Source organism: Sorghum bicolor, chromosome 3, assembly GCF_000003195.3.
Source record: "Sorghum bicolor cultivar BTx623 chromosome 3, Sorghum_bicolor_NCBIv3, whole genome shotgun sequence".
In the NCBI taxonomy this organism is placed as follows: Eukaryota; Viridiplantae; Streptophyta; class Magnoliopsida; order Poales; family Poaceae; genus Sorghum; species Sorghum bicolor.
Window position 1 is genome coordinate 8430103 of NC_012872.2, and position 72089 is coordinate 8502191.

Genomic DNA, 72089 nt, shown 5'->3' on the forward strand with positions numbered 1-72089 from the left:
CATATACTAGGTCTTGTTTTGTTCACCTCGAAATCCAAAAAGTTTTCAAGATTCTCCGTCACATCGAATCTTGCGGCACATGCATAAAGCATTAAATATAAACAAAAACAAAAACAAAAACTAATTATACAGTTTGTTTGTAAATCGCGAGGCGAATTTTTTGATCCTAGTTAGTTCATGATTGAACAATATTTGTCAAATAAAAACGAAAGTGCTACAGTAGCGAAATCAAAAAAATTTCGAAACTAAACAAGCCTAGTCTGAAACGTACGTTAAAGGATTTCAGTGTCCTAACCCTTTTTCGCTATTGCTTCGTCAAAAAGGATTAAAGATTAGTCAAACAACGAAGGAAAATGCCGTACAGGGCGCAGGTGTCCGGCGGATGGGACTGATCACTTACAATTTTGTTTCAGGCTATCATGCGGAATACCTAAAAAGAATCTCAAAATAGGGTTAAAAATGCATTGAACTTGCACTGTGCTGTCGTCGGTACCCTTAATCAAGGTTTTTAAATTGTGGCTAATTAAGACATTTAGCGGTAGCCTCTTTATAAACTTATAAAAAAGATGTAGCAGTATTCAACGAAAGCTATTTCATGCATTTACGGTCTATTTGTTGTATGGAATTGTCTTATTTCAAAAATCAAGAATCACCGCTCTGTTTGCTTGACTGATAAACTATGATTGAAAATACTATTTACTGATTTGTTATAAAAAAATATTCTAAATAACTAACAAATTTAACACATAAACTCACGCCAACATTTATCATAATTGAACTACCGAGTGTTGCCGCTAGCGAAAGCTTGACGACAGCAATGATGGTCCCCTGCAAGGAGCTTTTTGTCGGACTTGTGAGAGACGAGTGAAGGAGCCAGGCGAGGGTAAGGGCGTGATGAATCTCAAATTTTTGTTCTTAAGGGTATTTAGTTTTTTTTTTTCCTAAAAAATTTTAGGTTTTGGTAATAGAACTAAACACCATATAAAACTTTTGGCAAAAAGGTGATTATTCTCTATTTTGGATTTTGCCCTCAAAAGAAAAAAAACCCCAAAAAGAGCCTCGAGAGGCTCTTATGAGAGTAATAAATTCTGTATTTTGGATGGAATTAAACATGACCTTGAAAATTTTAGCATTTTGCATTTTATAACTCTAAAGTAGTTGGTATTTTGCATTTTGGATTCTATGGAGAACTAAACACCCCCTTAATGTCTCTCTTTCCATGTAATTAAGATTTGGAAAGTGTTAGAATATCAAATTCTAAACCAAACAACATAGTTCATAAAGTAGATTTCAATTCAGCTGAAATGAAAGGATCTAATGTGATTTTTTTATATTAGTTATTTTTGTTTCGGAATGTTGATGACACCGTAGGAAAAGTCAAAGGATTTTTTTGACAAAAAAAGTCAAAGGATTGGCATTTTCACAACAAAATACTATATGTCCAGTGATCATGAGAATAATGTCTTGCAAAAAAATGTAATTTCATGGAGAAATAGAGCTAGAGTGTCCTTGGTCCAAAAAAAATGAACATACTCCCTCCATGCTTGTAGTTTAAGTCATTTTGAACAAGCCTTGTGTCAAACATTAAGAAATATAAATTATGAATAATTTTTTGAGTTGTTGATATTAGAAATGTGAAAACCATATGAATAGATTCATCTTGAAAAGTACTTTTATAAAAAAATAAACATACATTACTTTTCAATAAATATTTTTATAATATAAAATAAAAAGTCAAAGTTATGCCTTGAAAACCATGTCGCTATCTAAAATTTCTTGAATTAATAGTATGGAGGGAATATCACACTTCGAGGAACCACCAATCTTAATTTTGACTAATTATAAAAAAATATTAATGTTTAGGGGTACTAAATAGACATCATTGGGTTAATCATGTTATATATTTTCATATTTAACCTATTTAGAGATATAAATAAATGTTAATATTATTTTCTATAAATCTAGTTAAATTTGAGATTGATTGACTTCCTTGAATACACTTCCACTTTCAAACTTAAAAATCTAATCTAAACAACAGTGGGCAATGTGGTCATATAAATTGAGTTAAAACTTAAAAGTGGTGTTGAAGAATAACGGTCCCTTTTTCAAAAGTTTGAGCAGAAGCCGACAATGCTCAGTCAATCAGGTCCATCAATATGGTTGAGGACCCCAGGAACCGGACCCAAGCTCAGATGCCAGAAAAAAAACCGTCCAAAATAAACAGGAAAACATTAATATGTATTATACTTTTTATTTCTAGGAGAAAACATTGCTCTGACGGTAAATTGAGCCGGTCCACGAATTGAGCATTCAAGCAAAGAGACGACGAAGAAACTAAGGGTATTTCTATTTCTTTTTGAAGCTCCGAATATATTTTTACAGTAAAGACAAAAGCATTTCCTTATGCAGAACTTCTTTTCCTTCTGCTCTGGATCCAGCTGGACAAAATCACAACAGAGTGCTGCTAACATCCTGGAGCAGCATCGGATTATACGGGTAACTAACACCAAGTGAATACTCCTTTTGTTTCAAATAAAAACTGCCGGTGCTAGATGTTTATTTAGTGTCAAGAACTTAAATCTTTTTTTCCTTGACAAAACCTCTAAATTTTGACAAATATATGACCTTTGTTCTCAGCTTTCATGATACAAAAAAGATCCACGGCTTTTGTTATTACAAACTAGAGGTGCTACCAAAACTCCACGTTAATTTTCACGAGCGCTATATCTCACTCCTAAAAAGATGAAACAGGAGACGGCAACACCACTTCAACGTGCCTCCGAGCTTCCGCATCCCCCTCCTACTCCAGCGAGCTGCGCCGACAGGTGAGCCCCACGCGCTCACGGCTCACATCTCACACGCAACACTGAGCTCGGGCGGGAATTGCAACATGTACGTAAGTTTTCTTTTCTCTTTCTTTTTTTTCTTGTTTTCTTTTCTCTTTCTTTTTTCTTTTTTTCTTATTTAGCGATGTTACAACATCATTGACTGACAATAGGGAACTCGCAGTTTACAGATCTTTTCGACAGTGGAGATGGTAGCGTCTGCCTGTCGCAGCATGACGGTGAGCGAGCGGGTGCCCGGGCCAAACTCGAGCACGACGTCTCCCGCGCGGCGGGCGTTGGTGAGACGCAGTGAGTCCCCGGGGTGAGCCAGGGCAGGCGACGGCCAAGAAAAAATAATAAAAAAATACATATTGATAATACATATGGCGAATTGATGATTTTTTTAGAAATTATGCTTTTTTATTTACAAGTGGATCAAAATAGTATAGTATGTTAGTCTATATAGTTTGACTTGGCATAGTTTTTTATATTATTGTGCATTGAAATTTTACTCCCGTAGCAACGCACGGGCATATGCTAGTAGAAGAAAAAAGATAGGTTTAAAAAGTTCTGACAATAATCACAAACACCATATTTAATTTGGTAGATTCTAATCATCATCATCAATGATACCCATCAAAATCTAGAATGTTTCGTAAAAAAGAAGAAGTTATACTTTAAGTACAGTAACAAGGGTAGAAAGAAAAGTTGTGAACTTCAAGTTATGGAAGTTTATTGAAGAAATGAGGAAGTTCATTTATAATAATTTCCTAAAATGTCAGCCCTCTAAGAATGATTCGCTTCCTTTATTAGCCCTTCTCATTTTAGAAAAACTTGATGGTAATGTTTAAAACATCGAACACATATATCTATATACATCTAACAGTGCATGTACATGGGGCATATGCCCACGATTGCCCCTTAGACGAGAGGGCTTTGTGTGGGTGCATAGCTTGGCTGGCATATAAGTTATTACCCCTTGACTCAAAGGGCCATGTGGAGCTCGACTGGCGGGCATATAGCATGAGAGCACTAACGCGGTGACTGTTATGTTAGCGCTTGCTATATAGAGCCAACTCACGAGAGCTCTACCCTGACTGGCCGCCTATATCCCCATAACTCCCGAGGAGCAATCCGTCCCCCATAACTCCTTAGGAATGAGGTTCTTAGAAGTGACACGGCCCGCAACTCGCGAGGAGTGCACCTCTGTCCACACAACTCCCAAAGAGTGACGTTCACGGGAGCGATGTTCGTTGTTGTTGCCACCTACTTCTCGGGAGGGATCTATCTCCCATAAGAAGTTGCTTGTATCGAAATGCTTAGTTCCATTATGGGATAAGATTCAAACAACTAAGAATTGCTCTCATTTTGATCAAAATAGTAGCCCGTGAAAATCTACTTCCACACTAGGGCCTTGTTTAGATACACCCAAAAACCCAAAACTTTACAAGATTCCCCATCACATTGAATCTTACGGCACATGCATGAAACATTAAATATAGATAAAAAAGATAACTAATTGCACAGTTTACCTGTAAATCACGAGACGAATCTTTTAAGCCTAGTTGTTCCATAATTGGATAATATTTGTCAAATAAAAACGAAAGTGCTACAGTGTCAAAATTCAAAAAGTTTTTGGATCTAAACAAGGCCTAGGTAATTTGTCTTAAAGGTCCTTTGGCACGTAGCTCTAAATATAAAAATATAGAAGCATTGGAAGTTTATCAAAGAAATATGTAAGTTCATTTATAATAATTCCTATAATATTAGTACTCCAAGAATGATTCACTTCCTTTATTAGGTCTTCTCATTTTAGAAAAACTTCTTGGTGATATTCAAAACTGCCAACATGCATTTATTAGGCCTTCTCATTTCAGAGAAACTTACTGGTGATGTTCAAAAATATTACATGCATCCCCATGTGCATCTAATAGGGGGGCATATGCCCTCGAGGGCAAATTTTCCAAGTCCAGACACTTATTACTATACTTTTGCTAATGAGTGCTTAAAGTGAGACTCCATATCTCCCCATAAGAAGATTCAAACAAGCAAGAGCTGTTCTCGATAATAAATATCTCCAATTCATTGCATAAATCCACAACACATCCACATGAGGTTATTCGCCTCAAAGGTCCTTTAATTTGACAGTAGCTCTAAATATAAAATGTTACCCAACTTTGCTATGGTGTAAAATACATAAATTAGCGTCTAGAATTGTAATTAAAGTACTCATATTTGTTATTATGATAAATAATTTAAAATAATTCTCTAAATTTATATCTAAGTTATCCGTATTGTGAAAGATAATTTAAAAATAATCACTACGTTTGTATATAAATCACCTACCCTTGCTAACCCCCATTATTATGAAAGGTAATGCAAATTAACATATACATTTTCTTGTATGTCAATGGGAAAATATGCTGTTATTAGGGAAAATAAATCAACAACCATAAGCCACCGTTAAATAGTGTTATGTGCCACTACTATTATTATGATAAATATTTACTGCAATAGTTTATCAAGCATAAAAAATCGTATTCCCTCAGCAGTCCACGTATCTACTTAGAGTTCACTTTAAATTATATCGACGGTACTTATAATTCACTTTGAACTATATTAGTCTTCACGACAATATATTTTGTAAGTAATTTTGTATTAATCCAAAAAGATTTTCTTAACGAAGAAGTAAGCAATGATCATGCGATATGAATTGGACAGTGGTGGTTGTTTCATAAATAATATCCAGGGCAACAGTACATTTAACTCGCACTGCTACATATGTGAAGCTTCTGACCAAAGGCTTGCACGGCAACTCGAGTCCAAACGGCAAGGCAACAAAACCCATGTAATGCCGTTCAGAGCATCAGCTCCACCATCACTCCCTTGCCAGCTCAAGGACGGCACAAAGTAGGAGAGCTCCATGATGCTGGTGGAGCTGAAGCAGCGCAGCAGCAGCACAGAGCGTCACTCCCAGTCTCAGTTTACTCGTGCTGCAGTGGTACGATAAAGAATGTCCCAGTAAATGTCTCCAACAATCTGATCCCCACCTGACCCTCTGATGATGCATATGCAGTGTTTCCCTTCATTCTTGTGTACAACCTTCTCACGGCTTTCCGGGACATTATTCATGCGTTATTGTCTAAAAATTAATTTATCTCATGGCCGGGTGGCTGTATATTTTGTTTCTTTTGATTATTATTTGATTGAGTAAAAATTGATTATTTGTGATAATAATTGGAGTGACGGGAGAGATCTGGATTATTATGGCACCTCATCTCATCTCATGGAATTAAATATTACCCCTTGTTCTTGATTGGGCGAGATGAGATCTTGTGAAACAACCATGCATGGAACAGAGATCAGTTCCAGCTCAAAAACAAGGTCTTGTTCTAAAAGGAGATGATCACATCAATCAATCAATCAAATCCTCTTCTCTGTGCCACGCAACTTGCCATGCTTTGGTGTTCGAGTATGCATGAGCCCCCTTTGCTTTTCTCCAGGAGTCATCTCTATCTTGGATGGCTCATCGATCTACATATATAAATTAAACTAGTGCTGCATTAGATCAAGTGGCCATCTGCGCATGCTGCTGGCATTGGAAGAAGGGAAGTTTCTATGGAGGAGCAGAAGATGCCCTCGATGCAAGAAGATAGATACCGCAAAGTACATGCATCAACATAATGCCGTGCTTGTGCTATGTACGTTAACTGTTAACTCCATTTGATTCTGTCTCCTTCTACTTTAAGTAACACAAAAGTACATACCCGGCCGTCCGTCAGGAGACGCGTGCATCAGAAACTAATGGAATGTAAACAAAGTCCAGACGGCTTCCAATGCATTTTTAAACTTCAGCATTGTCTCTCGATCTCTTTCTCCCCTCAAAATCACAAAATTACTCGTTTTGAGGCTGCCGTAATTTGCGGTAATCATGATTGTGTCATGGCCTGCAGTTAAATGCAATAAGAACAACAAAAAGTGTACTGATACTAGTACCACAAAAGAAAGGAGAAATTGATTTCTTATCCTAGGAGGCTCTTAAAGATACTAGCTGTTATGTTTATCAATGGATGCAAGAACTAGTTAAAAAATAGGTAAAGATTTTTCACTTTCCTCTTCACTGTTGGTCCTATTGTTATCAGGGATGGGATCACCGACGTTGCCAACACCATTTCGCCTATTATCTCTAGCTAGTGTGCGGTCAACAGCACCCTAGTATCGTAGGACGGCAAAAATGTCTGGAAAGTGAATTACTCCGTAGAACACAAGGACAATTCCATGCTGTAACTTGAACTAGTAGCCTCTGTTCAGATGCATGAAAGGTTCACACAGGGAAAAAGGGAGGCTTGTGTGAAATGCAAAAAAATGCTACATTTGCCAGCCATATTCAGAATAACAATACAGAATGCAAGATGTCATGCTATCCTACACACGCATGCATATGTAGTGCCATTGTTGATCATCAGAGTTCTGTCATCTGTGCAGACATAGAGGCAGGTTGAGGTCACAGACGCAATCGGAATGCGTCTCTACGCCGAGTGCCATAGCCATAAGACTATAAGAGACTCTCTGAACACCTCAAAGATCATATTCATATGGATACTTCAGAGTAGCCAAAAGGCGTTTCCAAGCAATATAATGCAAAGACAGGTGCATCAATCTGTGTACATACATACCATTTCTACAATATACAACTGCAAACATATACTAGATGGTTAACTAATAAATCCGTACGTGCCGCTTTTGCAAATTCAGTCGATGAGCTGTTCTCTGAATCAGGCACTGTTGTACTACAGCTACAGCGTTGTATATGCGGCCGGCATATATAGGTGGTTTCCGGACTTTATTCCTGGTGATAACCAGTGGTCTAGGTTACTGTCAGGCAGGGGTACTGTTGTTCGTGTGATCCTATTGCCTGCAGGCAACTTGCAATAATGAGAACACATAGTACCTAGGCCAATGTTCATCAAGCTACCTTTCCAATAACCTGTATAATAAGGCATATGTACTGTAGAATTGGTTGCAAAAAAGAAAGAGGGGGGGGGGGGGGGGGGGGGACTTCTCACTGCTGGTAGAATTCAAACTGTCTGAACCTTTGTAGTAGTAAAACAGGAGCAGCAAGCAGCTATCTACTACTACTTCATTCTCTGCACAGGACAAGTGAAGGCATGTCCTATCCTAGACATTCCTGTTGGAAACAGTACAAGACGTTGTTTTGTTCTTCAAAGAAAAAACACACAGCGCAGAACATACAAATATATAGATTTAATAACAAAGAGAGAAAAGATTTAGCACCACAGACTCAGCTGATGATGCATACTATGCCTTTGTCCAAGGCAGCAGGCTTAATAGTTAATACATATATATATGGCTCTGATGAAAACCCTCTTATCTCCTACTGGTCAGTTCAGTCAGAGGTAGCATGCAAGTGGGATACAGCATATATACATGTGATGCAGAGATTGTTTGAATGGATCAACAGAGTAGAGAGCAGATCCAAGGTTGTCTAGCTATAATAGTTGAAACTAATCAGAAGAAGATGGGCTTAATTGGCCAGGACGCTGCAACCACCAGCAGGCAGGCTAGCTTGGAAGTCGCTGGCCGGCCAGGAAACATTATAGACCAGGATCGAATTAGAATCAGGGCACGGAGAGGCGTCACGGACCGATCCTACTATTGTATTATACAGTTCGTTGAGGACGGATGGATCACGGATGGATTGGATGAGCAGGTAGCTAGCTAGCTTGCTCGCAGCTGGAGCCCGAGCCTGCAGCCGATCGAAGCGGAATCGGCGGGCGGTCAGTGCAGCAGCTACAGGCAGCCACGGAGGAAGGAAGCGAAGCGCAGTGGTGTGGTGGTCGGTCGGTCGACAGGCACAGCCTGGACGGAGCAACACCTGCCGCTCCGCCGCGCTACACAACAACACATCCATTCAGGGCCAACTGCTGCTGGCTTTTCTTCTCTTCTGTGTATACAACAATTTCAGCATTTTTTGTTGTCGAGGCGGCACCTACAGTATATACGCAGTGGCAATATAATGGCTTGCTCTTGCTCAACTGCTATTCTTTTACCGCTCCTGTTGTCCTGCCAGTCATGCGTTCTGACTTCTGAACCTGTGATTGCAGCTTGCAAACTGACTTCAGTGCGTCATGCCAAGCTGCTGCTCTGGCAATTTTTCCTTATACTCACAGGCCAAAGAAAAGCCTTTCTAATGGCCGGCTTTACATACAAAGTAAGGATAATACCTCCAGTCAAATGTGCAGCGAGGACATTAGCTTGTTTAATTTTCTGCTGTCTGAAACTCTGAATGAGCAAACTCTGGAACGCCAACTTTGCTTAACAAGATGGAAGTTATCGACAGATAAGTTAAACTAGTATTTTACTTTTGGCGCGTATTGATGGGATGCATGAACAACGCCGGGCCGCGTGTGACGCGCACGCACGCATGTGATCCATGTGTGAAGATGCACGCAAAGTGCATACGTGTTTGACAACCAGCTCTCCGCGTGGATGCAGGGAGGCATACGTGCATCTTGCTAGTTTTACCTCCGCCCCACCATCAGCAGGTCAATACGTGTTTCCCCACATGGCAAACACATATAAGCCTATTATTCTTAGAATCCATACAAAAGAATTAACTAGCTTTATAAAAAAGAATAACAAAATCTATGATATAAAATAAGCAGGTTATAAAATTATATTCTATAATAAATCTAATAAATTAATCTGATATCATAAATCTTAAAGTTTTTTTCTAAAAATATAGTCAAGTTTGACTTTAAGAATCTATTTACTCAGAGATAAAGGGAATATTAAATAAGAGTTTTCAGATTGTCATGTTTTCATAACATACATATTTGATGTCATAGATATTATTCATACTTTTTTCACGACTTGATCAAACTTAGAATAATAAGCTGATGTTAGCTGCTGTTTTGATGGCAGTGGTATATAGGGGTTGGAAAATCAAAGCGATAGTTGAGAAGGAAATTTTTTTTCTGTGGCTATTATGAAAGTTGTATAAATGGTTCACAGGGAATTGTTTCATACTTATTCGGTACCATATAATTTTATAAACTTAAGTTTGACGAGGGAGTATATGTTTTTTCACACGATAGAGACACTAACGATTTACTTGCATAGTATAATTAGTACATTCACTGAAAAGTGTTCATGACATATAAGTGTATATAACTCTATTTGTTCCCCCTTTTTATTCATGATGAGTTTATGTGATGAATTCTACTGTAACTGTGAGATCGGAAACGAATTACGGCAAGACGATTGCCTTCTTCTTTTGACTCTCTCCTCTGCACCTGCTGCCACAAAAAACTTACTGTATATCATCCACTGGAACTCATGGGGTGGTGATGTCTACGACGACCACAACTAATCGTGCAGCTTAAATTAACTTTAGTAAAAGATTGTGATATCCTGGCATAGCCGGCTAGGGGGCCTGCCAGCTATAGCCCTGGGCGAACGTGCTGCTGGCCCGTGGTAATTAAGGTGCTTCACCGACCAGTGTACTTAATAATCTCATTATCCTGAGGATGATGAAGGATGAATACAGTACTTAACGTGACAAAACGAGCACGGATGGTCCTAACACGCACGTACGACCTCAGAAGTCGAGCTGTAGTATAATTAGGCATGCATGCATGAGTTGGGTCGGCAAATGAAAGCCTCATTTGCCAGCGCAACCAATATTGGTAGCCCGTGCAGGTGCAGTGCTGCTACTCCCTCCGTCCACGAAAGAGTCAATTTCTACTGTTGTTCTAAGTCAAACTTTTTAATCTTTAACTAAATTTCTAGAAAAAAATACTAAGATTTATAGTATCAAATTAATATTATTAGATCCATCATAGAATATATTTTTATATAATGTGCATTTTATATTATAGATGTTGTTACTCTTTTCTATAAAGTTAATCAAACTTTAAAAAATTTAACTGGCACGGATCCTAGGAATTGATTCTTTTGTGGACGGAGGGAGTATATTACACAGTACTATACTATTACTACGTACAGTACGTTAGAGGGGTAGTTAGTAGTAAGTACTCTCTCTGTGCTAAAAAGAGTGACTTTTATCGTCTTATTCAATTTTTTTATGTAAATTATAAAATAAATAAATAATTAGTAAAGTATCTTTAATGATAAAATAGATCTTAACAAAATATATCATATTTATATAAAAATTTTAAATAAAACAGATGATCAAATAAGATGTCTCAAATTCTAAAACGACACTCTAGTATGGAGAGAGTACGTAAGTGTCAGTCTGTCAGATGAGATGAGATGACCGGGCGGGCCGCTGGCCAAGGTGCCGGCCGGTCGCGCGGCAGCAGGATCGTCCAGATCCGAATCCGAGCAACACGCGCGTGCGTATATGTATATATACGTATATATGTAGAGTAGTTCGTTCCGTGTTCGTACGTGTACGGATGGAGCTGGCGGGCAGTGCCAGACAGACTGTCTCACAGTGCATCCGAGCTAGCCATCACACACGACACACCACGTGCGTAATACTCTGTACTGCAGTATACGTATACGTATACGTCTACTGTAGCATGTACTGTGTGGTAGTATACGAATACGACGACCAGGCTTGCCTGCCGCCCCTCCACCTGTTGGGGAATGGCCGCATCCTTCCCCCTGGTAGCGTCTGAGGATACCCTTTGCCCGAGCAACCTCCGACTTCCGAAGGGTCGGAGGATATCCTTCGCCAAGGAAACCTTCGTGGGAATGCGCGTGGAGGACCCTAGAAAGAGACTGGCGTTGATGACTCGACTTGTCTTGCTAAGTGTGTGCAGGGACTGACATCGTCGGAGGCCAACAAGCAGAGGAAGGAGGAACCTCCGACCCTCCCAAGTCTGAGGATGGCTAAGGACGCGCCGGAGGCAAAGAACCTCCGACGCGTCCGGGACAAGGGACCTCCGACGGAGAAGCGTCGAAGGATCGGCGACCAAGCGGCCCGGAGAACCTCCACGGCGTCTAAACCGAGGAACCTCCGACGCGCCCGAGCCGAAGAACCTCCGACGCATGAAGTGTCGAAGGATCCGCGATCAGGCGGAGGATCTGCGTCTCCGATCTGCTGAAGCCCTAGACAGGAGACACGCGTGGAGATCGTGAGGTGAAATTACACAAGTGGCTTAGAGTCAGTAGACCGCAATAGGAGAATATGCTGGGATATTCCCCCACCGTCACGGGGCATTTTTGTAAACGTCATTGGGTCGGTTTCTGAGCCCTATATAAAGGGCGCGATGCCGTCATTAATGGAGAGAGAGAGAACGCATTCACTGTATTCACCTACTGTTGAGTTCACTGTCTGTTAGCGCTCAAACCTCTCACGGCCCCGAGTGAGAAGGTTCTCGATCCACCGTATTGCTGGGAAGTGCGGAGAGCATTTTCCCAACATTGGCGCCCACCGTGGGGCGACGAAGGATCACCTACGATGGCTGGAAAGAGAACTAGCACCACAAGACCTCGGGCAGAGCCCCCCAGGAGGGGAAGGCCGAGAAGGGCCGTGCGGAGCACGTATGCGACCGTAGAGGGGGAAGGCTCTGAGGGCGAGCAGCCGGGAAACGAGCAGCCGGATCCCAGCCAGGAACCTTCTCCCGCCGCAGGCCCGGCGCAACCCACGGCCGCGCAAGAGCTCCAGACACTGCAGACGCAGCTGCAGAACCTTCAGCAGGAGCGAGACCGGATCGCTGCCGCCTACGCCGCCAGCCAAGAAGCAGCAGTAGCTGCAACGCAGGCAGCTGAGATCAGGCAGCAGCTTTCAATCTTGCAGGCGGAGATCCTTAGCATGCAACCTCCACAGCCAACGGTCCAACCCACTGTCCGACCCGGCGCCGGACCGTCAGTAAGTGCGCAGCTAACAAGTTACGGCGGCGCGCTGGGGAGCACATTGGACCTTCGTTCCCCCTTGTTCGAAGGATTGCAAACCTCACCTTGGCCGGCGACCTACAAACCAATCACGCTCCCCAAGTTCAACGGAAAAGCTGACCCCCGCCAATTCCTGATGAGTTTCGAGGCAGCTGTAGCCTCGGCTGGGGGGAACGACATTGTAATGGCGAAATCCTTCGTAATTGCGGCCGAAGGAGATGCCTTGGCGTGGTATTCGATGCTCAGGCCCGGGTCGATCTATTCATGGGAGAACCTTCGAGACAAGATTTTGGCAAATTTCCAGGGGTTCGCAGTTGAATCCCTAACCTCCACGGACCTGTTCCAGTGTCGCCAAAGTCAGGGAGAGGCACTGCGGGAATACTTCCAAAGATTCGTGCAGACCAAGGCCAGAGCACCAGGCGTGCCGGAAGAGGTTGCCATTGAGGCAGCTATCAAAGGTCTCCGCATAGGACCTTTCGCAGCTCACTTGGCCAGAGAAAAACCAACATCCATGCACGAACTGTATCATGAGTTCGAAAAATATTGCAGGTCAGACAACGACTACCGCAGGAGGTTGGAAGACCAAAACTCCCAGAAAAGGCAGGGCAATGACAGAAACTCGCAGAAGAAGGGCCTTAGCCAAGATGAATGCCGGCCACAGCGAGAGGCTAGTGGACAGATGATGAATATTGAGCAACCAAAGAATGACAGACCAGAACACAACCATCCACCGGCGGAGACGCGAAACCCAGAACGCAGACCCAATCAAGCCGGAAGAGGGGGTCGAAACGCAGGATGGCAGAAAAACCAAAGTCAGCGGCCGCGGAAGCAATATTGCTTCTTCCATGGAGAGGAGAAGGGTCACTCCACCAGAGATTGCCCGGATGCAAAGGAAACTCAAGAGAGGATTAAGAGCAGGTCAGCTCCACAAACACCGACACCAGTCGCTCAACCTCGGGAGGTGAATCACACATTCCCTCAAACCTTCTACCATTCATATGTCGGAGGATCAAGCCAGAGCCACTCAACTCCAATTCAGCCCAGCGCGCTAGCCTCCGCTTACTATCCCAGCTTCCTACCAGCTTGGCGCCCAGCCCAGCAACCCGCGGATCACAACCTTCCACCAAACTATGTTCCTCCGCGACCTCCACATATTACATACATCGAAACCCCGCAACTCCACCAGCAGCCACTGCCTCCTCCCCCAAACCAGCTACAGTTAGTCCAGGCTCCACCTCCACCGAAAATCGAACCCCACCCCGACAATCAGATCGGCCCTCATACACCCCTGCCCACGATTGGAATGATCTTACCAATAGCTGGGGGGTCCTCAATGGAGTTCCAGACAAAGAAGCAGAAGAAGGATCACCTCCGGCTCGTTAACAACGTTGCAGTTCAAGGGCCAGTAAGATGTACCGATTGGTCCAGAACCCCAATAACCTTCACCGAGGAAGATCTGAGGTTGGAAAGCTACCCTCACACAGATGCCTTGGTCATAACAACAAATGTTGCGGGTTGGGGAGTAAGCAGGATCTTAGTGGATTCAGAGAGTTCTGCGGACATAATATTTGCTGGAACCTTTGACCAAATGAAGCTCAGTAGAAGCCAACTCCAACCTTCGGAGTCACCTTTGATCGGGTTCGGAGGAAAGCAGATACATGCTCTGGGGAAGGTCGCCTTGCCCGTATCCTTCGGCACAACGGAGAACGCAAGAACAGAGTACGTCACCTTCGATGTGGTAGACCTGCACTACCCATACAATGCCATATTCGGGCGAGGATTCTTGAACAAGTTCAATGCGGCCGCTCATATGGGATACCTGTGCATGAAAATCCCGGCTCTGCACGGAGTGATAACGGTTCACGGAAGTCAAAAGGAAGCAAGGAACATAGAGAAAGCAATCTACAAGTCCTTCCGGAACATAAACTCCGTAGACTCTACGCAACATGAAGCTTCCCAGCCACCAGACATGCCAAGGGGGAAAACAGACCTGGCTGATCAGGAGGAAACGAAATGTGTCCCCCTGCAGGAGGCTGTTCCAGATAAGAAGGTCACCATTTCCGCCACCCTCAGTAGAGAGGAGGAACTCGAATTGTTGGACGTGTTGCAAAAGAACCAAGATATCTTCGCCTGGAGTGCCGCTGACCTACAAGGAGTCAGCAGAGACATCATAGAGCATTCGCTGGACATCGATCCGAGAATGAGGCCGAGGAAGCAGAGACAAAGGAAAATGTCTGAAGAAAGAACCTTAGCCGCGAAGGCAGAAGTACAAAGACTTCTGGACGCAAAGGTCATCAGAGAAGTCATGTACCCGGAATGGTTGGCGAATGTGGTCCTGGTCCCCAAGAAAAATGTGCATAGATTTTACGGACCTCAACAAGGCTTGTGTCAAAGACTCCTTCCCCTTGCCAAGGATAGATACCTCTGTGGACAAAGCAGCTGGTTGTCAGAGATTCTCACTACTGGACTGTTTCTCCGGATATCACCAAATTTGGCTCAAAAAAGAAGACGAAGGAAAGGCAAGCTTCACAACCCCATTCGGCACGTATTGCTACACCAGAATGCCAGAAGGTCTCAAAAACGCTGGAGCAACCTTCTCCAGAATGATGGGGAAGGTTTTAGGAAGTCAGCTACAGAGAAACATTATAGCCTACGTCGACGATGTCGTCGTCATGAGCAAGCACAAGGAGGACCATATCAAGGACCTGCAGGAAACCTTCGTCAACCTTAGATCTGCCGGGCTGAAACTTAACCCGGAGAAGTGTGTGTTCGAGGTCAGCAGGGGAAAAATGCTGGGATATATCATCAGCTCCGAAGGAATTAGAGCTAACCTAGACAAGACAAAAGCAATCATGTCAATGGCAGAACCTTCAAACAAGAAAGAAGTGCAAAGGCTGACTGGCCGAATAGCAGCCCTCAACAGATTCATTTCAAGATCGGCAGAACGAAGCCTTCCATTCTTCAAAGTGCTGAGAGGAGAAGGTAAAACAGAATGGGGTCCGGAGCAATCAGAGGCCTTCAGGCAGCTCAAGAATTACATTGCGACCAACCTGGTGGTAACAGTGCCCGAGCCAGACACTCCACTACTACTGTATGTGGCTGCCTCCGAGCACGCTGTCAGTGGTGTTCTGGTGCACGAGACAAGTGATAGTAAGGGAACGGTGCAAAGACCCGTTTACTACGTATCTGAAGCTCTGTCAGGAGCAAAGCTGAACTACACGGAGATAGAAAAAATCGCGTACGCGGTCCTGTGTGCATCGAGGAAGCTCAAGCATTACTTCCAAAGCCATGAGATTAAAGTACCCACTTCACAGCCATTGGGTGATATCCTTAGGAACAAAGAGGCTTCCGGACGTATAGGAAAATGGGCGGCCGAACTATCACAGTTTGATATCACCTATGTCCCAGAACCTCCATCAAATCTCAAGCCCTGGCTGACTTCATGGCAGATTGGACACCTTCGAACAAAAACGAGGAGAAGGTAGTCGACCAGCCGTGGACGTTGTATACAGATGGCGCCTGGGGTCAAGCAGGAGCAGGGGCAGCAGCAGTTCTAATCGCACCATCTGTACTCAAACTAAAGTTTGCTGTACGACTCGAATTCAAAGCAACAAACAACATAGCTGAGTATGAAGGGCTGATCCTCGGGCTGAACAAAGCTAAGGCTTCGGGAGCAAAAACCCTACTCATCAAAACAGACTCCCAGGTGGTGGCAGGGCAAGTGGAGAAGGAATACCTAGCACACAACCCGGAGCTAGCAAGATATCTGGCTGTCGTAAGGAGCCTGGAGAGAAGGTTCAAGGGATTCACTCTGCAGTACGTTCCGAGAGCCGAGAACTACGAGGCAGACGAGCTAGCAAAAGCGGCAGCCAACGGCACATCCTTGCCAGAAGGAACCTTCTATCAAATCGTCGCAGCACCCGCAACTGAATCATTGCCGAAAGCTTTCCGCTCAGTCCTGTTAGCAGAAGGCGAGGATTGGCGGCACGCAGTAGTTGATTCCCTCAAAGGCAAAACACCTGCAGATGACGAAGCATTAGCCAAGAGGATGGAGGCAAGAGCAAGGAATTACACCATCAGTGATGGAACCCTGTACAAGAAAGGTGTAGTCCAACCTTTGCTAAAATGCATATCGCAAACCGAGGGCAGAGAGCTCCTGCAAGAGATACACTCTGGGATGTGTGGATCTCACATTGGACCTCGCGCATTATCTGCTAAAGCATTAAGACAAGGCTTCTACTGGCCAACTCACATCAAAGATGCTGAAGAAATAGTGAAGACATGCAAAGCCTGCCAAACCTTCTCACCAATTCAGTCAGGACCTTCAGCACCAACTCAGCTTATACCAGCATCATGGCCGTTGCAGAGATGGGGAATGGACCTGGTAGGACCAATGCCAACTGCCCAGGGGGGAAACAAGTTCGCCGTCGTGGCCATCGAATACTTCACAAGATGGATCGAAGCTAAGCCACTGGCAACCATAACCACTGAAACAATCAGAAAATTTTTCTGGCAGAACATAGTCTGCAGATTCGGAGTTCCAAGCCTGCTCACAGTTGACAACGGAAAGCAGTTTGATTCAGATATTTCAAGGAATTCTGCCAACACATAGGAACCAAAATTGTCTTCGCATCCGTCTACCACCCAGAGTCAAACGGGGCAGTAGAGAGAGCAAACAGAATAATAGTCTCCGCAATCTCCAAAACTCTACTCAGCCTACGAAAGGGGAAATGGGTCGACGAGCTACCCAGAGTTGTGTGGTCTCACAACACCACAGTTTCAAGAACAACTGGGTTCACTCCATTCAAGCTCTTGTATGGGGAAGAGGCAATGTTGCCCGAAGAAATCAAACACCAAAGCCTGCGTTCCATGAAGCAGCAGTTGGCTGAAGATGAAGAGTACTGCAAGGAAACCTTAGAATCAATAAGACTTGAGGCAGTAGAGAACATTACCAGGTATCAACAAGAAACCAAGAAATGGAGAGACCGCAAGGTAGTACGAAAAGACATACAGAATGGGGACCTGGTACTCAGGAAAAAAGGAGATCACCCAAACGCCGGTAAATTGCAACCCAAGTGGGAAGGACCTTATACAGCAATACAAGCGGGAAGGTCGGGATCCTTCTACCTGAAAGACCTCGAAGGTAGAACCTCCACCCACACGTGGAACGTCGACAATCTACGAAGATTTTACATTTGAGTGTAAGGATGACCCCCCTAAAATAAGCGGCGGCATCCACGTCCCTAAATACGCTTGTTTTCTTTTTCTCTCTACTTTTTCGCACTCCAAGGTCTGCACTCTTTTCCTCACAGGGGTACTCCTACCAGGAGGTGAGGTTTTTAACGAGGCAGAACCTATGTAAAAACCTCTGAGATATAAAGAGGAATCCACCCCAGAACCAAAGCCCAAAAGTCGAAAAACAGCCAGCAACGAGGCTGTAGCATTCGAAAAAACATCACGTGATCACAAGGACCCTCCGCAGCTTTCATCCAAAAGTTAAGAAAGCTCGGAACGTCCTCAAAGGTGAAAAAACACCAAATCCTTAGCAAAAGACCTAGCCAAGAGCCGGGCAGCAAGGATAGCATGGCCAAAAAGTGAAAAAGTCCTGTCCTCCTCAGGCATCACAACATGGCCAGAAGGAACAAAACTTTCAAACCTGACAAAGACCTAAGGACAATCAGGCATCAGGAACTATATTATTTTTGCCAAAAGGCATCGGAGGTTTAACATTCACAAGACAGACCTCAACAAAATTCACATAACCTTCACCAAAATAAGGTCGAAGGTATCCTGCTACTCTAAGCAGACCCCCAACAAACAAAGTGTGAAAATAAAACAAAACTACAATAACCCTCAGTCAGGTACAGCAAAACCAACTACCACAACAACCATCAATAACTCGATAATAAATTTTAACCTAACAAAGCACATAAAATAAATGCATCAAAGCCTATAAAACCAGGCTCACCTTGCCCCCAACCTCAACCAGGATCAGTATACAAAGACCCAAACATCGAGTGCAAACCTAGCAGTCACAAAGGAAAAAACTTAGGCCACCATGGAAGCAGGAGTTAGCCTTACATCAACAACAAAAGTTTGTATTGCACGAAGCTTCGTAATGTTAGAACCACGGCGTTGTGATGAACATCGACCACAGAGTCGTGTACAACCACAACAAAAGATTTACAAGTGAGACTCAGAGGTCTCTGAAGGGTATCGCACGAAGTCTCGTAACATCCCTTCAGAACCTTCGACACACATACCCGAAGGTTCTCCTCGACAACACTCCACGGGAGTTGAGCAAAGTAAAAAAATAGCACAATTCAGCAGAGGATCCTCCGCACTAGAAAAGTCGAAGGTCCTAAGGCCAGGAAGCGGCGATCCTGCGCACAAGAAACAATCGCCAATACCTTCGCAATATCAAGCATCAAACACAAGCAGGCTACAGCAACACAAAGATCCTTAGGATCAACACCACCGTGACGTTGCAATGTATAAACACTGTAGCGCGAAGGTTGTAATAAAAATAAAGCCAAAAAGTGCGGAGGCCATGGCCAAATCAATGATAAAAATGTCTGATCTTTATTTACTATATACAACGTACAGAACAAAAGTTTACAACCAAAAACGAAAAACATCCTCCGACCGTCAAACGTCAAAGGTTCTAAGATTCTCGCACAATTCTTACATACAAATCTGGAAAAAGCCTAAGGTCATCGCAGTAATCACGAACAAGAAAATCAACTAAGTCATCAATACTACGCGTAGGATACTTATGACGCCACCAATCAATCAGATAACCCCTCGCGTACAGATCCCCACGCTTGAACGTCACCGGAGTAACGTAGCTTCCTTCAGCAAAGTTCGAAGGAAGAACCTCCTCAGGAGCAGATCTCACAACCTTCACAAAAGAACAATTTCAAAACCAACCAAAACGAAGGATAAAACCAAAACGTATAGCAAATCTCTCGAACCTTCGGATAACCATGAAGAAAAGGCTCGGCCAAATCCTCAGAAACCTCCGACACCCAGCGTACCCTATCCTTCTCACCGAAGATGCGAAGGATAGGATATGGCAGCTGCACAAACACAACAAACCATGTCAAAGAGATATACACATGACCTACGCCAAACGAAAAACAAAACAAAAACCACCACCTAAGCCGGAGGCCATGAACCTCGGCGCGCAAGCGACCGGACGAATTCAGATCGTTCGTCATCTAGGTCATATCCAACAAACTCAAACATATCCACCACTCTCATATTAGGGAAGGCAATCCGCCAGTACTCCCACAACTCGCCAGAAACATAAATTCCTCTATAGAAAATTGAAAGCGGAGTCACGCTAAGATCCTGCGCAGGTCCTCCGCCAGAGACCTGCGCAGGATCAGAGTGTAAAACAAAGGTTTACCCAAAAAAAGCAAACCAATATATTACATTTCCAACAGTCTTTACAAGTTAATCAAAACCTCTGACTTTTCTTACAAAAAAGCGTCGCATGTGCGGCAGACGCAAAAAACAAAAAAAGCCTACAAACTAAATAACCTCACACCTGAGGCGGAGGAGGAGCAGAAGTCTCAGCCTGCGATGAAGCTTTAGCGCCAGATTCCTCCGGAGCCTTAGCACCTGCATCACGAATCTCCGCCTCAGCCTGAGTCGAAGGACGCGCTTCGCTAGGGGGACGCGAAGGACCGGCCTTATCAACCTTAGCCTTCTTCTTCGCAATCTCCTACAAAACAGTTATCTTAAGTAACATTGAAAAGTAACAAAAACAATGCAAATGAATAACCAAACAACACAAACCTCAGCTCGACGATCCTCCGCCATTTTCTTCGCCTCAGCCCGCCCAAACCTAATCCAGAACGAACTGATAAAGTTCCGGATAGATTTGCGCAGACTGGAGGTGCCTTCGCCAACGTCCTCCGCCGCAGCAAATTCCTCCTTGGCAACTCCCTCTGCATGAGAGCAACCTTCGCGGCGCAAAAGCCTAGCGAAGGAGCTAACCGCGGCCAAAGCCCCAAAATCAACAGCACCCCCGACAAAGTCAGGGAGCATGCGGATATGAGACTTCAGCCATGCGAGGGCAGCCCCAACGTCGCCACCGGGCGGAGGAGCAGAGGTACTTCCCCCGAACTTCGCAAGCGAGTCAGCATAGAGCCCAACAATAGCTGCAGCCTCCGCTTCCGCCTTCTGCATGCGCGTCTGCAACTCAGCCGCAGACAACCGCTCAGCATCAAGCTCCTTGCGAAGGCGTTCAGCAATGTCCTCCGCCTTCTCGGCTCGCTGCATGGCCAAATCCCTAGCCGCCTCCGCCTCGGCGACACTCGTGCGAAGGACAGCCGCTGAAGCTTCAGCATCTTCTTTCTCCTTCTTTAGAACCTCCGACCCAGCCTTGTAATCATCCCTCTCCTTCTTCAGGGAATCAATCTCTCGCCGGACGGAGGAAAACCCCCTAACCTCCTCCGACAGGCGAGCCTTCTCAGCTTCCAAGGTCTCGTTCTCCTTCTTTAGAGCACCAATCGCCTCATCACGGCAGATAACCTCCCGGGAGCAACGCTCCTCCAAGGCGGCAGCCATGTGATGACCCTGCTCAAAAATAAAAAGTTACAACAAACCTCCGAGCGAAAAACTGCGAAGGAAGATATAACACATCGTAAACGTACAAGGCTATGGTGCTCAAATTGCACGTGGAGTAGCGTGTCAAAGTCCATGCTACGGAGCTTCTGACGGAAACGATCTGTAAAGCAGAAACAAGTAAGGAAAAAAAATCGTAAGGACCCAAAACCAGTTGGCGGAGGCCAAAAAAACGAACCTCCGACCAAGGAATGAACTTCGCGCAAGGCATCAGTCCAACCTGTGATCGAAGGATCAGAAGCACCTGCACAAAACCAAAACAAACCTTAGAATAAAAAACCAAAAAAACAAACCAATGTGTTGAACAAAAAAGAAGAAACTCACCGGGACCAAGAACATCAGCAGGCGAAGGCCTACTTGCTAACGCAGAAGTCGCAGGCTCACGCCGCGGAGGAACAGCAAGTCCTTCCCGCGCAACGCTGGCGCCTTTGGCCAATTCCTCCGCGGTAGCCAACCCAGCAAAAACATCCTCTGAAAGATATATAAATAACATGAGACCAAGTCAATAAAAAATTATATAAAGAAAAACAAGAATCAACAAAAATTTTACCCATGTACAACGAGTTTATACCATCTCCAGCTGGACGCAGGAGATCCTCCGCCCTCTTAATCCTCCGAACAGAGACGGACTTTGCATCGTCACTGGATTCATCCCGCACATCCTTTAGCGGAGACCCTCCGCCAACTGAAGCCCCACGCGCAGGACCCTCATCCACTGCAGGATTTGCCTCCCGCGCAGGACTCGCCTCAGGGGCCTCCGCGTCGGAAGACTCCTCCCCAAGAAGGGACGCGAAAGGCGCTCGCACAGAAGAGACCGCACGCGAGGCTTCAACCCCAGGAGCTCCACCAGCAGGAGCGGCCTCCGCAGGAGCAGAAGCCACCGAGTTTGACTCGGCAGCAGAAGAGCGGGCGGAGGAAGACTCCACAGGAGTCTCCAGCACAACCTCCGCCCTTCGCTTCTTCGCCAGCTGCTTGACAGCACCACCACCCTTCCTCTTCTTAGCCTCCACCGCAGCAACAGCCTTGGAGGAATCCTTCTTCTTCTCCAAACCAAGAAGAACCTCCGGAGGAACGACATAATCCTCATACTCGATCCCCAACTCTTCAAAAACGCGATTGAAACGCGGCATAGTCCCAAGTGCGGACTTCCGCTGGAGGTATTCCTTCTCTGAGATCTTTCCAACGATCCTTCGAGCAGAAACCTCCACGCGGTCAAGGAAAGATTCCTGCGTCTCTTCCTCAGGCAAACCCGCGCCAAATCGAGGAAACGGCAACCCCTCTGGAGGACCAAAGACTGGTACTTGCACCATTTCAATGGTGAACTCGTCAGTCCTACGGCCAAGGGGCCAGTAGTCGGCTGCAACCATCTCCTCAACCAGGTCCCGACCTCTGGAGTATCGGCAAGCCTGCGCAAAGGCCTTGTCGCAAGCCAATCGCGCCTCAAGCTGTTCCTCCGACACCGGCTTCGAAGGATCAACCTTCGAAATAGGCTTCAACTCCTTCATCAACGATGCGTAAGGGTGAACCTTATCAACGCTACCGTCATCCAAAGTCCTCGACGCAGCGGGGGTCTTCACGTAGAACCAGGCTCTCATCCAATCCTTCTCCCACTTGCCCTTTTGGCAGTAGGAGATCTCGCACCTTGGCCCAGGCATTGTGCGGCGCGGCATGAACGCGCAGCTTCCAAACTGCGCAATGCACTCAACACCTTCGGCATCCTTCACCTTCTTAGGCTGGCGCTGAAGTTCGAAATACGAGCAGAAAGTGTCAATGTGGGGCATGGCTCCGTAGGATTCACACGCCCAGGAAAATTTGCTAAGGGTCAGTATCCCATTGGGGCTGAAATGCTGCAGCTCAACGTTGAAACTCTCCATCACCTCGCGAAGAAAATGGTACGGAGGCATCCGAAGTCCGCAGGTAAAAAAGTCCCTGAATACAACCGCATATCCCTCCTCAGGCACAGGTACCGTCTGACCCACAGGAGGAGCCTTCGCACGACCCTCCTTGAAAAACCTAGCCAAAACCATATCAGCAATGTCCTCCATCCTTACAGTAGACTCACCAAACTCAAAAGTGATCGCAGCCATCTCCTCAAATTCCTTCGCACTGATCAGATCCCCAACTGAAGCTTCAACGTCAGACAACGTCTCCTCCAGATCTTGAGCTGCTGCCACCTCAATCATCCACTCCTCAAATCTCCGCAGCCAACCTCCGGACCTCACACTAAGTAAATTACGCAAAGGACCAGAAAAATCTGACCTCGAAGGACGCGGCGGAGGAAGATGAGCCACCTTAGATCCTCCGACCACACTTATGAACTAAAATCAGCAAAAGCGCACGCGAGCAGCTCAGAGAGTGAGATGTGGCGAAGGAATGTATGCAAACAGCAGGCAGCAGGGGTGATAGCCAAGAGCTCCTCCCCCACCCCCTTTTATAGGGGGGGGCCTGCGGCAACACGACCGTTGCGATTCCCCACGACCAACGGCTATAAGCGTAGGAATCGGCCTGACCGTTGCAATTCCCCATTACCAACGGCTAACTCCAACGGCTATAACATCCTACGCAATCCAACACACGATATCAGAACAACAGTGAGCGGAAGGTGCTGAGAAACAAAATTTTGTCTAAGTACAATAAACAATTTTACAGCACAGCTAACAACCACATCCTGCGCACCAGGGGGGAAGGCAGCAACCATGCTCGCAGCCTCCGCAGCGCGACATGTTTTTGAGCACATGGACCGCAGGAGTGCCATTAGCCCAAAAAGGGGGGAACTGTTGGGGAATGGCCGCATCCTTCCCCCTGGTAGCGTCTGAGGATACCCTTTGCCCGAGGAACCTCCGACTCCCGAAGGGTCGGAGGATATCCTTCGCCAAGGAAACCTCCGTGGGAATGCGCGTGGAGGACCCTAGAAAGAGACTGGCGTTGATGACTCGACTTGTCTTGCTAAGTGTGTGCAGGGACTGACATCGTCGGAGGCCAACAAGCAGAGGAAGGAGGAACCTCCGACCCTCCCAAGTCTGAGGATGGCTAAGGACGCGCCGGAGGCAAAGAACCTCCGACGCGTCCGGGACAAGGGACCTCCGACGGAGAAGCGTCGAAGGATCGGCGACCAAGCGGCCCGGAGAACCTCCACGGCGTCTAAACCGAGGAACCTCCGACGCGCCCGAGCCGAAGAACCTCCGACGCATGAAGTGTCGAAGGATCCGCGATCAGGCGGAGGATCTGCGTCTCCGATCTGCTGAAGCCCTAGACAGGAGACACGCGTGGAGATCGTGAGGTGAAATTACACAAGTGGCTTAGAGTCAGTAGACCGCAATAGGAGAATATGCTGGGATATTCCCCCACCGTCACGGGGCATTTTTGTAAACGTCATTGGGTCGGTTTCTGAGCCCTATATAAAGGGCGCGATGCCGTCATTAATGGAGAGAGAGAGAACGCATTCATTGTATTCACCTACTGTTGAGTTCACTGTCTGTTAGCGCTCAAACCTCTCACGGCACCGAGTGAGAAGGTTCTCGATCTACCGTATTGCTGGGAAGTGCGGAGAGCATTTTCCCAACACCACCATAGCCGACTGGATCTAGATCGTCAGAGGTTCGTGGCATGTGCGGCCCACGCGCGACGCAGCACGTAGACGACACACGAGCACGAGGCGCATGCCACGCTCTCCGCGTCGTCTCCTCCGCGCCACACCCACACACGTACGTGTGCTCGGCTCGGCCGGGGTTGCCGCTTGCGCGCATCTGTGGTCACCTGCAGCCTTTCTTCAGTTATACCTGCATGGCATGGTGCGCCGAGCACGAACGACGTACGAGTAGTGGTGGCCGGCGGCGGGCGCACTGCCGCCCTGCACACACCACACGCGTGCCTGTGTCTCGCTATCGGCTATATAATGATGGCACTGCCGCACTAACACTGACTGACCGACCGTCGCAACTGTGGGTGCATAGACATCTTCCGTGGAGTACATACATGGTGAAATTTTGGACCTAATCACTGTTTTTACAATTTTTGGATGCATTTGCACCCCCTAGTTACTATGTAGCTTCGCCCCTGCGTCGCAATATGTATGTATCGCGCCACATGAAGGAACGGAAGACCGTATGGTCTCCATTAAGGAAAGCGCTAGCTAGTATAGTAAGGTGATGCGAAAAGATTTTGAATTTCGCTACTGTAGCACTTTCGTTTGTTTGTAGCAAATATTATCTAATTATGGATTAACTAGGATCAAAAGATTCGTCTCGTAATTTACAGATAAACTGTGCAATTAGTTTTTATTTTCATCTATATTTAATGCTTGCATGTGCCGCAAGATTCGATGTGACGGAAATTCTTGAAAACTTTTTAGTTTTGGGGGTGGCCTAAGTATATAATAAGATTCCGTAACGGGCTTATATTTATACGCTGTACTCATCCTATCCTAGCTCGACCGATCGGTTGCTCCCGGGAGTCCCGGCCGTCCTGTGTGCGTTAATATATATGTGTTAACACGGATCCTGATCTGACAATCCTACTTACAACCAAATAAATCGAAGCTTAAGCTCATTAGCCCCGAATATGTTAGTTATTTAACAACATTTTTCTCTCAAAATAAATTAGCAAACAGTACGAAAAAGACTTAAACGTCCGTGCCGAGGGAACATGGTGCCTGCGTTAGGAGTAATATCCTCGTGTGTGATCCTCGACGACATGCATTGTTTGACATGCACACAGGCGCCGCAGACGCAGCCAAGGCACACACATGCTAAACTAATCCAACGCCCCGATCTTCTCACGCGGTCTACTGATCCTCCTGGTCGACGGAGGTGGAGCAGCGGCACATGCAGTAGCCGACTACGATGTTGATAATAATTAATAACCAAATTAATTAAAGCAGATACTATATATATATATATATATATATGATATATATGGGCCTGGCGGCTTCTAATAATTTGTTAGTAAAAGATATACTTACGTAGATCAATCATAGATAGATCCGTCTCTGCCGGTATTATTGATATTCCGAGGCAGGCAGCCCAGTACGCTTCCTCGATCTGCCGGCCCTTTTTGCTACTGGTAGTCTACGTCGTCACTTGGCTGCACCGCCATTTATTTTATTTTATTATATACTTTCCTGGGCCATGTTACATGTTACATGTTCCTGGGCCAGCCCATAACCACTTGTTTCGCTTTCGCTCCAAAGGCCCACGCTGAAAGCGCGTCCACTCCACCTACACTTCACTTCCCCCGTCTCTTTCAAACACCACACCAAAGCCCAATGCCTCCATAGCAGTGGCGGAGCCAAGAATATTTTTCAGGTGTAGCGAATTTATATATAAAAGTTAATCATGTGAAAGTCTCAAACTAATTGTCGTTTTGGATTTTTATATTCCAAGTTTGGCTAGACTTATAGAAAATACGTGCAATATTTATATCTTCAAATAAATTTATTAAAAAACTAGATTCAAAAATCTTTCCGATGATACTAATCATGTATCATAAATATTAATATTTTTTAATATATATTTAATCAAAGTTGATATCCACTCGAACTTCAATGCCCATATTATCATGGTCTTAGAGCTCTTCTTGTTGTCTAGCAACGTCATCTACCAGCAGAGCTAGGTTGGAGCTGCAGCTGCTAGCGCTAAATGCTTTAGCAAAAACACTCTTCAAATATATATAAAAAATTAGAAGAGAAAAAGGCAAACAATAATTAATAATTGAACTATTTATTACTCCCTCCGTCCCTGGAAGCTTCAATTCCTAGAATCCGTGTCAGTCAAACTTGTTTAACTTTGACCAATTTTATAGAAAAGAGCATCAATATGTATAACATAAAATGAGTATTTTATGAAAATATATTCAATGATAAATCTAATGGTATTAATTTGGTACTATAAATCTTAGTGTTTTTTTCTATAAATTTGGTCAAAATTTTAAAAAATTGACTTAAGACAACTCTAGAAATTACAGCTTTCAGGGACGGAGGGAGTATATTAAACCTACAAGCTACATCAGTTCGCTTCCTCTATTCTGGACTTGTAGTAATTGAGGCCTTGTTTACTTCCACCCAAAAACCCAAAATCTTTTAAGATTTCCCGTCATATCGAATCTTTAGACGTATGCATGGAGTATTAAATAAATAAATATAGGCGAAAATAAAAACTAATTGCACAGTTTGGTCGGAATTGACGAGACGAATCTTTTGAGCCTAGTTAGTTCATGGTTAGACAATAATTATCACAAACAAACGAAAGTACTACAGTGTCACGAATTTTTTTTCCTTCGGAACTAAACAAGGCCTGACGCCCAGTAGAACCCATCAGGCCACAAGCGCGCATGCACTAGGCCAGTTTGTATTGGCATATATATTTTATATGTATTTACTGGTATATATAATACTTGTATTTAGTATTTTTTATAGGTTTTATTTTAGGTACGGCAGAGGCCAAACCTCGCCAAATACCTGCCTCCGCCCCTGTTTCGTAGACATTAAATATATTAACGTGGCACTGTATTAATGAAGAGAGATGATAAAAGTTTTATGGGGTAGAGAGAATTTTATAGAAAATGAAACTTTTATACTGTTTTAAAAATATAGTTGTTTATATATACTGAATCAATCACATATTCGCAACAAGAGAATCGCCACCATGTAATCACAGATTCGCAAATATGGAGTCTAATCACATATTCGCGAGTATGAAATCACCACCATCTGCGACACAGTACTAATACATAGAAAATGTTTGTTTGTGACATGATACTTTACTAAATTGCTAATGATTTTACTAGTTTAGATATAAACTTTTGATTCGGCATACCCTACATAAAAATCCTAGATTCGCCACTGACTACGCATAATCTTTAGCCACTTAACTCTTCAAATCTCCCTTAAAAAAAACTCTTCAAAAAAAAAAAAAACTCTTCAAATAGTATTTGACCAACAAACAATGGAACTCCATGCTCTTCAATGCCTGCCCCTGGTTACAATACAACCACGCTGATCACTGGTGTGGACACTTTGTGCGGCTATATAAATCCAGTGTTACCAACAATAAGAGCAAGCACAACCATGGGCAAACCAACCACCACATCAGCATTATGCATGTGATGGAGCCATGGAGGACAGGCTGAGTGTGCAGCTTCTCACTGCTTCCAGTCACCCAACCGATCACGAGGATCCTCTTCAACTTCTGAGTTTCATGGGAACGGAATCATGACACTAACAGGTGGTCCCATGTAAATATAAAATAGTATCTAAAGTAAAAGGAAGAGACTAGTTGTATGAATTAAGTTATAAACTTATATGATATGCTCTAAAATTCGCAAGTACTTCCCCGGACCCCTTTGGAATGCAGATTTTTTTTTCGTTTCCTACGTCTTTCCAGTGAAAATGAGCTGATTCCTGTGAAATTCCTATACAATTCAATTCCCACGTTCCAAAGGGACCCTAAGAGTAGGTTTCAAAGTTTCAGATGTTATTTGCTAACCATTCATGGATCACGACATTTTCTCAGCCGGTTCGGTAAACCAAAGTGGTGTGTGAATCTTTCTGCAATTTCAAGTAGTAGTTATCTTTATGTTATACCTGATAAAAAACAAATAAATACGTCTTGGAAATTTTCCTTTGAAACTGTGGTGCTTTGTTAATATTATTCTATATTTAGGGTTTCTTGGAGGATCGACATTCCGAGATTTGGTTATGCAAAGCAATCTCTCGTATATTGCAATTTCCAAACTGTATGGTTTAATTGGAAACTCTTCTACTCTTTGCATGGTGGACCACTGGTGATATATTGGGAGATATGCACCCGCAGCCAACCAACATGATGGACCAGGATCATCCTTGCACATGGGATAGGTGAGTTGCAACTTGTTCCACTCTGACCGTAAATCAGAACCATTTTTTTTTATGATGAAATTGTAATATGAATTCCTTTATGGACTGTTTCGAAGTTCCCACATTACCAACACATAATAGTCACGGTGGGGTTGGTGAAAATGTAAAAGAAAGTATTGAAATTCCAAGTGCAGAAATGAATACAGACATGGATATTGAATTTATTCCTGGAGAAGGTATTAAGACATCTCTGGTTTGAATGGAGAACAAGATTTACAAGTCTTGCCCAAATGGTGAGTTTACTAGTTGGCTAGTATTGCTATTGCATTTTGAATGCATTACTTAGGATGGTATACCATTATAAGGCAGCCTTGTATCATTCATTTAATGATTCTACCAAGTCAACAATTTTGCTTATGTGACACTCTATTTAATGTGTATGACACTTTCATGAAACATGATTGAGACTAGCCTGTGCTTCCTCCACCTATCGCCAATCATCAACTAATCCACGTCATGGATCTTGCGCTTCCTCCACCTTGGCGATCCAGATGATGTGATCTACCGTGGCAATCCGAGTGATGAGATTAAGAATCCGTCTGGTTCCTAACATATTCTACCCCTCTCTGCTACAGCGTCTTTGGCCAAGCCAGTATGATCTCTGCAGCTACGAGCTAGTCCTGCGGTCCTGCCTACCACCACCGGTCCACCATAAATATCAGAAACGGAAGTCCATTTGATCACCTTCGAATTTGCTTTAACTTCGATTCTCATTCTCGAATAACCGGATGTTTTTTTAGATAACAAAAATAAGTTTTTTGTCTTCATCCTCATCAAACTTATTACAACCCAACTCTTACAGTCACAAAATTTTGACACAACTCAATACCCAATTCTAAATTTTAAAGGTCATCCGTAGTGCAGAGCGAAGCACGTTCCGCCTATCAGTTTTCACTCCGTGCTCAAACACAGCATCAAAACCAAATGCCTCTTCTACATCCAGCACGGCTGCTCATGATTGGGGGCCTAGAGGTCTTATCTTGTTATCCACTACGCATAATCTTTCTATTTTGCGCCAAGAAACAATGAATTCAGTACCTCCAACGAAAAATGGACCACCCTTCCATCGTTAAAGCTAGTGTTCTCTCTACCGTTCTATGCCATCAGCTCTCTAGTATTCCCCGTCAGAACTATTATATTATAGGAGTACGTTTCAAGTGCAGTCTACTAATATTTTTTTTCCTCGCTAGCTTCTATGCTCAACTAAGAAAACGATAAAAAAAACATGCTGTTCTAATCAGCTCCTCCGACGATGGCTATGCCGTCGCCTGCGTGGTGGTTGCATCAGCAAGGGCATGGGGTCTGCGTCCTGGGCGCCCCTAGAGTCAGTGATCGTTGCACCACCATCTCCTGTGAGCCAGTTCAGTGCCTCACTCGCAGCATCCTTCTCCGCAAGTTTCTTGTTTGCACAAGGCTGCCCCACGAACTGCATGCCGTTGAACTCAACCGTCGACCTGAAGAGATAGCTCTTGATCTGCTTCGTCTTGTAGGTGGGGTTGCTGTGCCCGGCCCGGGTCAGGAAAGTCTGGAGCTGGTTCTTGGCATTATCCCCTCCGTTGCCACCACCGCCACTCATGGAGGATGGCGAAAACATCGTCTTTGCTTTCTTTGATCTTGGCTCCTGTCGGCCATAGACGAACCGCCCACTGCATGGGTCCTCAGTCACCAGCAAACGGATGGCTGATAGCAGCTCTTCACTCGTTTGGATATTCATCCTTGGGTTTTGGAGCTGTTAGAAGAAATTTGTTATTAGCACAACAATTATGACATTTGCCACGTGATCAAGTAAAAAATGATTGATTCCTGACTGAACTCAACCAAATGACCACACAATGTGCATGTCTTAAATGATTGAGGTCTAGCAAATTCAACCAACAGACCACATAATGCACAAGCTACCAATATGGTTAGTTGTGCAAAGTGCTAAAACTCTTGAGTGCCCACAAGCACCCAGGTAGTTAAAAGGGGTTGGAAGCCCAAGGCGTATCTGTGAAGTGTTACTAAACTCCGTCCTGAAAAAGATGCATAAGACCTTTCCATATTCAAACTATCCAAAGTTTTACCAAGTTTACAGAAAAGAGTATCAATGTTCATGACAAAAAATCAGTAATACTATGAAAATATATTTCATGATGAATCTAATGACACTTATTTGGTATCATAAATATTGACCCTTTTTATAAACTTAAAAATGATTTGACTCGATATTAATTGCATGCAACCAAACAGTGTGCACCGAGTAGCTCTGTTGCGAAGATAAATTTGGGTGTTTAGTTGGAACTTGAACTGCCTATTTAAGCCTATTTTTATAAATCCAAAATGTCAGATAAGTGAATGATGAATGCTGGCATAGAACATGATACTACAAATCGATAATACCTTGCAATGGATTAAATTCTCAAGTTCACTCTTCAGACTCAAATAAGTTGAAGCAAGATCACGATTCATGAAGAACTCAAGATAACCTCCAAGCATTTTTAAGTGTCCATCCTGCAGCATGCAACAAATATTATGCAATGATACATTTTCATGTCAGAAAAATAAGATTTCCCATACAGCGAAGCAAAGGAACATACCAAGCCCCCTTGTTTTATGCAGCCTCCAAATAACAACAGTATAGAATCAGATATAGCAGTTGAATCCCGGAGGAAAACAGAATTCACCTTCACCTTCTCATTGAAAACTAGCCAGGGGAATGGAATCTTGGCTTCTTTACCATTAACCGAACTCTGGAAACAAGAAAGAGAACCTAGATGAAACTGTCATGCAAAGCCACTGATAAAATTCAAATTTATGTAGAACCCAAAAACTTACCGAATAAAGCATAACCTGTCCATCCTCCATTGTCTTGAGGGAGATGGATTTCTCCTTGTTCTGAAATTATCAAGAGCCAAATGGAAAATCACAAATCGCGACTTAAAATTTCACAATATATATTATAGTCAGACCATTAACAGTAGTTATCTTCCATATAAAACATAGAACCATATAAAACCTTAAAGCATAATAAGTGTGAAAATATGCAATCGTTAAAAGCAGGGTATGTAAAATAAACTTAAACAAAAGAAACTCACCACAACAGAGGAAACACCTGGATATAGTCCTGCACAAATTACTGCCCGAACTAGATTTTCATCACGGCTCCATTTATTGCACACAGTCATGTTTTCATCAACCAAACCAGTATCCTTCAGAAGAAAGAGAAACTGCCGCCGAAGAGAATCTATTGCTTTCAATGTTTGCACCGAGAGAAAATTTTTCCAGCAGTAGTCATAACCAGCACGGTCTCTTTCAGCCTCCCTCCATCCTTCGTATGCACGAACAAGTGCAAGATGATCACTGTAGTCCCGGCATGAAAACTGCAACTTAGCTGACTCTGCAAGCTGCACGGACAACGTAGCGTCATTTCCACCAGCAAAACAAAAGACGGTAGACCAAAAAACTAGGAAAACAATACTACCTCTAGTCACAAATACTTGACGCTTTGACTGCAATACAGTCAAACTTTTAAAACTGTGATCATTAATGGCTTTTCAAATATTTAGTTTGGAAATATATAAAATCTTAAATGTAGATTTTCTTTAAAAGTAGTTTCACAATCTAATAGAAATCAAAACACAATGCCTGGTATATATTTGAGTGTGGCAGAATAGGCAAAAAAAATTTGGAATATTAGGGTATACTTACATCTTTCTTATCGAAGGGAGTCAAAAAAGGATCTCTAACACTAAGTCCAGAAACTATGGTTAATATGGGGTCCAGACAATTAAAAATAGCCCCAAAAATAAGCATCTTTCCTAACTTAGGTTCAACTGGAAGCATAGACAAGTGCTTTCCTGAAAATGAAAAATAGTAAGTAGTCAGCATACAAGCTCCAAATGCTACAGAGATGCAAAGTAAAGCAGTGGTAATGTGAAAATTAATCTTAAGGGTGAATCTGGTACCAAGAACCGTCAACTCTTCATTCTGATCAAAAGCTCCAATGACTTTGAGATATTCAATAGCATTTTGTACCTGAAAAAATAAAAAAAATAATTTACGAAATCCATCTGAGCAAAAAGAAGGGAAGAACTTTTGTTAGTGATGATTAAAAAACAAACAAACCAAACTTACTGATAGAGATTCAGGTGATTGTAAAGCTCTGGATAAAAATTCTGATATACTTCCTAGCCTCAAGCTTTTTATTTGCAAACAGAGGGATTGAAGAGGGGTTCTCAGAAGTTCTGGTAACTGGTAGTCAGCAAATGCATCATATACAGATCGTGGATAAAGATGGTAGCACTCCCCTGGTTGGACTCGACCAGCTCGTCCTCGTCTCTATATTATATTCACTTATTCAATTAGAAAAATAAAATGAGGTAAGTGATGAAATAGAATTGACTTAGACAGTTTCAGGTTAAAAGGCACATCAATTGCTTTATTGACATATCTGTAACCACGGCAATAACTAATCAAAGTAAGAGCAGTGGTGAAACTAAAACGTTAGTAATATGTATATAAGAAAGAAAATATTACTTGTCTGGCAGAAGCCTTGGAGATCCAGGTTGGAAGCAAACAGGGAGTATTATTCAGTGCATCGTAAGATGTCTCTTTTGCCTTGCCACAGTCAACAACAAAAACTACATCGTTGATAGTAATACTAGTTTCAGCCAAATTCGTGGCGAGAACTATTTTCCTTACTCCAGGCTCAGGCTTATCAAATATTAATTTCTGCACAAATGATGGACAAACGTATCAACAGATTAATGCATATTCATTACACCAGGAGAAACGAAATAACAAAAAAGATCCTAACTAAAAATTGGGTATAACATGACAACAAAAATGTCTATTGCACAATTGACTTAATAGTTATAGCTCATTAAAAAATAAGTTACCTAAGAAACGAAAAAAACAACAAAATTTAATGAAGTCACTAAGTCAGAGAACTTCCAAGCACACAGATATTAATTAAGCAATTTGCAGGCAACCAAAAATAGGATTTGAATATCTTCGATATTTTAAACCATAAATCAACAACATAAATCTACATAGATAGTTGCTCTCACACAACCAATATTTTTGAAATTCCAGATGTTCTCAACAAAGTGTAACGTGCTAGCCAGTACTCCATTTCACAATACAGCAACCACTCACTGAGTCCAAGGAGTCTCAAGCCTAAGAAAAAGTTGACACCAAATGACAACATATGGCCACAACAAATTGAAAAGTGATATGGCCTTTTCACACTACTAAAGTAAGGGCAGTGAGTGAAAAACGTACCAACAACACCATCATTTTATCTAATTAACTTGTAATGTGAAACAGAGACTCCAGAGTTTACAGCCTTGTATTGTAAAATGGATAATCTACTATTACGGAGTAACTAGTAAAACTTGGGCAATCAGACAGTGTCAGTATCACCACCACAGTTAAGAAATATTTTATTGCTTGAAATATATAACTGATCTTTTTGTTCCAAAAGTTCAAAAGTAGGCACACTAATGCAATACAAATCATTGTAGTAGTCTTGGTAATACCTGCTCTGAACTGGCCATAGAGCTATGACAAGTGAGCAACAAAACTTTGCTTGGATCTCCAAGCAGTGGATTTGCTTGCAGCTGCTCTTTTAATGCATTAATGTCATCCCACCCAGTCATAAATACAAGTATTGCACCTGATCGTTCCTTTTGACAAATATGGCATAAGACATTTTCTATTAAATTAAAACCAATTGAATCAGGATTCCAACAGGATAGAGAATCACGAGTTCGCGAACTATAGTCTCTCAAATCAGCGGCATCAACTGCATCCTGTTCAAAAGCAAACTTTAGAGACCAAAGCTTTGAGCATAAAATAAATGGCCAAGAAAACATGAACTACCGTACTTCCACAACAGAAGCGATTTGGCTCTTCCGCTTTCGTAGAGATTGCTTTTGCATCTTCCAACTTTTTTCTTGGCCATAGTCATCAATTTGATTGTAAGGAGTTAAACGATGCCCAGTAATTTCAAGAATATCTTCCAGAAAACGACTCCGAACAGGATATGTAAAACCCTAAGTTGAAATAAATCCAATTGTTATGAAAGGACATTGAGATAAAACTTACACAAGGAGCTACGGCGAAGCACAAAACACTCAACAAATTTTATTCTAGCAAGGAAAGTGAGAAATTTCATGTACAAAGCGATTGATGTAAACAAGTGCACGCTATGAATGTAAAATAATAAGAAATATTACAGAAGTAGAACAGTGACTCTTGTGACATATATAGTAAGTATTACAAATTGACTTGCAACATATGGCTTCAAGTTCGAATAAAAAAATGTGATATGGAATTGATGCCCAGATTGAGAGCATGAGATGCTATCTTTTATTCAAGTTGGTAAAGCTGCCAAACTGGCAGGCAGAGCAAGACTTTTCAGGATTTTGGTGTTTTTGCCCTTGCTTCTGATTTTAACCTTTCCTTTTCAACTTTGTGATTTACCCTTGCATCTTGAAAATGAATGAGTCATTTGCCCCTGATTTGGACGGCAGTTAACTATGGCAGGATTAAACAAATTAAAAAGAAAAAGAAAAATGAAACATATGGGAAAAGGACAAATGTGCCCCTTATCCACTTATCCCCATCCCATCCCACCATTTCATCAAAACGAAGCAAAGACCCAGCCCCATCCCATCCCCATCTCCCATCCCGTTAGCATCAAGTGCTAGTGGCAAAGGCTGGCACAACAGGTGTGAGCGACGGCAATGGCAGGACACGCGCGCAGGGTCCAAACGGTAGCTGCAGCACAAGGAGCTGCGGTTGCTATGTGGTCTGACGGACGCAGTAGGAGGTGCTCACAGGTCAGACAAGCTCTGTGTGACATGGGTTCAGGCTTGCGTGGCGATCAGGGCACAGGCGGAAAGCATGGGTGGTGCGGTAAGCTTGGCATGAACAGCACGTGGGCGACAACATCTGCATGTGCATGCGGCGCAGCATAACAGAAAGAGTGCGAGGCACAGCACAGGTCCAGGTGCGCGACCCGCTCGCACAAGGCCAAGGTGACTGAGGCGCACTTGCTAACCAAAGGCGCAACAAATCTGTGATGACGGAGAACGGTCATTGGCCGGGGCCGCCATGCACTACTTCACCGCCTGCATGTGCTGAGGAGACCAATGTGGCACATATGCGCATCGCCACAATAGAGACCAGCACGTTTGCCTACAACTGGATAGCTCATGGCTACATGGACGAGCCTGACAGGCAAGCAGCTATGCAGCTTCACGTGGTGACGCCAAGCAGGTGCTCAGGGAATCGCTTGGAAGGCTTTTATTATCTTCCTTGCCTGCATACTACTGTCCATGGTCACATGTGTAGAGCACCAATGCATCATCGTTTTTTTACAAGGGCCACTGATGTTTCACAACTAGAATTAGAAGCATTTGTGCTACCACTTAAATTAGATGGATGTATTCAGTTACATATTCATCTCCATGGCATGGTTAGCCAATTGTTGCTACTCAGACTTCTTATATGATGCTATGTACGGAAGACGTTTCACAAATTTCAAATATATCCAGATTCCAGATTCTATCAAGTGCTTGTTAAAATTTGTTAATGCTTGGTCAGATTTGAAATATATGCAAATTATATCAAATATTTGTCAAAGTTTGGTCAGGTACTCAGGTTTAAAAGATACGCAGATTCTGTGAAGTCTTGTCAAATTCTTTTGGACCATGTCAAAATGCTGTTCAAATGATTCATGTTGTCATTCCACAGCTGGATTAACACAGTTAAGCCCTCTTAGCGGAATAGGGCAAACTCAATCACCAGTTTGAAAAGGCGAGGCAAGATCACCAGGTTAAAAAAAATAGAGAGAAAATCATCATTGGCCTTGGAAGCAGGCACAAGGACACCAAAAAAACATACTTTTTATGGCATACTACTTATGTTCAGGATCATAAAAGTATAGTCTGAGACAATGAAAAAGGAATCAGAGTGAAATATGAACCAATGCCTATTGACTAATGACAGTTGACAGACAAGACTGATGAATGCAAAAAGATCTTAAGAAAATATCTTACAGGTATATGTATCATGGGTGCTCCACCAAAGTATGAAGAGAATAGCTCAGCATTAAGGGTTGCACTCATCAATATAAGTCTCAGCTCAGGACGACGTGGAAGAAGATCCTTTAAGACAATAAGAAGAAAATCTAGCACAGAGACCCCAAAAGAAAGATTAGCATACATTTACCAAAATGAGCCCATGGCTAAACATTTTTAGTACTGATACTGATTGAAAATAAGTGTGACTAACGCAGACCTTCATTCATGCCTCTCTCATGGATTTCATCAACAATAACATGGGTAACACCTTTCAAATTTCTGTCCACCAACAATCTGCGCAACAGGACTCCAGTGGTGCAGAAAAGAAGGCGTGTATCCCTTCCTCTCATGCCTTCCAGTCGAACTTTGTAGCCAACCTAAAGATAAGGATACATTGCCATGATAGACAAAATTCAAGAAAAGATCATCAAATTTTGCAAAAATGTTTAGCTGCAGATCACAAAAGTATAAGGTGAGTGATACTAGTCATCTTACAATAGGCCCAATAGGCCACTGGAGCATTTGACTCCTGGCCAAACATCAAACCACTTATGGATGGCAAAAATGATCTAAGCCTTTTGGGATGTATTTGGATTGGGGACAGGTAGGGATGGGATGGTCCCATCCCAATTTTCGGATGGAACAATCTGACCTATGTATTTGATAGGAGGGATAGAACCATCCCAGTTTTGTGTTTGGTACGAGGGACAGGGAGCAAGAGCATGGACACCATTTACTAATCTGTCATCTACCATCTCCTGTGGGACCTGGATGTCAATCACACAAAGGATACATCTGGCCATGGCACAAAGCAGGGGGCAGTTACCGCCGCATCAAGATCCCACCATGGCTCACCATCAGGGGCGATGAAGCTGCGCTCCAGCATGCCATCCGCCATCACAGCAGCGCGGTAATGGGGTTGAGCATCTGCTCCAGCATGACGAAGCAGTATTGGGAGATGAGATTGGTGTAGGCGCATAGCAACCTGGTGGAGCAACACCAGTGAGGGCACAAGGTCCCCTGAACATCTGCCATTGGCCGGAGGCCCACTCCGAGCAGGCCCACGCCCTCGCTAGACAGCCACCATCAGGGCTCGCCCTTGCCTAGAACCTTCTCCCCAATCAGGATCCAAGGGAGGAGGATGGCATCAACGCTGACTCGAGCTCAACTTGCATTGGAGGAAGAGGATGGCAACCACGGCAGCAGGCATGCATGCGATCAACCTCCATAGCCACCATGGACGCCCTTGCCACATGCCAGCGGAGAAAGGCACAGTTGGCAGGGAGGTAGAAAAATGGAGAAGATGAAGAGACGAGAGGCAGAGAAACAGAACCGTACTGTGTTGAAGTGAGGTGGCTCAACCCATTTTTTTTGGGATTCACTCATCCAATGTTTCCTGTGTGGGATCTGAATCAAACACCAATAACATTGGGATACTCCCGTCCCACACCATCCTTTGAACCAAAGGCTACCTTGGAGTCTTGGAGAACATCTTCAGACTAGAGTACCCAGGAATTGCCCATAGAACATTACAAAATCATATGCTCCCATTTTTTTTTAAAAAAAAAAGATTGTAATAATTCTGCAGGTACAATTAGCTCACCGATTCACCAATTTTCTCGCCTCTTTCAGCAGCAACTCTTTCGGACACAGCAATTGCTGATATTCGCCTCGGTTGAGTGCAAATAATACTGCACGTAGCACCACGAGCAGCATCGATTTCAGATTCTAGAATGTACTGCGGTAGTTGTGTTGTCTTACCGCAGCCAGTCTCACCTGAAACTACAATGACCTGCTCAACCAAACAAGACATGTAAACCGCTATCATAGCCGAAGAACAACAAAGCCTTTTAGACCCAAGCAAGTTGAGTAGCCTAATAAATGCTAACAAATATTCAGCCAGAATGCTATATGATAGTAAACATGCAAACAAATACAAGTAAGTTGATCGCTTTCTGATGCTAAGAAGGATGTGCACGCTGAAACTTCAACAGATATCCAAGGTTCTAAGGTTTTATAACAAAAAAAAAGGAAAAACAAGAGGAACTGGTAGGCACATTTAGCTCCAAGCATGAAAATTTGTTTGACATTTTTGCTAGATCATTTAGTTTATTGTTTTTTTGCCAATAAAATGTGCTATCATTGCACCACTACATGTTCATCATTCATTTCAAATCTTCTTAAATTAGCTGCAATTCATTATGATAACAATTGTTCATCGGTGTTGGATACTATTGCGCACATGCATATCTGGAACAAGAACACTCATTTCAAATCTTCTTGCATTAGCTGCAATTCATTATGATAACAATTGTCCGCAAGTGTTGGATACTATCACACATGCATATCTAGAACAATAAGAACAGCCGATCAGGACCTGATTCTGTGATATAGCTTCCAATAAAGTTTGCTTCTCTTTAAAAGCAGGAAGACTGCGACGAAACTCCATCATGCTTTGGCCATCATTTGATTCCTGAAAAGGGTAGAGGTTCAGTCAATACAGTACATGGCATGAATGAAGACAATCATCATATCCTATGAAACTGATCCAAAAAGGGCAAAGTTCAGTCGAAAGAATTAACACCAAATCGACGGTGCTAAATCAAACCTGCCACCAAAAAAATCCAAGATGGAAGTTTTGGCATTTAAATAGACCAATTTGCGAGTATGTGCTTTCGGAAAGAGAGGGGTATGATTGTTCAATCTGGCAATAAGTAGTAATACAACAATACATGAAGCACAGACTCACAATACCCTAGAAACAATACCTTTAAAAACAAACCCAAAGAAAATTGAACTCTAAAAAATCATAGATAGAACAGATTAAGAGAACATTATACCTAAAATAAAAGCCTGAAACTATGACTAACATGCACACTCACTATCTCAACAACAGAAAACTAAGTTGTGGTAAGAATATAAGTACTTTGTATGTTTCATACTTTAGATTATTAACAAATACAATGTTGTTTAGAAAAGTGGCATGAAAATACCTCAAAAAAATCTATTAATGGATTTGCTTTCACACATATATTTTGACTGACATAAAATAACGGTGAACTTTCATCATAAAGACAATAAGGGGTAATTGAGACATAATACAGAACAGGAGCTAACGAGTTAGCAGTACATGGAACAACAAAGCTTTTAGCCCTAAGCAAGTTCAAAAGCCTAGAGTTGAAACCCGAAATGAGCCACCAACAAAAAGAGAAAGAAAGAAAGAAAGAAAGAAAGAGAAGATAAATAACTATATGCAAGAGCAGCAATAGAACCACAAACTGATTGTCACGTTTTATTACATCCCTATCATTAAGTTAGCAGTGCATACAAAGAAAAATGCAACCAGTCAGCTTCAGCATCCATCATTAGCAAATAAAAAAGAACATTTTGCAATGTTTTTCTAAAAACAAATCCATATAAAAGAATGTACGTAGCACACAAAAAGTTCAATTTCAAATTCATCATTGATATCGAGATTCTAAAACAAAGTTGATAAGCTAGCACATGATAAACAATGTCAGGCTGCTTGTATAATTTGTTTCTTAACATATAGGATTACATCTGAAGACTGAAACTGGTTATTTGTTGGTTTACTTAACTACATGTATTGCATACGTAATTATGTAATTTCTTTTTACGAGTTTTGCAATTTGCAATACTGCAACAGGCAGAATTCGCCAATAAGCAGATCGCCAGAACCTCTGGATATATAACGCACTCTTAAAAACTTCAGACTAACAGTGAAGTGCCACTTGAAATGGATATGTTATCAGAATAATGCAAACTTTATTATAGGAACTTCCATCCTCATCATGTCTTAAGGCTAAGAACGCGACAACAAGAAGTCTAAATCTTAAAATCAAACCTGCCAAGCAGCCTGCTGATTCCGCAACTGCAGGCTTTTCCTTCGCTGGATTCTGTCCATCACAGCACTAGTGGAAGTTTGATTATCTTGCTGATCAAAGAAGCCTTCATCAGTTGCAAAACTGTCTGTGCTGCTTGACCGTGAGAAGGCTGAACTAGGGAAGTTCCCGTTGTTTGTTCTCTTCCGTGCAACATAATCTGCGAGCAGAGCATCAACTTCTCTTTGCAAACCAGCAGGTATAGATACCTAAAAAACAAATACATGAGTTAACATCAATACACACAGCACACACATTTTTAAAACATTTAAGCTGCTAGAAAACTGACTCACCTCTCTTTGGGGTCTTTTGTCATCAAGATCTGATCTATAATTAGGCAATGGAACCTTACTGAACACAACAACTTTTGAATACTGACGGCTGGCACAATGTAGACTATTGTCAGATTATAATGTAAATACTATGCAGTATCTGTATCTGCAAGGGGCAAAGAAATACCTGTGCAAACGCATTCTCTCAGCCAGTTGGGCAAGTTGTTCAAAATCTCGCCTATCCTTTCTTTCCCTTGAGATAATCTCTTGCTCATCATCATTACGAAGTAGCATGTGCAGTTTCCATTTCCACTCATCAACATTATCTAAAGTGGATGCACCCTGGAAATTTTATTTAAATACAATTAATGAAAATTAGAAAATGCTGGAAAGGACCTTTGTTAATCTGATTGGCCAGGAACACATTTGTGAAAATATACTGAAGAAGATCATAACTCAGAAGCCATCAACCTTTGACCTCCATCTTTCACATTAGAAATTAGATTTAAATTATTTTAAATGCACTAAACACATATCACATATGAATGTTGGAAGAAAATGTTTCATGTAAGCCAAGTTTCTAGAAGGCCACCATACCATGTTCAAAGTACTCAGACCCACAGTTCTCAAAAATACATGAGTCTTTCACTACAAATTTTTTAGTGAGCTTGCAAAGCATGATGGTAATCTCTCTACACTAGCAAGTGGTAACAGCATTATGTACATGTCCAAAAGGGAACAGAGGCACACATAAAACCGACAAATATGGTGTGTACATTTCATGCATTCTAGTTTCTAGATAATTTATAGTTTTCAAAGACTTCATTTTAGCACTGGAACTATTAGGTTTGCGATATTTCTCTATACATGAATGCACTCTGATATTGATATGGCTATCCGTGGTTTCACTATATTTATTTAGCGTACATAAGATCCTATACAGACCATGGAAAAACTCGAGGCCATCGTGCTAAAAGCATCCACAGAAAAGGAAACCACTGTCACTTGAATCAGAGTCCAATGACAGATAGCAACAAACCACTACAATCAAAACCCACATCCCAATTTGGGTAAACACTCTAGGTTCAGTCTAGTCGCATAATTGAGTTCCAACCAGTAATTTTAAAATGTGAATCAATCAATAGCTGGGCAGCACAAGGCACTCACCTTGCTCGAAACTGACGTGCGGTCCATGTCCTTATCTGAGTCATCCTCAGAGAAATCATCGTAGGCATAGCGGGCATACCCAGCGCTCTGCTGCCGGAAATGCTCTGGCTGGGGTGGCCTCGGCAACGGAGGTAAATCGCGCCGCCGCGGCTGAGGCGGCGAGGGGGGGCTGAGCGAACGACCGTCCACCAGCCACTCCGGCGTCCGCGCCGTCTGCTGTGCCTGCGCCGCGGCGGACGGTGGTGGCGCGAGGCTCCCGTTGGTTGACGCGATAACGGAGCGGAGCCGCCGCATCGGCGGCACGTACACTCCGGTGGTGCTCATTGCGGCCGACACGGGGGTCGACGAGAGGTGGGGGTTAGTGGTGCCGGGGCTAGGATTAGGGTTTCTGGAGAGGAAGAGAGGGGAGGGCATGGTCAGCGGGCGGGGCCGGCGGAGGAGGCGGACGCGACCCCGGAGGACGGAGGTCAGGAGCATCACCACCACCAGCGCCGTCGCCGCGACAGCAGGCTCACATGTCTCATGCAGTCCGCCTCCGGTCCCGCTGCTCCGCGCGCGGCGAGGGGCAGCCGGCTCGTCGGAGGGTTCCTCGCCGCTGTACCGTGAGGCTCTGGGGGGCTCTGCGCGAGAGAAAACGCTGACGCCGCCTGCGTGGAAACGGCGGCGGCGATTGCGCGGCGTGGTCGGGCGAGTGGTTCCCTGCGCCTGCGGCGGCCTACCCGGGGAGGTAGGGATGGGATGGCGGTGGGGAAAGGGGAGAGAGCAGTCCCTGGTACTGGGAAGGTAGGTCGCTGACAAGTGGGGTTTGCGCGCTCGTGTCGCGTCGCATACACGGCGGTATACGTCTGCGACGCGGGCCCCGCACACGCGCGCGGGTTTGTGAACGTGAGGGCGACGTGGCCGCAGTTCGAACGTCGGCGGTTGTTCGACCTGACCTAGCGCCATCACTGACTGGTTGACAGACTGGGCCCACGATTATTCTGTGGAATCTGTGCGCTTTTCCCATCTGGATTTTGGGCCAATGGCCCAAACTGGCAAACCTAAATCGAAAACGGACCGAGCCTTAGATGTCGATGTTCTAGTTGGGCCTTATGTCGTCCAACAAGGCTCAAAGGTCAAAGCGCCGCGCTTTTGAGTTTGTTGATGAGATCACAGGAAAAACCAAAAAAAAAGTACATACAAAATCAGATACATAGCTAGGGTGAGCTGGCCTCGGTGGATCCGCCCGGCGGCGGAGACGGCCAAGGAGTACAAATTGTAATTGGTCCTCGATGTATTCCTTATTTACGAACAACCTCAATCCCCAGAAAAAGGAATACATTGACCGAGGGCAACCAAAGTGAAATCAACCAAAGCCAAACAATATATATATTGAAAACTTGAGATCATATATATATATATATATACACACATAACTTCTATAATCTGAGAAGATCTTTGTGGTCGAAAACATGGGTAGAATAACCACTTTACATTCACAAAAGTAAGGAATGGCCATTTTTTACACTTACGAGCAAAATATAAAGGTTAAGAAACAAAAACTTAAATCAAGGAAAGAAAAGGGTCTAGGCATAAAATTACATCATACTAGTTTCTCTCATGTCTCCCGTGTCTCGCTCTCGCCTCGTCTGCCACCAACCCACCACCTCCCCTGTTCCTGGACGCTTCTTATTCTCCGCCCTCGCCTCGCGTCGTGAAACCAAACACCGATCGCACAGGCCCGACGAACCAACCTACCAACCCTCTATGGCTATGGCGACGGCGAAGCTGAGCTCCCCGGCTACCAGCCTGCTCGCTGGCGGCCGCACCCGGCGATCCGCGCCCGCCCGCCGCGCGACGGTGATCCGCGCCGCCGCAGGCTCCTACTCCGACGAGCTCGTCTCCACCGCGGTGAGCCCCCCCACCACCAAACCCTACATCTGTCCCTTCGGTATGAGTGGGTTCACTACCAGCCGGAGGATCTGGCTTTTGGAGTGTTGCACGTGACTTACGCGGCGATCTGTGATGTGGTGATGACTTCGTTGTTTGTATCTGTTGATCTGTGAACGGTGACGGGGACTGTTTGGCAGGACTAGGATGATGAGGAAGACACCGATGTTTTTTCATTTGGTTTACTCGATTTAAATTTAGGTTGAAGAAACATTTGCCTGGTACCGATTCGTTGCGATGCATAAGGTCTACATGTCAACATCTAGGGGGGGCATAGTGTTCAGTCACAGAGTGCTTTGCTTGAGTGCAAAGCTGCATTGCTCATTGTATTCTTCTCCATGCAAACAAAATTGAGATGCCAGGTGCCATAGAAGTGCTTAAGAAATTAGGCGATGTGCGCATATCCTGTGTTATTTAGAGATGTCCAGCTGTGGTGCATAAAACCATGTTTCTTGTGCTTTTATCTGCTCGAAGATCCCATACAAAATCTGATATATGGAATACTTGGATCGAATTGACAAAGTTCTCGCACACTATACTGTTTCTGGTCTCTACTAGACTCCTAATTGTGATCATGTGAATTGTGTGCTTATTGTTGGGTGTTCTTTCTTATGAACTGACTACCAACAGCAATTCACCTACTCTCTGTTATTAATAGTTGTGTGATCCAATTATGGTTCATATTTTGATATGATTAAAGACTATCTTGATTATCTATCTGCCTCTGGACAGGCACTTGAAAATGAAGTGTGCTCATTTTGACTGCTTCAGTCTCTGCACAACTTTTCTATTAGCATGGACTTCAGGGGAATGTTGGTCTGAAGACTATCAAACTGCTAAGGTCACCAAATTGGTTCAAAGGCAATACAAGCTTTTGACCTTTTGTGGTTTCTTAATTGTAATAACTTATGCATAACTATTTGTTAAAATGCTGATGTGCAATTCTCTGCATCTGATTTCTGATTAATGTTTCAACGCAAAGATCTACAATGTGTGAATTTGGCACTTCCTCTGTATACTGTGAATTTAGCGCTTATGTGATATCAACTGTAATGCTTCTTTGTTTGTGTCTGTTGATTGATAGTAAGCTCATGCAAAGCCTGTCAACCATATTTTAAGTTATGTGTTTCATATATTGGAGTTCGCACTCATGACTGTTTGATTGGTTGAACTTTGGTATGGCAATATGTTCTTCAAAGTTCCAAGTCATTCTCCTTTCCCACTATTGCTTATTTCTTCTTAACCGTGATTCGTTTTTTCTGTTGTTTTTTGTGAATTCTAATCTAATTCTTGCAACTTTATCTGCAGAAATCTGTTGCTTCGCCTGGGCGTGGTATTCTGGCAATTGATGAGTCAAATGCAACATGCGGAAAGAGGCTATCGTCAATTGGTTTGGACAACACAGAACCTAACCGCCAGGCTTACAGGCAGCTTTTGCTGACAACTGCTGGTCTTGGTGAATACATTTCTGGTGCTATTCTTTTTGAGGAGACTCTTTATCAATCAACTACAGATGGCAAGAAGTTTGTTGACTGCTTGAAGGAACAGAATATCATGCCCGGCATCAAGGTTGACAAGGTATGCATGCCATGATCTTATTCTTGTATCATGTTAGCACACACATTGCTTCTAACATTATGATTCTCGCTACTTGATTGCTTTGGTTTCATGAATCAGGGTTTGGTTCCATTGCCTGGATCCAACAATGAATCGTGGTGCCAAGGTCTTGATGGTTTGGCTTCAAGGTGTGCTGAGTACTATAAGCAGGGGGCACGCTTCGCAAAGTGGTTCGTTCATACCCCAATTATTTATGTGTCAACTAATCTTACTGGTATTTCCCTTCTAAAGTTGCTATGGTTACTGATATTCTCCAGGAGGACTGTTGTTAGCATCCCTTGTGGTCCATCTGCATTAGCAGTGAAGGAAGCAGCATGGGGACTTGCCCGTTATGCTGCTATTGCTCAGGTAACAAAATAAACTGCAACTGTGCAAACATCTCAATAAAATTTTGTTTGATTGCTCATGGAGCTTTGATGATGTACCTTCCTGCATTCATATGGGCACTGGTGCTGTTCATGAAATCATACACATTAGTTGTGCTACAGTTACTGTGAATAGAAAGACATGGTGTTTGAATGGATTGAATGGAGGTCAGACTTCATTTTGGACAGAATGATGTATGAATTTATTTGGTGTTCAGCCTGAGGTGTTTATAATCATCTAATATACTAGGTGAATTCCCCGCGCGTTGCTGCGGGATTTTCTTAAAAATAAATTATTATATATATAGTATTTCTATATGGTATTCGGTCTATTATGTATGTATACATATGAATTTGACTTGCATATAATTTTATTGTATTAGATCTAGTAAAAAATTGCTAAGCTAATAGAACAAAAACTAATATTTGGTTACATTATAGAGGAATTAATTGGTGATGAAACAAATAGTGTATGTACATGACTTGTATGTTAATAGATTAAAGATTTAAAGTATTTCACACATGGTCATTTTTTGTAATTAATATGGGATGACATGGACTTAGTGGGGATGATGTGGACACCTTGCATGAAGAGATAGAATATTTAGTGGGTCACTTAGTGAGGAATGATGTGGACATCTTGCATGAAGAGAGAATTCATCTAGTGGGGTTTAGCTTATAAGAGTTATAGATTATTATCCTTCGGCACACAGCGTGCTTAACAAGTTAACATGCTATTTGAGTTGACACCACACATGTATTCTTGAAATGGAGTAAAAAAAAGTAATCATTTACCTTTGCAACGTACTCATACAGCCCTGATTTGGGTGCATGCTTTACAACTTTACACTAGTCAGAAATAATGTCTTTGTTTATCATGTTTCAACATGAATAATCTACAGGATAATGGCTTAGTGCCAATTGTGGAGCCAGAGATCCTTCTTGATGGAGATCATGGGATCGAAACAACTCTTGAGGTGGCAGAGAAAGTGTGGTCTGAGGTGTTCTTCTACTTGGCCGAAAACAATGTTCTGTTTGAGGGTATCCTGCTGAAGCCGAGCATGGTCACTCCTGGAGCTGAGCACAAGGAGAAGGCTTCTCCAGAAGCCATTGCAAAGCATACGTTAACAATGCTCAGAAGGAGAGTACCTCCCGCTGTTCCTGGAATCATGGTATCATCTTGACCCTTGGAGCAAATAATCTGCATATAAAATCAGATCATCAATCATTATAAATGATTTCTTCTGCAGTTCCTTTCTGGTGGTCAATCCGAGGTGGAGGCAACTCTGAACCTGAATGCAATGAACCAGTCTCCGAACCCATGGCATGTATCATTCTCCTATGCCCGGGCTCTGCAGAACTCGGTGCTAAAGACATGGCAAGGGCGCCCTGAGAACGTGGAGGCAGCGCAGAAGGCCCTGCTGGCGCGTGCAAAGGCCAACTCGCTGGCACAGCTCGGTCGCTACACTGGTGAGGGTGAGAGTGATGAGGCAAAGAAAGGCATGTTCCAGAAGGGCTACACCTACTAACGTGCTAGCGAGATATTTCCATGACATTATACTTATCGTTTTGGTGTCACGGTTTTTTATTTGGGTACGGTCGAGTGAATAATAACCAAATTGTTGGTGCCAACAACTTCTAGCATTGTATTTGATGTTAGAGCTCCTGTAGAACCTTGAGAACGAACATGTACTCTGAGAACGTTAAGTGATATTTGCAATCTGGTAAATTATATTCCTAGCCAAGGTGCCACCTGTGCCAAGCACAACAGGTGAAAACCTGCCTTGATTTTTGTATGCGCAAGTATTTTCAACTCTCGCTCTGTTAACCCCTACGCTTATCTAGTTTGATCTTTGGGCGAAAACTTCGGTTTGACTGTCATTCACTGTGTTTACTTCACTACTGGAGGATTAAGTTTGACTGTCATTCACTTTGTTTACTGCATTACTAGAGGATTTTGCAATAAGTGGTGATGATTTGTGTCACTATCGGCAGTTTGTGTTATTAGCTGTTAATGATACTCAAGCTGTGTATTACTCTTCGTTTGTGTGTATCATTCCGTGTATGTATCATCAGCCGGTTGTGATATTTTTGCTTAACGGATGATCTGACCTGAGTTTTATGTAATCCGCTTTATTCTTCTATAAGTTGGCATTCATAGGTCTTGTGTGTGTAATCCGTGCGGTAGTCTTGCCCATTCGATCTCCAGCGATCTCCATGGAGGCCGACTGGCCAAATTGCCCTCTTCAATCTCTGGGCGTTCTCCATGGAGGACGAGTGGCCAAAGGTTCACAGAGAGTTAAATTATCTCAAATTTAAATAAATTTATAAATTAAAATAATAACATCTATGATACTAAATAAGTATCATTAGATTCTTTATTAATTATATTGATATCATGAATCTCAGTAATTCTTTATATAATTTGGATTAAATCTGGTATGCTTTGACTCTCCAAAAAATTAAAATGACTTATAATTTAGAATGAAGGGAAGAGAAACCTCTCCTATCATATTTTTCTAGATCTGTCACTACTTAACGCCATTAAACCGAGACTCTAGCTACATCGACCATTGTAAATAATGCAGCGCATGCAGGTAGAACTCGACCCGAAGTGATGGTTTTCTTCTAGAATCGCAAGTGATGGTTTTCTTCTAGAATCGCAAGAATTTTGTAGGAATTTCAACTTATAATTTTACGACGTGGACAAGGCACGGCGCTGGCGCCGTCGCCTCCGACCGAAAGACGCAGCAGAAAGCGCTCCTGTGCCCTGTCCCAGTGTCTTACGATATGAATGACTGAATGACCCGCCGGCCGGCCTGGCATACGACCACCGGCGGTCCGTCGTCTCGTCGGTCCATGGCAGTCCGGCCCCGCAACAGCTGCTGGCCGATCGCCCATCCCATCCCATCTGTTTCCACTTGTTCTCTTCCTCGATGATCATCGCCAAGTCGCCATGAATATAATGGGCCGGTCGGCGTGGTCGCGTGGATCGATCAAGGTCATGTGTGTCATCAGGCAGAGCATCAGTGCTGGATTGGAGCAAAACTTCCATGCGATGTCCGACAGCGCAGGAGAGACCTAGAGGCACTGGTACGAGCTGTACGGCCCCAGCTATCGATCGATCTCCTCCATCGGTTTGAGCTCATGCACACGCTCCACTCCATCTCCATCATCCAAACAAACGAACACGGTTTTTTTTTTTTTTTGCCCTCAAGGGCATATGCCCTCACTCTCCCACCCATTGGATTCGCTTTGAGAAGTGTGCAAACACACATCTCAATGCAGTTTCGCATTGAGATGTGTGTTTGCACACTTCTCAAAGCGAATCCAATGGGTGAGAAAGTGAGGGCACATGCCCTCAAGGGCAAAATAAACTTTACCCCAAACAAACGCAATGCCGAGCGCGGCCGGAATCGCGAGAGTTGCACACGCAATGCAATGATATATCTCCCTCTATTCTAAGATGGAGTGTCGTTATAGAATTTGTGTTGATTAATATTTTTAAGTTTAGCTAGATTTATAGAAAAAATATTAGCAGTATTTTTATCTATAAATAATTTTTTTATGAAAATATATTCTCTTATTCATCTAATAATACTAATTATGTATTATATTAATATTTTTTATATACTTCTATTTGCTTGAATTTATCAGCACTACTTTTAAGTCATAACAGCAAATCATCATCAACATCAGCAATAATTTTTTTCAGCCAGCCGAACAGATCTAGGACAGAGTGAGTGCACCGCACCTACAAAAATATTGAGAATGGGCAGACTCTAGCATGCATTTTTTCTTCCTCCAATTGCATTCGAGGAAAATAATTCTCAAATAAAGCATGGCAAGGTAGCGAAATGTTCCTACGTGCTCCTACTACTAACAGATTGATAACATCAACTAGCTGGGCAGTATTGATCAGTTTGTCATAGAGAGACAGTGATGGACCCACATGGACATGGCTGGCAAGTGGCAACCCCTGCCCGGTCTCACAGTTGCAATTGTCTGTTGCCACTGTGGCACTGTCATTAGTAGCCGATCAGGACGGATTGGTGACTATGTCCTCTAAAAACAGAGCAGGGGCTATTAAGCGTACTAATGTGGATTGATGCGTGTAGGACCGATGGACGCATATTCGTGTTCTCATGCGAAGATATGGAATGCGACCTAATTTTCTCCTCCTCCTTGATTTTTGTTTGAAGGAAAACTGGAAAAGCTAAGGCACAACCAAACAAATCGAGTGTAGCGCGAGTGGCCTGTGGTGGGCGGGAGGGCAGCGGCGGCTGGACGCAAGTGTCCTATAGCGGCACGGCAAGGTGCCAATGGCCGGCAATTGCATGGCACGAGTGCTCTTGAATGATAAAATGACTAATATACCCTTATTAGAAAATAAAATATAAAATAAGCATAGATTTAGCCTCATATATTTTGGTATTATCTCCAACTAATTTGATACTATCTCCACCTATTTAATATTCTTAGGCACTTTCAGTTGGGTAACTCTTATTTTTTCACCGTCAAACTCGTCCAATGGATGGCTCCGTTGCAAAATTTCTCATAACTAAATTGTATAAAAAAATCGACATAAGTCTAATATAATACGTGAGGAATGAGAAAGTCAGAAAACTGTATATGGTGATGGAAAAACATATTGTTAGTCTGTTCAAAATAACTAGATAAAGATACGAAAAATGTTTTTTTTTTACATTTCTACATGTCAGACCTGGGACTACTTTTAAGTTCACCGAAAGTGTTGCTGTTCTTGTGGCGTTCTCGGTCGATGTTGATGCATGCTTTCCCTGCTTGACAACAAATCTCTAGTGTCATCGTCAATAAAGATCGCAAGATTGGACCACACAGTCCATGGCGGGCGTCCCAGCTTGCCTGTGGGCAGCAGCAGCCAGCAGCATCGCTTTCAAGCCTCTGCCGGCGTAAGGAGAACCTTTCGATTTCATCTGGACAGGCTGCCTGATTGAAATGCTATCGACATTCAGCATCACCGCTATTAAGTCTATTACCAATGCTGCCGTCGCCATTTTCGTGTTCCTGATCAAGGTCGTCATAAATCCTGATCTAGACGGAACACACACAACAGATCGATTTGCCTTACCAAACAGTACTCGTTTTGTTTGGATCACATCGAAAGTAACCTATTATCTTCACTCACAAATATAAATTACTTCTTTCCGAAAAAAAATAAATTACTTGACAAATTGAAATGGTCACTTAGAATTTTGACTAGCCATTAAGCGAACAGGATTACATCATGTTATGTGAAATAGTAATTCAACATCTAACCATTATATACTATAATCGCTATTCAAATGTCAAATTTCAACATCTTATGGTGAAACCTGCCCATAAGATTTGTCTCTGACTCATTATGGGAATTCACGTTCATTGCTAATTATTCTTTCAATCGATCTATGGTAATTTATTCAACTTCAAAATCTATATATGTGGACCCAGTCTCTCATTGACGTTCACATGGTGAGTGTTGCACCTGTGTAAAATAAATTAATTTCTAGAATTATCTAAAGTCAAATTATTTTAAGTTCGATTAATATTATAAGAAAGAATAACATAATTTATGATACCAAATAGTATTTTTGGGACATGACATATTTATATGGGCCAAGTCCTCTAGAAGAGGCTCAATTAGCATCATATTGGAGTGGCATGTAAACCCACCATCATTGAGAGGTCGTTTGTAAATTTTCACTTGCCTATGTAATGCCAAGAATATGAGGGCAACAGGGGACTCTCCTCTCCCACTATTTTTTTACAAACCCTAGCCACCGCCTCACTCTCCCCCACTTGCGTGTTGGAGCCTTCTCCAGCCAGGCCTTCGTCGCCAACCTTCCCTGGCTAGGCCTTCGTCACCTGCCTTCTCCGGCCGGACCTTCGTCACCAGCCTTCTCCGGCAGAACCTTCGTTGGAGTTTTCTCTGGTCAGGCCTTTGTCGCAGCCTTCTCCGGGCAGGCTTTCGTTGGAGCCTTTTCCAGTCAGGCCTTTGTCGACGAAAGCTAGTCGGCAATCTACCTTGGGGTATACCCACGGTAGTAGTTTATCGGTAGACGGTGCGCAAACTACGAACTTGATGGTGACGCAAGACACGGACAAGCTTTTTATCCAGGTTCCGCCGCCGAGTTGGCGTAATACCTACGTCCTGCATCTGGTTGTATTGATTTGTGTTGAGAGAATCACTTGTCCTAGGGGGTCCCTTGCCTCTCCTTATATAGTCCGGAGGACAGGGTTACAGATCTAGGAACTAATCCTAGTCGGTTACAATTGCCATAGATAGTTCGATATCAAATCCTATTCTAACCGACTAGAATCTTGCTTGATCTCCACGTCTCGTTTCCTTGCGCGAAACTCCAAGCTGTCGGATCAAGCCTCGAACTTGTCTCGTAAAGGGGCCAAGCCTCCTGGCCCAAGCCTAGCCGTAAGGGTATAGGGGTTTATACCCCTACAGCTAGTCCCCGAGCACCATGTATTGTGATGTAACACGCCATCTTGAGCTTCTTCAATCAGTGAAGCTTGACGTCTTCAATAAGCAGGAAAATCGCCCAAACAGTTGTAACAGTATTTTGACCAACTCAAAAGACAGTTGATCAACATTGACATCGAAGAAGCAGGTTATTCGAAGAATGCATGGTGCTCTAAATTAAAAAAGATTTATTTCCTGGTGAAGTGTGCCCACTTTACTTTTCGTAAAAGTGTAGACAACAAAAAAGCAAGCATATTCACCGCAAGGTGAAGTGTGCCCACTTAGTTCCCGAGCCTGGTAGTAGGTGACGTAGGCACGTGGTGCCAGGGTCAAAAGAAAAGTCCTCAAAGTAACTTTGAATGTGAGATGCATCACCAGATGCATCGTACCGATGTAGTCCCCGAGCTTGCTGGAAGGCGAAGTATGAACCTTGTAGCAAGGTCTAAAAAATTAAAATTGTCCAGTCCCCGAGCGTCTCATGTTCATTTACTATAAGATAGGCTTATCAATTTGACGAGCTGGTCAACCAGTCCCCGAGTGTACAATGCTCGAAGATCGATACAGCCCACAGATTCCCGAACTAACAGACTGGACGACCAGTCCCCGATCATCAAGTGATCGGTGGTCGGTGCAGTCCCTGAATTCCCTAACCAACGGGTTTGGCGGCCAGTCCCCGAGCATCAAGTGCTCGGTGGTCGGTGCATTTTTTGAATTTCCGAATTAATAGACTGGGCGACCAGTCCCCGAACATACAGTGCTCAGTGGTCGATGCAGTCCTTGAATTTCCGAATTAATAGACTGGGCGACCAGTCCCCGAGCATACTGTGCTCGGTGGTCGGTGCAGTCCTTGAGTTGTTGACCTTTCTTCCAATTTTTGTCTGTTTTATTTTGAAAAAAATCTTACCACGTAATTAATGGACGTGACGAGACCTCCTGGCGTAATGTCAGATGGTTGCGTGAAAAGCTGCGCCTGGCAACTGTGCAGCCGCCCTTTGCGGGGTTTGAGAAAAAGAAACCATTAATTTGTACAAAAATGCCACCGTATTAATTGTCGATAATCTTTGGAAACCGAAGCGCCGCGTCCGCCATTGGTCCCGCCCACTTCCCAAGAATGCGGGAAGTGGGAGGGATGGAGTTGTGGTTTATAAAATCCCGACAGTTACCCCCGCAGAGCTCACCCTACCATTGCCTTCAAGCCTTCGGCTCTTGCCTTCTACAATCACCTGCACCCTCCTAACTCGCAACCACTCCCGCATCTCCAATGGCGAAGAGCGACTCCAGGAAGAGGGCCGAGCTGATGGCCAAAGAATGGAAGAAATCTCGCAGTACTGCAAAGTCCCTCGGTGACCTCGTCGATATGGGGCTACTGCACAGTCCAGGATATCCCCAAGAGGGAAACTGGTGGTTACCAAGACTCGATGGCCGTCGAAGTAATGCTTTAGCTTTCTCGACGTTATTAGAATGGCGTATATGAGCTTCTGTATTTGCGGATATCTGGCCTTGGACTCGTTTAGGACTTCGCTTATGAAGTAAACGGGTCTCTGGACCTTGTAGACGTGACCTGGCTCGTCTCGCTCGACCACTATTGCCGTCGAAACAACCCTGTCGGTTGCAGCAATGTAAAGGAGTAGGTCTTCATTGGGGTGAGGCGCTGTGAGAATAGGCGGCGAAGTGAGGAAAGTCTTAAGCTGGGTGAACGCAGCGTCAGCCTCTTCTGTCCAGGAGAATTTTTCCGACGTCTTTAAGAGTTTGAAGAAGGGTAGGCCTTTTTCTCCTAGTCGGGAGATGAAACGGCTGAGGGTGGCCATGCATCCGGTAAGCTTTTGAATGTCTTTGACATTCTTGGGTGGTCGCATATCGAGCACTGCTTTAACTTTTGAGGGATTCGGCCATATGCCGTCGCGGCTGACGACGTTGCCGAGTAGTAGACCGGAGAGGACCCCAAAGATGCACTTTTTGGGATTGAGCTTCCACTTATACTTGTTTAGTGCTTTGAAGGTTCGGTCTAAGTCGTCGATTAAGGTGTTGGCATCCCTTGTTTTGATGACGACGTCATCTACATAAGCCTCGACGAGGTCGTCACGAATCTCGTCGTGGAGGCATTGCTGGATGGCCCTTTGATAGGTGGCCCCGGCGTTTTTGAGTCCGAAGGACATGGTCGTGTAGCAATATGCACCGAAAGGAGTAATGAAAGATGTTTTGATCTGATCATCTTCCTTTAGCGAGATCTGGTGATAACCAGAGTAGCAATCTAGAAAAGAAAGGAGTTCGCATCCGGCCGTTGAGTCGACCACCTCGTCGATGCGAGGGAGACCAAAAGGATCTTTAGGACAGTGTTTATTGAGATCAGTGTAATCAACGCACATTCTCCATTCATTATTCTTTTTGCGTACAAGAACCGGATTGACAAGCCAATCGGGATGATACACTTCTTTTATGAATCCGGCTGCTAGAAGCCGTGTTATTTCTGTCCTAATAGCCTCCTTTTTGTCACGAGCGAACCGTCGCAGCTTTTGCTTGACGGGTCTTGCGGTCTTCGAGACATTTAAGGAGTGCTCGATCAGGTTTCGTGGGACGCCGGGCATGTCTGCGGGTTTCCATGCGAAAATGCTTACGTTGTCCCTTAGAAACCTGACGAGCGCGTCTTCCTATTTAGGGTCCAGGTGGGCCCCGATGAGGGCCGTCTTCTCAGGGCTGCCTTCGACCAGCTGCACTTCCTTGTGTTCCTTGGACTTTGAACTCTTCCTGGCGGTCTCCTGCTCGGGTAGTTGGAGCTGGTCGGGAGGTAGCTGTGCAACTTGGGTTGCTGTTTCTGCTATGCGGATTGAGAGATCAATTGCTTCGGTGATCTTGAAGCTCTCCTCCTCGCAAGTATATGCAGTGTAGACATTGCCTCTGACGGTCAGGACGCCCTTCTCCGTAGGCATTTTAAGGACCAGGTACGAGTAATGCGGCACTGCCATGAATTTTGTCAGCGATGGTCGGCCCAGTATAGCGTGGTAAGTCCCATCAAAGTCAGCGACCACAAAGTTGACGAACTCCGTTCGAAAGTGGTCGGACGTGCCGAATTGGACAGACAATGTTATCTGTCCGAGGGGCACTGAACTCTGGCCGGGCAGGACTCCTCAGAATTGAGCGTCGTAGGGTTTTAGCTGTGCCGGAGATAACTTGAGAGCGGGCAGGCTGTTACGGAAAAGGATGTCAATGGAGCTTCCTCCGTCCACGAGCACCCGCTCGAATCTGATGCTATTGATTCAAGGGTCCAATATTAGAGGGAAACGACCTGGCTCTGGGATAGCGGCCCACTGATCCTTCCTGCTGAAGGAGATCTCTCTGTGTGACCACTGGGGGAATTTCGGGTCTGCGATCAGGCCATCCGAGTTGTCTATGTTGAGGCAGGCTCTTTTTAATAGCTTTCTTTCTCGCTTAGATTCGATGGAGACCTTGCCCCCGAAGATAGAGTGGACCACGTCTGTGGGACTGACGTATTGATGTCGTGGGTCCCTATCTTGGTCCTCGTCCTCGTCTTCGTGGTCGCGCCCGTCTTGTTTTCTATTTTTCTCGGCGGAGTCGTCTTGGGCGGCCCGCCGCGTATAGATGTTTTTGAGGACGCGGCACTCTTCCATGGTATGGTTGGACTTTGGATGCAGTTGGCACGGTCCCTTTAACGTTTTGTTGTAGTCTTCTTGGTAGTCCCGCCGTCCGCTGGGGCGTTTGACTGTGTTCACTTCGTGGTCATGGTCGCGGGGGCGCTTTCCTCTGTAATCGTCGCGATTGTCGCGCCGCCTGTCCCAACCTTCCCTGTGATCACGGTTGTCGGGGCGGCGGCGGTTCCTGTTGTCGAAACGACCGCGACTATCATCTCGCCGGGGAGGCTGGTCGGGACCTCTCGCATCGTCCCGGATGAGTTTTTCTGCGTCGTTGGCGTCGGCGTAGTTTTTTGCCGTGGCAAGGAGCTCAGCCATCGTTGTTGGTCTTTTACGCAACAGTTTGTTCCTCAGTGCTTCATGGAAGCGCAGCCCCTTGATGAAAGCTGATATGGCCTCGTCGTGGGAAATCTTCGGGATCTTAAGGCGCATATCCGAGAATCGTCGGATGTAATCGCGCAGAGGCTCGTTTTTCCTATCCCTTATCCTTTCGAGGTCGTACTTGTTTCCAGGCTGCTCGCATGTGGCGATAAAGTTGTCGATGAAAGCCTGGCGTAGCTCTTCCCAAGAGTCGAAGGAGTCCTCGGGCAGGCCAAGGAGCCACTGGTGACCAGCCTGGTCGAGGACTACTGTTGATATTTGGTAACGCAATAAGGAAATGATCCGCAAGCGCACGGATATCGGTGAGCATTTCACCCGGGAGATTATCCAGAGTTATCGTATTTATATTTTTACCACTGGGAGAAAGGGTGTATCTGACTAACCAAATCTATTGCTACTATCCCTTTAGGCTACAAAGAATGTCTCTTGATGTGAGTGACAAATAGAGAAGACTGCAACCGTAGTCTCCTTCTAACCTTGGTAAGGATGATCTACTGTTCTAATGGGGAGGCTAACGGAATCTAGACACCACAAAGTATGTTCAACCCGCACCTATAAACCCTATCCTTCCTGCTAACGAGATGTGGTCTGCAAAGGTAACTCGGAATTGTCACGTTCCTCACTACTACCACGGTCCAGCTAGTCAGGGAATATCTATGAGTACCCCAGCCTAAACACCACGTTTACGCCAGTAATTATTACTCTAAACTCTACGCGAAGAGATTAAAGTAAACTCATAAACCATAAGAACAATAAAAACAAGAACTTACTAGAATTTAGAAGTCGAAATACTGAAGAATCCTAGGAGCAAGCTTCGGGTTAGGAGAACTTGATCCCGCAGGTACAAGCTTGGAGTAGACACCGACAGGCCGGGCTTCCTCCAATCAACACCTCCACTCTATCTCTCTCAATCTAGTAGAAACTAGAAGATCTATTTCTACTTTACATTGGTTGCTAAGCCTAAAAAGAAATATTAATTAGAGAAGAGGTTTTCCTTCGAGGGCACCCCTCAATCTCTATGATAATTTCTTGTCTTCTCCAGGGGCCAGGGGGGTCTCCTTATATAGTCCTTCTCCTCTATGCATTTTTGGGTCGGTAGGCGAGGTGGTACTATGTTTTTCTTGATCCAATAGGTCGGTGGAACATCCCGAGCGAAGAGAGTCCTGATTGGCATCCAACAGGGGGCGGGCGCCCAGGTCCTCAGGGCGGGCGCCCTGGGCCTGGCCCCTTTCGGCCTCCGCTTCCTTCCCGTGGCTTCTGGAGTCTTCTAGATGGTAGAAAATTGCGCGGTGCGTTGATATCTCTATGTAATCCCGACATGTGGGCCTTTCTTCCGTATTTCCTGATAACCCCCTGCAGAAATAGACAAACACCAAAACTCGTGGAATTCTATCAGATAAAACCCTAAGTCTAGATGTTGATTTCATTTGGATCCTTTTATTTGTTTATTTGATAATTAAATTTGATACTTAAGGACCGTCAACAAACTCCCCCAAGCTTACCTCTTGCTCGTCCCTGAGCAAGGATAGACTCAGCTATGGATCAGAAGTTGATGCAATATCTTAAAAATTTAACAGTACACATGCTTTTAAATAAGATCTCATCTCTGAGTTAGAGTAAACTGTCATGAACTAAAACTTACTTACTTTACCTCTCACCATGGGACTTGTAACCGTCACTTCTGTCTTGAGTAGTTAAAAGATAGAACAGTCTAGCCAAGTGCCATGTCTCTTATTCTTGATCAGCTATAGCTCTGGGTTTTTTTTGCAGATTATCAAATAAAACTCAGAGATTCCTTGTATGACTCTCTCATATCTCTCTTTTGTGGTATTTCTGGATCCTTACCAAGGCATTGATGGTATATGCCTTCTCTCAAGATATGTGGTATTTATGGTATAAGGCATAGTGACATTGCCTTCTCTCTCACCCTACTCTAATAAGGCTTGATATCTGGAGCTCATAGGTGGGAGACAGTTAATACATACTTACAAGACATTTATTGCATAGTCAAACCATGGATCTAGAGAAACAAATCAATAAGCCAAATCAAGATATGCATGTGTGGCGAATGAATGGTGTATGGTGATGATGGTAATAACAATGGTGAAAGTCTAATTCTACTTTTGCTCTTTTGAGGGGATACATACCTTCCTTGCTTTTTGAAACTTTATGAGGAGAATAAGATGCTCTTCTTTTTCTTTCTTCTCAGGTGGGTATCTTGTACCCCTAATTCTACTGTCGGACACTTGTCCATTTTTACCTCTCGTCTCACTTTTTCTTTCTTTCGAGGTTCCGGGCACTTGCCCCTTTTTATTTTCTCGTTTCTATATATTTTTTTTTCTTCTCTTTTCTTTCTTTTTTTTCAGAGCACTCATCTCTTGAGATAATATAGCAAGTGGTAGTAACCAAAATATTTGGAGCATTTATTTCACAGGGAATAACAGGGATAGGAAAATGTTTTTGACTATTCTCTCCCGGATTAGGAGTAGAATAATTTTGGGTGAATCTGGAGATGGAAATGAGTGGATGTATGTGGATGGTACTTCCGGAGTAGAAGTAGCATGTATGAGTGAACGTGCAAGTGAATCTTGATTTTAACCACATGACAAGCTCCTAAGGGTCTACACAGCTTGACCACACTCAATGCTCATAAGCAGTAAAAAGTAAATGTATGGTTCATAGTCTAATAAGCATGTACATATGGCTGTGGTAGGATTTTAAACTCTCATCATACAGGAACTCATCATGCAACATTTCAAAGATTTTCAAAGATAAAATTCTCCAGAATTCTAGCATCTCTAGGAACAGATAAACAGCAGCTCAACCTTCCCATATCGTATCCGTTAACAACTTAGACTTCAGATCAAGTTTTCATCCCATAAGTTTAGGTCTAGAGCAAGATTTAAATTATAACAGTTATGTCTAAACTTGAGAGAGAACTTCAAAATTGCAAATTAGGCAGAGCAACTATTCATCATATCCATAATAGAGTTTTATTATTAAGATTCAGATTAGCATAGCCACTTTATTTATTTATTAAACATACTAAGCAAAAGATATATATATAAGCACAAAATCTTTATTTGGTTTTTCATACTTTATATATTTTAATATTCTAACATAATATAAGTATAAAGATAGGTAGAAATACTTAGCGAGAATAATGGGGGTGCTTTCCCCCAAGCTGAATTTTGACGTAATTTCTCTTGATGTAGCTAGCAGGTGGCAGAGGTGTATTTGAAAGTCAGCAGCATTCTGACAGCGATTAGAATGTCCTCCGTCTGCTAGTCTTCTTGATTCTTAAATTCTGTGGAGCTCAAATAGATAACAAAGCTTGTGAAACTAATTAAGTGTTAGCATAAATATCTAGCCTTCATCATGTTGAGCTTCCTTAATAAATGTTATTTATTTAGCAGGATCATACACTTATTATTATTATTATTATATATATATATATATATTATATATTATATATTATATATATATATTTTTATTGTAAGATGAAAACTTATTTATTTTATTTTTATGCTACCACAGTGAATGTACTTATGGGTTTTATGCCATGAGCATACTCATATGGGGCTTACTATTTTTTAACATTTTTATTTTCTTTTCAAGATAGCATGAACCTGATTAACTAAGCAAATTATAATTGAATAATTGAAAGGAAAGGGTAACTACCAAGTTTACCTCTTGGCAATGCGTTCGGTATTTTTATGTCCTCCGCACGGGACTCTCTGTTTTCTCAGTCGTCCTGGGATTCGCTAGGTGGCGTAGTCGGTGATTCCGGTGGCGCCTCTCTTCGTGTATAACTATCTTCTCCCTCCACACCTGACTCGGTGCTACGGTCTCCTCAGAACAGTTCTGTTCAAGCTGTATGACTTCAGTCCTTATCACTTTTCCTTCGTAGTCTACCCATCCGTTCTTGATGATTTGCCTCCTCTTGGTTGCGGTTGCGTCGTCTTCTTGTTCTGACCTGCTTAGAGTCTTCAACTATATAGTTATGGTTAGTAAAATAGTTGCGTACCTTCTCAGAGAGAAAGTACATGTGGACTTCTCCGGTTCCAATGTAGATGATTGCTTTGATAGTGTTGAGGAACGGTCTTCCAAGGATGGTGGGTGGATCATATTCGTCTTCTCCCATGTCAATGACCTGAAAATCATCTAGAGCTGAATATATTGGTTGTAGGGGCATGGTTCCATGCAGGAGCTGATAAGTGACTGCGGCCATTATGTTGTCGTCAGATCCGGTGTCGTAGAGTGTCTTCTGAAAAGAGTATCCATTGATTGCGCACTCGATGCTTGGAACACCAGGGTCGTCCTTCTTGATCAAGAAAGGTGACTTGAGTCGACGATGTTGACCTCTTCCGACAAGGATCCAATGTTTTAAGTCTTCTGGACAAGACTTTCCACCATCTTCATCCCTTAGGTGCATCATTTGATTAGGTGTGGACCTTGACGTCTGCACCTCTTGATACGGTGTCACCCATGTTCTTCTTTGCCCAGCAGTTCGAAGTATGGTGTTGGCAATATCCTGCTCAGTGTGTTTGTGCTCATAGATCCAGGTCCTTCACTTGGTGGAGTCTGGGAGTTGTAAAACTCCTCCATGTTTTGCTTGAAGTGTACCCGTTCATAGAGACAAGGCAGAGATCAAGTGCATGGGCTCTGTTGGTGGAAAACACCAACAAAACCAAAAGTGTATTTGTTTTTCTCTAACCTTAAGCATAGTGAGCAAGACAAAGTTGATGGATAATAAGATCATGAGTGTAGTATTTGAAACATTTGTCAGATCAGATGGCTCAACCTAATGGAAAGATAATCTATCTATATTTATGTTTTGTTTATATCTTCCAAATATTGAATGTGCAACATATTAGCTTATATGTTTAGGAGCGTGGGATCACGAAGGTAGTACTAAGAACAAAGATTAAAGGACTAAACATATTGAATTAATTGAGTTGGTTAATCTGGAGTTATAAATCATACATGTTTGTCTCTTTATTTATGTGAATGCTAGAACCAAGGAGAAGCTTATAAAAGCGATAGTCAAGTACCTTAAGGTGTTACCTTACTTGAAGAGTGACGGTACAGTATCACCTTGTGGAAGCTTTCCTTTCTTAGCGGTTGTGCATCGTGTTTGTGGCACCCTCCATGAATCATCTCTTATGAGCCACGTCTTTCTTGTGCAAATTGTTAAACTTCATGTGTCACTTTCTTCATCTCCAATGCGAGTTTATCTCAGGACTTCTCAGGTTGATATTGAAAGTTTTCCTGCAGGGGTTAGTCCAACAAAATATCCCATATCTACTATAGCATACTATCGGCTTAAAAATCAACCTAGACACCATGTCTAATTTGATTTAGAAGGGCATTTTAACCTAAGCACCATGCTTAATTTAAAATCCCTTGGAAGTAAGATCATTATTCCTAAACTAAGCACCATGCTTAATTAAGAGATAAATGAAACTATTCCAAACCTAGACATATACTAAAGCAAATAAAGGTAGCATGAGAGCATTTATAGAGATCTACTTAAGTGGAGATGAAGTAGTGTAATTAGTATTTAACAAATTGAGCATGTCTCAAAGGTAAGGACAACCAACGTAGCAACATGGCAAAAGATGTTTTTATGTAAAGTACTCCCCCAAGCTTGAATTTTACAAAATTCAAGTTTGGATGAATTTAATTCAATGTTGTGTGATGGTTGGTTGGACATACCCTGTGCTTGTCATTCATCCGATCTTCTTGCTTTAATCCTGGAAAGGTTAGTGACAAGAATACCCGAAGGAATATTTCTACAATTATCTTTATATGCTCAATACACAAGGCAATGTTGCAAATAATTAGAAGTTCATGTTATGATCTGATAAGTGCTTGTTTTAGGACACTAAGCTTGTCCTTGGGAAACCATCAAGTTATGTTGGTGAAGTGGTTTCCCCTCCAACACCTACCTATATCAAGATCAACTCAACGAGATCTGCAATATTTATTATAGACATATGCATCGACAACCGCCCTTTTAAAGTTTTTATAAATGAAGAGGAAGAGGGGGTTGGAGATCTCAAATGTGGTAAGGATGGAGAGACAAATTGATTGGAGAGATGTTTTATATGAGCAAGGACTGGGTGAGGTATTTATGAAATAACTTCCATGCTCACTGTTGTTTCTCTCATTCTTAAACTCCAAGGATGATTCTTCATGAATGCTTAAATTCCTCTAGGATTGTCTCTCAAGTTTGTTTTATCTATCCATTCAATGGTGATAGCACATGGATTCAATGGTGATAGCACATGGATTTTTAATGCCCTCTAGCCATTGATGTTGCTCTTCTCGATCCTCCTTCTTATGCATGGGATGTCTAGAGAGATTCATAGGATTATCGGGAGGTTCAAGAGAAAAAGCATAGTAGAAATTATTAAGCTCAAGGATGGGTTGGATAGCCGAATTATGGGATTGAAATGTTTGGAAATCGGCTATTGAAACTTCCTCTCCTTGTATGGGAGATGATTCCTTCTCTATCTCTAAGATTTTTCTATGAAGACTAGTGCAAGAAGGATGTCTACGAATGAAGACATACCTTCCTTTACTAATAGATAAAGAAAGAAAGACTCTTCCAAAGGTTATATGATTAAGACCAATGTGAAAATATCTAGGAAAAACATGGTCTTGTAGGGCTAGGTCTAAACCAGAATTTATAAAAGATTCCCTAGGTGTAGCTAAAAGTGCATTATCTTTTTGATTAAAAGATAGGACCTCAGCTATAGAAAAGGGTTGGTTTTGACCTATTGCAATCAACTCCGGACACAGATCATAATTAGGGGCAGGACATGTTGACTCCCATGGTCTATGGCTGGTCTCCGAAGGTGCAAAGAATTTAATAATAGGTATGGAATTTGAGTTATCCATAAAGATAAAAATAAAAGATAAAAGAATAAAAGTATAAAAGTATAATACAAGATAATAGCAAGACTCAAAGTTATCTCAGCAAACCGTCTTTCTACCCGGCAACAGCGCTAGAAATGCTTGTTGATATTTGGTAACGCAATAAGGAAATGATCCGCAAGCGCACAGATATCGGTGAGCATTTCACCCGGGAGATTATCCAGAGTTATCGTATTTATATTTTTACCACTGGGAGAAAGGGTGCTTCTGACTAACCAAATCTATTGCTACTATCCCTTTAGGCTACAAAGAATGTCTCTTGATGTGAGTGACAAATAGAGAAGACTGCAACCGTAGTCTCCTTCTAACCTTGGTAAGGATGATCTACTGTTCTAATGGGGAGGCTAACGGAATCTAGACACCACAAAGTATGTTCAACCCGCACCTATAAACCCTATCCTTCCTGCTAACGAGATGTGGTCTGCAAAGGTAACTCGGAATTGTCACGTTCCTCACTACTACCACGGTCCAGCTAGTCAGGGAATATCTATGAGTACCCCAGCCTAAACACCACGTTTACGCCAGTAATTATTACTCTAAACTCTACGCGAAGAGATTAAAGTAAACTCATAAACCATAAGAACAATAAAAACAAGAACTTACTAGAATTTAGAAGTCGAAATACTGAAGAATCCTAGGAGCAAGCTTCGGGTTAGGAGAACTTGATCCCGCAGGTACAAGCTTGGAGTAGACACCGACAGGCCGGGCTTCCTCCAATCAACACCTCCACTCTATCTCTCTCAATCTAGTAGAAACTAGAAGATCTATTTCTACTTTACATTGGTTGCTAAGCCTAAAAAGAAATATTAATTAGAGAAGAGGTTTTCCTTCGAGGGCACCCCTCAATCTCTATGATAATTTCTTGTCTTCTCCAGGGGCCAGGGGGGTCTCCTTATATAGTCCTCCTCCTCTATGCATTTTTATGTCGGTAGGCGAGGTGGTACTATGTTTTCCTTGATCCAATAGGTCGGTGGAACATCCCGAGCGAAGAGAGTCCTGATTGGCATCCAACAGGGGGCGGGTGCCCAGGTCCTCAGGGCGGGCGCCCTGGGCCTGGCCCCTTTCGGCCTCCGCTTCCTTCCCGTGGCTTCTGGAGTCTTCTAGTTGGTAGAAAATTGCGCGGTGCGTTGATATCTCTATGTAATCGCGGTATGTGGGCCTTTCTTCTGTATTTTCTGATAACCCCCTACAGAAATAGACAAACACCAAACCTCGTGGAATTCTGTCAGATAAAACCCTAAGTCTAGATGTTGATTTCATTTGGATCCTTTTCTTTGTTTATTTGATAATTAAATTTGATACTTAAGGACCGTCAACAACTATCGGGAAGTAGTTGGCCATGACGTGCTCATCTCCTGCTGCTGATCGGACGGCGATCTCGTAAAGAGTGATCCAGTTTTCTGGATTTTCCTTGTCGTCGTATTTTTTGAGTTTCTCGAGCTTGAAATTGCGGGGCCACACGACCTGGCGAAGGTGTGAGGAGAACTGCCTCAGGCCCGGGGGGCCGTGTGTCGCATCATATTCGATACGACGCAGGTTCTCGTGGACTGCTCTCTCCGTGGCGCGCCTGTTGATGCGGTCTCGGGCGTCTTTGGGAGGGATGTTGTATCGAAGATCCCTGTGCTGGTTTACTTCCTGACCACGCCCGTGATTCTGCTCGCGGCGACCGCCAGCATCCCGACCGCCATCGCCACGCCATGAGTCTTTTCGATGATCGTTGGGGGAAAAGTCGCGGTGGTGTCCGCTGGGCTGTGGTGAGTTCCGGCTGCGGTGAGTCTGGTCGGAGGAGGCCTCTGTATAAGAGACGGCTTGGACTCTTTTGAGCAGAGTGGCTGTTTGCCCCATAGTAGCGATCAGATGTGCCCGAACGCTGGATTGGACGCCCTGGCACTCGGGAGTATCAAGGAGTCGATCTAAATTGGCCATGGCAACAGCCACATTGGCACTTGGCGTTTTGTAGACTTGCTGATCCCCGACCATGTCGAAAGCGTCACTGAGATTATGCGGCGGGAGTTGGCGTTCCTGGTCTGCGCGTCGTTGGGCACGGTCGGCGTTGCGCTGCTCGCGGAGCTGCCTCTGCTCGTCTGTTTCTCCATCAACGGCCGGCTCGTCGGCGCTGACGTTGAAAACGATATCTCCTCGCCGAGGTGGGAAGACCGGGAAACGAGGGAAACCCGGAGGATATGGAGGCAAATCCAGATCATAGTCCTCGTCTTCGGAGTTTATGACTTCAGTGGGAACGGAACCAGTGCTCGAATTTGTGCTGGAAGCCTGGCCGTCCCGTAGTTCTTGGACCGTGACCATGTTGACGTGGTGAAGAGCTGGTCGACCGTTCCACTTTGGCAGCCAACCCGCCTCGTTGAAAAGGGATTGGACATGCCGTGAGTAGAGAGAGGCCGAGTTATTCAGACCGCAAGGATACCCTTCCTCCGGATCGGCCTTGATCTTGACGGACCGTCCCGAGGGGGTGGAGGTTATCGTCAGAGTCGCCTCCAGCTGTTCGTGTGTCACGACACGAGTTGGCCGGTAGGAGTTGAAAAAATCCACCGGTGCGGCTTAATCAGGTCGACGTAAGATCCCATCTACTAGTTGGGAAGCTTCGAGAAGCTTGGAATCAGCGCGATCGAGTGCTCGGAGAAGATTCGAGCCGTCGATCTTCTTTCCCTTGTAGCGTGGGAGTGGTGGTCGGGTGCTCGGTACCAGCATCCGTGTGGTCGGAGCCGATGCCGCCGTCATCCCAGATTGGATCTGGGTTCCTTCCGAAACCATGGTCGTGAGACCGCCGCCGTGCGTCGTCCACGTGATCTGGCCGACGGTGAACGTGAGGCCTTCGGGCACGGCCACGGAAGCTGGAACGATGACCATCTTGTTCGTCAGAGAAGTTGTACGCACACCCCCTACCTGGCGCGCCACTGTCGACGAAAGCTAGTCGGCAGTCTACCTTGGGGTATACCCACGGTAGTAGTTTATCGGTAGACGGTGCGCAAACTACGAACTTGATGGTGACGCAAGACACGGACAAGCTTTTTATCCAGGTTCGGCCGCCGAGTTGGCGTAATACCTACGTCCTGCGTCTGGTTGTATTGATTTGTGTTGAGAGAATCACTTGTCCTAGGGGGGTCCCTTGCCTCTCCTTATATAGTCCGGAGGACAGGGTTACAGATCTAGGAACTAATCCTAGTCGGTTACAATTGCCATATATAGTTCGATATCAAATCCTATTCTAACCGACTAGAATCTTGCTTGATCTCCACGTCTCGTTTCCTTGCGCGAAACTCCAAGCTGTCGGATCAAGCCTCGAACTTGTCTCGTAATAGGCCAAGCCTCCTGGCCCAAACCTAGCCGTAAGGGTATAGGGGTTTATACCCCTACAGCCTTCGTCACCAATCTTGTCCGCCCGTGTCTTTATCGGAGCCTTCTCTAGCAAGACCTTCGTCGTCTGCCATCTCTGGTCGGGCCTTCGTTGCAGTCTTCTCCAACCAGGCCTTCGTCCGAGACCTTTGTTCTGGGCCTTCGCCCCAGACCTTCGTCGAGAGACCTTCTCTAGCTAGGCTTTGTCGGGAGACCTCCCTCCGCAAGGCCTTCATCAAGAGACCTTCGTTTGAGACCTTCATCCAGTGTCTTCTCCAGGAGGCCTTCTCATGTCAGCCTCTCCAGAAGACTTTCTCCCACCGGGACCCGGGAGGCCTCGGGCCTTCGTTGGGAGACCTCCCTCGACTGAGCCTTCATCAAGAGACTTTCGTCTAGGACCATCGCCAGGGGACCTTCTCCCGCCAACCTTTTTTGGGAGGCCTTCTCCTATCGGCCTTCTTCGAGGGACCTTGTGAACATCCATCGCGGGGCCTTCACATAGCACAACCTTAGCAGCCGGGGTACGGGAACATGGGCACGTTCCCCGTTACGGGAACTTCGTCCCAAAACGTGGAACAAGAACATCATGGAACGTCGCTCCCAAATACCGTGGAACGCAAATCATATGCAGGAGCAATCATAGGAACGTCAGTCCCAATCGACTATGGAACTTCGTGGTGTGTGTGCATACTGTGCCGTGCCCGTCCGTGAGCAGCCGGCGGCGGCGGCCGATAAAAAATCTAGTTGGTGATTGACTCATTGGCCTGGACCTGCAATGGACCTTAAGGTTGGAGTTGGACGGCCCAAAATGAAATAAAAAATACAACAGTACACTATATCACGCTATGAATCGAACTCATTTGGTTTAAAACAACACGTAAAACTACCTAAGCCAACCACTACCTCCCAGACACGTTCCTTTGGAAAGTGGAACACGTTCCACAACTTAGGCCTTGTTTAGTTCTCAAAAAATTTCAAGATTCCCCGTCACATCGAATCTTGCGGAACATGTATGGAATATTAAATTTAGACAAAAACAAAAACTAATTACACAGTTTGCCTGTAAATCGCGAGATGAATCTTTTGATTCTAATTAGTCTATGATTGGACAATATTTGCCACAAACAAACGAAAGTGCTACAGTACCCAAAAAACAAAATTTTTGCCAACTAAACAAGGGCTTAAAGGAACGAGACGAAGCTGTATACCCCCTACGTTCCATAGTTTATAAAAATATCGTACCGCGTACCATGTTCCCATACCACGTACCATATCTTCCAGGAACTTGGCTGCTAAGAGCACAACCATCAGGTCTTTTCCAGCTGGCCACCTTCTCCTGTCGACCTTCTTTGAGGGGCCTTCTCTTGTCGGCCTTCACCAAGTGACCTTCTCCAGCTAGCATTCACTAAGGGCCTCCACCTCTCAACCTTGTTCGGACGCTTGTCCTAACAAGTATTATGAAAATATACTTCATGATGTGTCTAATGATATTAATTTGGTATCATAAATATTGGTGTTATTTTTTATAATTTGATCAAATTTGAAATATTTGACTTAGGACGACTCAAGAACTTGCTTTATTTTAGGACGGAGAGAATACATTTCATGAAAAGAAGTGAAAACTTTTTACTAGCAAAAATCCTAAAAGGACTTATATCTTGGAAAATTCTGATATACTCTTGTTCCAAAATGTAAGGTGTACAGACAAAAAAATGATATTTTCTTCAATGTGACACTTCAACTTGCAGTTTTTATAAAAGGTATATCATTTGAAATAGCAATGCAGTATATATATTTTCCGTTTAAATCTAGTACCATCAACTTTTCATGGATAGGTAGGTCAAGTTTAGGAAGTTTAATTGATCGGCTATAATCAGTTAATCACAAAACGTCTGGTACTTTTAGAATCCGACTGAGTATTATTATGCTGCAGTTAGTAAGTTTTTTGCGTTCACTTTTAGGTGGTGTCTAGTATTCTTTATCTACTGAAGCTCCAATAAGTGTGTGATCACATCTAGATTGATTCGAATCATGGATGAAGTGATTTTATACTTATACGCTGCACAGTGTAACACTACAGCAGCAGAGTAGACTCACAGAGTCACAGCAGCATGGCTACTGTTCCACACTGGCAACCCATGCACACTTGTTCTTGGTTGCCTGATTGGAACAGCTGAAATCACACAACTCATATACGTTCCCAAATGCAAAACGACTACGGATGTCCATCCTTGGTCGACGACTAAACGATCATCACGCTTCACGCCAGCATGGCCGGAGCTTCTTCGTCTTTCACCGAAGCTTCTCCGCCGAGCAGGTGCCTCGTCACGTCTCCTCCCTGATGACGCGCCAGCTGATCCTGCAGGTTCCTGGCGGCCTTCTTCTCCGCGCTCTTGCCCCACAGCACGAAGTAGAGGCCGATGACGATCAGCACAGCTCCAATGATCCTGCCAAATTTAGATAGACGCCAAAGCACATGTCAGCATGCCTGCCAGTGCCAGAGATGCATGCAGGAGTTCTTGTTGCATGGCTGGGCTGCCTGATTGGGGTTCTGAATTCTGATCAGTTGATCCCCCCATGTGATCCCGGTAATCCGTGTCATGTTCGGATCTGCGCGCGCGCACGTGCGGCCTTACCCTCCCGTGTAGAGCTGGTCTCCGAGGATGGCGGCAGCCATGACGGCGACGGCGACGGTCTGCACTGGCTGGAAGACGGCGGTGAACAGCGGGCCTCCCCTGTCGATGCACCAGATCTGCAGAGCAAACGCGACCCCGGATGCCACCAGACCCTACCATCGATGATACACAACAAGACGACGACGCTTTCAGTTCAGTTTGGACTTTGGACTCACACAGCACAACACAGGAGTTTACTACGTACAGCGTATAGGATGGTGAAGAGCTCCACTCCTGAGTGGACCTTCCACCTGCTCAGGTCCTCCTCGGTGAAGACGGCAATGACCAGGAACTGGAGGAGCCCAAAGATGCAGGTCAGTGACAGGACCGAGAGCCTGGCTGGATATCTCTTCAGCACCGGCACCTGATCGAGTACATGTCACAGAAAAAGTTCACAAAAATCAGTGCATCGAATCGTAGGTCGGCACACCATACAGTAAGTAATTCAGCAATTTTGTGTGTGTGTGTGCTCATGCACTGAACTAGAGAACTACCTGCAGGACCATCCATCCGGACCAGGAGAGGCAGTGACCGAGGATGAAGACGCAGCCGAGAGTCCAGTTGAGGATGGGGCTGGAGGAGGACAGGGTCACCAGAGACTTGACGTGCAGATTGTGATGGAACAGCGGCAGGCCCTTGTACAGGGTTATCACGGTCGCCCCACCGATGCTCACCACCGTGCCCACCACCTTGGCCACCCCATGCCTCCTGCTCAGGTCCACCTGCTCAAGCCTGCAATTAAGAGCAAGGACATTCTTTCGATATCTTCAGTGAACACTCAACACTGCAGAATACTTAAATAGTCTGCCTAGTATTGGGTGGCGCAGTGCAATCACCTGAGGACAGCGGCCATGACGAAGGTGATTGCAGGGACGGTGTTCTGTATCGCAGAGGCGTAGGTTGGTGACAGGTGATACAGACCCAGGAGGTAGAAGCCCTGGTTTGCTGTTATCCTGAATAATAATCGTTCAATAACATCAGCACTTAGTTCAGGAATCAATCAAACAGCAGACAAAATAAACAATACTAACAAAGATGACACGGAATATCTGTCTCACTTACCCACACAGCGCTAGCAGAAAAAACTCCACCAGCAAAGAGAAGGTGAGTGGTGGTCTGTCTTTCCTGAAACAAGTTAACCGTGCCGACAAACATGTCAAGCATGCATATATCTAAAAGTTCAGTCTGATAGCATGCATTATTCAGAAAATCTGGAGCGAAACATGAGAGGCCGCCGGGCGGTTACGCACTTCTCGAGGAAGTAGGCGAACGGAGCGAGCAAGGCGAGGGAGATGACGTTCCTGTACACGATGAACACGATCTTGCTGACGCCCATGTTGAGCGCCGCCCTGGAGACAATGTGGAACCCTGCCAGGAGGAACTGCAGGGCCAGCACTCCGATGAACAGCTTCAGCTTCTCAGGAGCCATCGCCGCTGCACCTGCCTGCTGATCTCTCCCCATCGTCTCTCCTCTATCTCTAGTAACCTAGCTCACTGTAGCTCGGTATGTGCTAGTAGCTTGCAGGTAATGGTGCTGCTAGTTCGTTGCTTGTGTGTTTGAGATGCTTCCAAGGCGCATATATATAGGGCGTCGCTCGCCACTGCGTACGCCTCTCCTCTCGCTCTATCTTTCGATGTTCTAGCCTGGCACTTGGATGTGAGGAAATAATGGTCCTAAAGATAGACTGATAAAGACTAAAGAGACATGACAAATGCACGAATACAGCACTGCTATAGTGGTCCGAGAACAACCCCCTAATTGCACCTGCTTTACGTCATGTTTACGACACATTTGCAGTATAGCACTAGAAGTAGAACACGTTTCCATGCTTCTTACTTGTTCATGCAATGTACTTGTATAATCCACATATTTGTTTGCGAGTAGCAATGAATTCAGGTTATTCTAGTGTTAGGGTTTGTTTAGTTCAGCTAATGGAAAAGCTGTTGTGAGCTCTATGAGCTTGGAGAGCTGAAAGCTAAAAACAAGGTTCAAGATACTGCGAAAATTGTAGATGCGCGTCTGGTGTCTTTGGCAAGCAGCATGCCA

General features: G+C 44.0%; 3 protein-coding genes across 4 annotated transcripts; 1 reads left to right on the plus strand and 2 right to left on the minus strand.

Moving 5' to 3' along the window:
• On the minus strand, nucleotides 29927-43416 carry LOC8070438 (DExH-box ATP-dependent RNA helicase DExH3). Its single transcript, XM_021457337.1, has 19 exons — nucleotides 42646-43416; nucleotides 41666-41820; nucleotides 41500-41587; nucleotides 41170-41415; nucleotides 39682-39777; nucleotides 38908-39096; nucleotides 37522-37681; nucleotides 37281-37411; nucleotides 35103-35270; nucleotides 34755-35027; nucleotides 33751-33945; nucleotides 33349-33552; nucleotides 33180-33249; nucleotides 32923-33071; nucleotides 32310-32618; nucleotides 32050-32109; nucleotides 31812-31964; nucleotides 31615-31725; nucleotides 29927-30964 (listed from the first exon to the last, which is right to left on the minus strand). Exons 1-19 carry the CDS (start codon nucleotides 43120-43122, stop codon nucleotides 30473-30475), a joined length of 3726 nt encoding a protein of 1241 aa, XP_021313012.1. The 5' UTR covers nucleotides 43123-43416; the 3' UTR covers nucleotides 29927-30472.
• LOC8070439 (fructose-bisphosphate aldolase 1, chloroplastic) lies at nucleotides 44270-48321 on the plus strand. Of its 2 annotated transcripts, none has more exons than XM_021457338.1 (6): nucleotides 44270-44535; nucleotides 45883-46152; nucleotides 46252-46361; nucleotides 46449-46539; nucleotides 47459-47728; nucleotides 47803-48318. In XM_021457338.1, exons 1-6 carry the CDS (start codon nucleotides 44392-44394, stop codon nucleotides 47947-47949), a joined length of 1032 nt encoding a protein of 343 aa, XP_021313013.1. In that variant the 5' UTR covers nucleotides 44270-44391; the 3' UTR covers nucleotides 47950-48318. The 2 variants fall into 2 exon arrangements, with proteins under 2 accessions (XP_021313013.1, XP_002455301.1); XM_002455256.2 differs by having other exon boundaries at nucleotides 44273-44535; nucleotides 47807-48321.
• LOC8079061 (protein WALLS ARE THIN 1) lies at nucleotides 69387-71673 on the minus strand. Its single transcript, XM_002457438.2, has 7 exons — nucleotides 71293-71673; nucleotides 71105-71167; nucleotides 70879-70995; nucleotides 70537-70774; nucleotides 70248-70406; nucleotides 70004-70155; nucleotides 69387-69814 (listed from the first exon to the last, which is right to left on the minus strand). The coding sequence occupies exons 1-7, from the start codon at nucleotides 71502-71504 to the stop codon at nucleotides 69628-69630; spliced, it is 1128 nt and encodes a 375-aa protein (XP_002457483.1). The 5' UTR covers nucleotides 71505-71673; the 3' UTR covers nucleotides 69387-69627.

Coding starts and splice junctions, on each gene's coding strand:
- LOC8079061 (XM_002457438.2), bottom strand. CDS start 71,504: ATGGGGAGAGATCAGCAGGCAGGTGCAGCGGCGATGGCTCCTGAGAAG. Junction 70,775..70,878: donor GTCATGGCCGCTGTCCTCAG/GTGATTGCACTG, acceptor TCTTAATTGCAG/GCTTGAGCAGGTGGACCTGA. Junction 70,156..70,247: donor TCTTCACCATCCTATACGCT/GTACGTAGTAAA, acceptor CATCGATGGTAG/GGTCTGGTGGCATCCGGGGT.
- LOC8070438 (XM_021457337.1), bottom strand. CDS start 43,122: ATGCTCCTGACCTCCGTCCTCCGGGGTCGCGTCCGCCTCCTCCGCCGG. Junction 41,821..42,645: donor GCACGTCAGTTTCGAGCAAG/GTGAGTGCCTTG, acceptor TAAAATTTCCAG/GGTGCATCCACTTTAGATAA. Junction 30,965..31,614: donor AGAATTTAATCCATTGCAAG/GTATTATCGATT, acceptor TTCTTCTAACAG/CTCCAAAACCCAAGGATGAA.
- LOC8070439 (XM_002455256.2), top strand. CDS start 44,392: ATGGCTATGGCGACGGCGAAGCTGAGCTCCCCGGCTACCAGCCTGCTC. Junction 44,536..45,882: donor ACGAGCTCGTCTCCACCGCG/GTGAGCCCCCCC, acceptor CTTTATCTGCAG/AAATCTGTTGCTTCGCCTGG. Junction 46,362..46,448: donor GGGGCACGCTTCGCAAAGTG/GTTCGTTCATAC, acceptor GATATTCTCCAG/GAGGACTGTTGTTAGCATCC.